This window comes from Adiantum capillus-veneris, chromosome 4 (assembly GCF_014529385.1).
Source record: "Adiantum capillus-veneris isolate H3 chromosome 4, ASM1452938v2, whole genome shotgun sequence".
In the NCBI taxonomy this organism is placed as follows: Eukaryota; Viridiplantae; Streptophyta; class Polypodiopsida; order Polypodiales; family Pteridaceae; genus Adiantum; species Adiantum capillus-veneris.
Window position 1 is genome coordinate 55,997,097 of NC_140934.1, and position 72,089 is coordinate 56,069,185.

The 72,089-nt window shown below is 41.4% G+C and overlaps 2 protein-coding genes and 1 pseudogene across 6 annotated transcripts; 1 reads left to right on the top strand and 2 right to left on the bottom strand.

Annotated features, from left to right (window-relative positions):
• Positions 1-15,416: 15,416 nt before the first annotated feature.
• Positions 15,417-39,129, top strand: LOC147459210 (deSI-like protein At4g17486). Of its 5 annotated transcripts, none has more exons than XR_015187844.1 (5): positions 15,417-15,777; positions 16,403-16,690; positions 37,550-37,636; positions 38,431-38,520; positions 38,693-38,828. XR_015187844.1 is itself a non-coding variant. In XM_086510516.1 (4 exons), exons 1-4 carry the CDS (start codon positions 15,639-15,641, stop codon positions 38,845-38,847), a joined length of 669 nt encoding a protein of 222 aa, XP_086366642.1. In that variant the 5' UTR covers positions 15,420-15,638; the 3' UTR covers positions 38,848-39,129. The 5 variants fall into 5 exon arrangements, 3 of the variants coding, with proteins under 3 accessions (XP_086366642.1, XP_086366644.1, XP_086366643.1); XR_015187845.1 differs by having other exon boundaries at positions 15,420-15,777; positions 37,553-37,636; XM_086510516.1 differs by lacking the exon at positions 38,431-38,520 and having other exon boundaries at positions 15,420-15,777; positions 38,693-39,129.
• A 7,836-nt stretch (positions 39,130-46,965) lies between these two features.
• On the bottom strand, positions 46,966-49,986 carry LOC147459211 (vacuolar protein sorting-associated protein 60.2-like). Its single transcript, XM_086509790.1, has 7 exons — positions 49,797-49,986; positions 49,268-49,419; positions 49,077-49,170; positions 48,828-48,899; positions 48,639-48,750; positions 48,066-48,238; positions 46,966-47,170 (listed from the first exon to the last, which is right to left on the bottom strand). Exons 1-7 carry the CDS (start codon positions 49,869-49,871, stop codon positions 47,114-47,116), a joined length of 735 nt encoding a protein of 244 aa, XP_086365916.1. The 5' UTR covers positions 49,872-49,986; the 3' UTR covers positions 46,966-47,113.
• Positions 49,987-65,440: 15,454 nt separating this feature from the next.
• On the bottom strand, positions 65,441-68,659 carry LOC147459212 (uncharacterized; annotated as a pseudogene).
• Positions 68,660-72,089: the final 3,430 nt, after the last annotated feature.

Genomic DNA, 72,089 nt, shown 5'->3' on the forward strand with positions numbered 1-72,089 from the left:
GAGTAAACATTATTACTCAAGCAACTTGTGAGCTTGTGAGCGTTTTGGACTCAGTGATTGGAAGCCTGCACCCTTTGTAGTCCGCATGGCAGATCAAAGAAGAGTGCAACCAGTGGGGTTATTTCGGGGCATTGTCTTGGATGTGGGGGGCTTATCTTTTGCCATTTCCTTAGTAGTCTTGAATATTGAGGATTATAATCAGGATTATCACATTATATTGGGGAGACCCTGGTTACGACAAGCGAGGGTAAAGCATAATTGGGAAGCAAATATGCTTACAGCAAAAAAGGGTAGAAGGAAAGTGCGGATGATGTTGGGAACGTGCAGACAACCAGTTCAGGCAGCATGGCTGGTGATAGCGAAAACAGTAAATATGGTGGAAGGATTAGAAGAGGATGAAGAGAAGCAATTTCTGAAAGCTAATCCGGATTTGGTTTCTTTATATCTGGCGGATATTTCTCTGATTCCGAAGGGAAACTCGGTGGGGGCTTTAGGAACTCCAACAGAAATAGGGGAGCAACAACAGGCGTTTCCAAGTCCTGAATCATTGGAGGACGTTATTCAGTAAGAACGTGCGTTTGAGGCGCGGATGGAGAAAATTACAAGGGTTAAAGAAGATGAATTGGAGAAGGTCTTTCTTGGGGAGCAAGCGGAGTCGCAGCCCATCTACATTAATAAGCAGCTTGAGGCAAGTTTCAGAGGTGATTTGATTAAGTTGCTGACAGAATTTAAGGATGTTTTCGCATGGGAATATGCTGATATGCAGGGATTGGATCCTAAGTTTTATCAGCATACGATAAATCTGAAACCGGATGGGGTGCCAGTGAAGCAACACTCATATATAATGAATCCGAATGTGGCAAAGCAAGTTAAGATGGAAATTGATCGTCTTTTGGAGGTGGGTTTTATTACCCCTATTGATAATCCGTAATGGATTTCTCCAATTGTGGTCGTACCAAAGAAAAACAAGCAAATCCGAATTTGTGTGGATTACCGGAAATTGAATGCGGCTACTGTTCCAGATCCTTTTCCTCTTCCATTTCTGGATTCCATTTTGGATGATGTAGCAGGACATGAGATGTATACTTTTCTGGATGGGTTTAGTGGATATAACCAAATAAGAATGGCATTGCGGGATCAGCCAAAAACAACTTTTATTACCGCATGGGGTGTGTTTGCCTGCACAGTGATGTGGTTCGGATTGCGGAATGCGCCTTCAACTTTTCAAAGGGATATGTTTCAAATTTTTGGTCCTTATTCGACGGATCTTATGAGAATTTTTTTGGATGATCTCAATGTTTTTGGAGCGCAATTAGAGCACTTGAAGCAATTACGGTTATGCTTTATGAAATGTATAGAGGTAAAATTCAGTTTGAATCCTTTAAAGTGTGCATTTTCTGTTCGCAGTGGCAGGCTATTGGGGCATATAATTTCCGAGGATGGTATTTCCGTGGATCCGGATAAAATAGCCGCAATTATGGAAGCACCTCCACCGGTGAACTAGAAACAGTGTCAGGTTTTCCTGGGTCAGGCCCATTGGCATGGGAGGCATTTGCGGTTTGTCGCGCATTTGGCCATCCCGATTACTCGGGCAACGAATGCTATAGATTTTGAATGGACGTAGGAATGTGATCTGGCTTTTCGGAGATTAAAACTTCAGCTATCCAAAGCTTCGATTATGCTTCCTCCGAATTGGGGTCAGGATTTTCATGTGTTTGTAGATGCTTCGGATCGAGCTATTGGCAGTGTGTTGATGCAAGAACAAAGTCAAGGATGGTTCCGACCTGTCTATTATGCCAGCAGACGATTATCATCCGCAGAAAGGAATTATTCAGTAATCGAAAGGGAATGTTTAGGGATGATTTATTCAGTGAAGAAATTCCGGCACTATTTGTTGGGCCAATGTTTTTTCTTCCATGTGGACCATTCGGCTCTTTTATACCTGGTACGTCAACAGAATTTGACGGGAAGATTGACCAGATGGGTGCTTTTGCTACAGGAATTTGACTTTGAGGTCATACATCGTCCAGGGGCTCAGCATGCGGTGGCTGACTACCTATCCAGGTTAGATTCCGATGAGCCGCCGAGATGGGTGTAGCTGATGAATTTTCGGATGCGTCTCTGTTTCTAATAGGTGTGGTTGTAGAGGATACAGCAATTCCACAACAGGCAAGGGTCATCCCTAGCATCCCATGGACATGTTATGAGGAGATGTTTCATTTTCTTGACAGTGGCGAAATGCCTTCCTTCTTGTCCAACCATCAGAGGAAACGTATGGCTATCAGAAGCACGAATTTTGAGATTATTATGGGGAAGCTCTATTATCGTACGGTGGCGGATGTATTACTCAGATGTGTGCTACCACAGGAACAGGAAGCGGTTTTGGAGGAAGTCCATACCGGTATAGCGGGAGGCCACTTTGCAGCATTAATCACGGCTTGAAAGGTTCTCCAATCCAGATTATGGTGGCCTACATTGTTTCAGGATGTGAGAAATTATGTACAACAGTGTGATGTGTGTCAGCGGATGGGGCAACCTACCAAACGGTCCAGAATGCCTTTTCAGCCGGTTTTGCCCTTGGAGCCTTTTAAACCAGTTGCTGCCCACACGGATAATAAGTATATTTTGACAGCCACAGATTACGCTACCAAATGGGTGGAGGCATGGCCCTTGAGAGATAATACTACAGTTTGTGTGGCTAGGTGCTTATATAAGGATATCTTTTCCAGATATGGCTGCCCTCTTGAGCTGGTTAGTGATCGGGGAAGTCGTTTTTTGAATAAGGTGATGGAGAGAATGCTACGGTTTTATTTTGTATTGCACAGGAAATCTTCTCCATATTATCCTCAAGCGAATGGCCAAGCATAATCAACTAATAAGCAATTGATTTGGATATTAACAAAGTTAGTGAATATGCATAGAACAGATGGCGCCAAAAATCTGCGCGTTTGTTGCACGTGTCAATGCAAGGGACTTGCCGATACACTGTGTGAGAGCCACAAATGGCTCCAAGCACGCAACTAGCCTAAACTAGTAAGCTCAAAGATGACGATGGTGTGTCACTCACCACTCTACGCTTGTTGTTGTGGAGGATTCCTCGCTGCGAAGAAGAAGGAGTCGTCGCTGCGCAGTGCTCAACCGCTTCGCCACCACCGTACCGTTGTCGCAGTGCTCGATCTCTCTCTCTCTCTCACGTATACACACACACACACAAGGAGATGAAGAAGAAGAAGATGGAGATGGAGCAAGAGCACTCTTCAATTGGACAAATGAGAGAATGATTGAATTTTAGGTTTAGTTGACTTTTATATGAGCTCGCCCCATTCACACTTGGGTACCCATGCTTAGCCAACTAATCCCTTGAATGTTCCAGTTAGAGTGGCGCCTCTCATCAGCGATCACTCTTACCCTTTTCCTATTGGACCGACAAGCTCGATACCTGACTCTACCAAATAAATAATACGGCGTCCGTCTTAGGTGATAGGAATGTGCATGAGGGTCAACAATTAAGATTAAAGAAGTGAACATAGTTCAGGATGACAGTGATGCGCAAGACATTAATATGTTGACTGAAAGTAATGATGTCTTTTATGATGCACATGAAACTCTACCTTTGCAGAGTTCTATGTCGGTTGAACTCCTTGTTAGTGGTGAAGTATCCCATACAAGGATTCTTGTTTCGGGTTCGTTGCATGTCACACCTCATAGGCATTGGTTTACTACATACAAGGTTACCATTGGGTCTGTTACACTTGGTGACAGTTACTCTTGTGACATCGTTGGCGTAGGTGATATTGCCATGGTTATGGAAAATGGGGTGAAGTTTATCATCCATAATGTGCGTCATGTTCAAGCCTTGACACGCAATCTGATTTCGGTTGGACGTCTTGATGACTTGGGTTACAAAGTCACTTTTCATCAGCAATCTTGGCGTGTTGCAAAGGGTCATCTTATTATAGCCCATGGTTCTAAAGTTGGTTCACTTTATCCTCTTTATGTATATGATAAAAATAGTGTTCTTTTTGTAATCGAGCTGCCAACCGTTACTTTGTGGCATAGCCGGTTAGTACATATGTCAAAGAAGGGAATGGAGACACTCTCTCGTTTGGGCTACTTACCGTCTTTGTCATTTTCTAATTTTTCCTTTTGTGAGCACTGTCAATATGAAAGCAAACACGGACACATCGTACACATTCTTTTGACAAAGAAAGAGAACCCTTAGAGCTTGTGCACAATGATTTATGTGGGCCTATGCCTTCTAAACCCCATGGTGGTGCGTCCTATTATGTTGTATTCATTGACGATGCAACACGACATATTTGGGTTTACGCCATGAAGTCTAAAGATGAGACCTTTTCTTGCTTCAAGAAGTTCTCATCTAGTGTTGAAACTCAGTCTGAACATAAGTTGAAAGCTTTGCGCTCAGACAATGGTGGAGAATATGTTTCCAAAGAGTTTACAGAATTCTGTTCAAGTAGGGAAATTAAGTGTGAGTTTACAGCTCCGTATACCCCTGCACAAACTAGTGTTGTGGAACGAATGAAAGGACCATCCAAGAGCAGCAATCCAAGAGCAGATTATGTCTATGCTATCACAGGCTAATTACCGCCAGCATTTTGGGCTGAAGCATTAGACATAGCCGTGTACTTGATCAATAGATCACCACATGCTTCATTACAGTTTCGTGTACCTTTGGAGTTATGGTCAGGACATAAATTGTCTTATGGAAAACTCCGCACATTTGACTGTGAAGCTTATGCACATGTACCCAAAGGAGTTGCGTGCTAAGCTAGATCCTAAGTCCAGGAAATGCATCTTCATTGGCTATGGTGTAGATGGTCAATTTGGCTATCGTTTATGGGATCCAAAAAGTTGATCAATGATCCGTAGCAGTGATGTTTTCTTTAATGAGACTAAGATGCATAGACTACCAGTGAAAGAGGTTGAATTCCAAAAAGTGATATTGTTCGATGTATCACCTCTTGTCCAGACAACTCCCTAGTCACTTACTACACAAGCTAGTACGAGTTCTGATCAGCCACAGAGATCTGAAAGAGTCTCACATCCACCAGAACGTTTTGTTCCAGGCATGGATTTTGTTTTGCTGACAGACAATGGTGAGCCTTCTTGTTACAAAGAGGCTATGCTAGCCAATGATAAGGTTCAGTGGGAACATGCTATGAAGAGGGAGTTGTCAAGTATTGCAAAGAATAAAACATGGGAACTTGTTCCATTGCCAAAAGGTACGAAAGCATTGCCTTGTAAATGGGTTTACAAGAAGAAGATTGACAATTACAAAGCTCGTTTAGTGGCCAAAGGTTTCAAGCAAGAATATGGTGTCAATTTCCAGGAAATCTTTTCTCCAGTGGTCAAGATGACCACACTGAGAGTGTTGCTTGCTTTAGTTGCCACTGAAGATATGGAGCTTGATCAAATGGATGTCATTTTAGCTTTCTTACATGGTGATCTCCATGTCTTTACGTGAAAAGACAACCCAATGGACAATTTATTATGCTTATCCTTTATGTAGATGACATGCTTATTGCTGGTCATTCCAAGAAGGACATTGCTAACTTGAAAACCAAGCTGAAAAGTCAATTTGACATGAAATATTTGGGTGAAGCCGATTACATTTGGGTATGCGCATTACTCGTGACCATAAGAAGAGGTTGTTGTACCTTTCTCAAAAAGAGTATGTGCACAAGGTTCTTGATCATTTCAACATGCAGAAGGGGAAGACTTTGAGTACTCCATTGCCTGCATATTTGAAACTTAGCAAGAACGATTGTCCCAAATCTGTTGAGGAAAACACTGTGATGGCTAAGGTTCCTTTTGCTTCAGCTTGTGGTAGACTCATGTATCCCATAATGGCTACAAGACCTGACATTGCACATGCAGTGGGAGTTGTCAATAGATTTATGTCTAATCCTGGTAAAAAGCATTGGGATGCTGTCAAGTCAATTCTTAGATACTTGAGTGTTTCACTGCACATAGACAATTATGCTATGGTCGTGAAGAATCATCCATTCAGGGATTTGTAGACAGTGACTCTGCAAGCTATGTTGACAATCGTAAATCAACAATAGGTTGGATTTACACATTTACTGGTTTTGCTATTTCTTGGAGATCCTTTCTTCAAGATTGTACATCCATTTCTACCACAGAGGCAGAGTATGTTGCATTGAGTGAGGCATGCAAAGAAGCTATTTGGCTTGCTCGCCTAGTGAAAGATCTTGGATTTGAGCAGTGTACACAAGTTCTTCATTGTGGCAGTCAGAGTGCTATTGCCTTGGCTAACAATCAAGTTTTTCGTTCCAGAACAAAACACATTGATGTGCGTTATCACTTCAGTCGTGAATGCCTGGCAAACAAGAGCCTTGATTTACTGAAGATTCCTACGTTAGAGAACACAGCAGATGCACTCACTAAAAGTCTCTCCAGCCATCAGTTTTAGCACTATCGTGAGTTGATGGGCATTGGGTGAAGAGTGGTTCTCTTCCATTCTTATGGTCTCCCACATTGGCCATCAAGTGGGAGAATGTTAGGTTTAATGGTCATGTGGCCGACCGCCCATCACTAACTGCTACTAACCCTAAGTGTACAACTATACACATGTGTGAGCCACTAACACTAAGTACAATGTGTATTGTGCCTTAGTGCATAAGATAAAGAACAAAGAAAGGGGGCACACAGTGTGTGATGGCTCTCCCCCTCCAACATGTGTGTGTGGCAATGGTGGTGTGTGTGTGTGTGTGTGTGTGTGTGTATTCTTCTTCCGCTTTCACTATGCTCCTGGCTCCTCTCATGGCTCTCCCCCTCCAACTTGTGTGTGTGGCTATGGTGGCGTGTGTGTGTGTGTGCGTATTCTTCTTCCGCTTTTGTTGTTTTCCCAACTCCTCTCCTTCAAAAAGTACTTAGCATTTCAGCTTTTGTTGTAAAGAAGGAATATTGAGCAGGTTATTGCCATCTGTATAGAGAGATGTCCATGATCATGAGGGCCTCGCTTGCAACTCCCTCACTATCAATAAGTATGAGTCATCATTCATCCGAGGAGTATTGCGTAACAAATTGATGATTACAACTTGATGATCTCTTTCCTCTTGAGGCATTTCTAAGGGAGATACTATGTTGAAGCATGCTCGATCCTCCTACTCTAGTTTGTCAACCAAGAATAAACTTAGGAAGTTAATTTAATGCATTCAAATGTGTGTGGACATATGCCTACCAAGTTACTAGGTGGTGGTGCATATTTTATCACTTTCATAGATGATGTAACTCAAAAGGATTAGGTATATAAAACATAAGGTGATTCCTTTTGTATCACACAAAGATGGATCTCATTTGTCCATAATTAGCTAGACAAGAAGCTTAAATACTTGAGCATTGATATATCTTCTACAAATCATCCCAATCATCCAATTGAGAATGCTAGGTGGTGGATAAAGAAAGCATATCAAGTTAGTAACAAACCATGCATCCGACATGTATTCCAATAGCTATAATATAGTCTTCTTTATTTTCTTTTGGAAGTTGTTCTCAAACACATTGCAACTAGTGGGTTTTTCTTCAAGCTCATTCACCACTTGTAGGCACTGCCTTCAAGCTATAAACTTGCCTCCATTATTGATACTCGATTGGAGTGAAACCCAATCGATGCAAGCCAAAAATGGATTTCAAAATGTTGTAGGGGTGATAATTCGCAAATTTGCAATCACATTGAAGCTTGAGTCAGCCAAAACTAGCAGTTTTAGTTATGCCATTTGGAGTATGCCATGTAGAGTCAATTTTAAGAGTGCATGCCTGGAAATTTGGAGCCACTTGGCTTACAAGCGCAATTTCTTGGATTCGGAAGAAATCAATTTCTTTCACAAAGAAATTTGTATTGAGAGCCATACGACAAAGAAATCAAAGTTCTATGAATTCTCGTTTGGTGGATAGGGCACTAAAAATGACGAGGTAACGGACTTGAAAGTTTCACTTGTAACCCAAAATTTTAAGGTTCAATTGAATCGCAAAGAGTTTTTTTTTTTTTGGGAGCCATTGGATGTGAACTTGGTACAAAAAATTGAATCTCCAAAGGGGTATGCGAACTGTACCTCAAGGATTGTATGGTAAATCACTTATTTCTAATGCTTCTACTGGTAGCAATTTGTCTGGTAATTCTAGTGATATGGGTAAAAATAAGATGCGTTGCTATTATTGTAAAGCTAATGATCACCTGATCAAGAAGTGTCCTAAGTTGAAGTCCAAAGAGGCTAAGAAGAAAGAGGTTGGTTCCACTGCAAATGTTGGTTTCACTACAAATGCAGCTATTGTTGAGTCTTCTATGAAAAAGGAGATTATGATGCTAATGTTGATGCAAAATGGGCTTTTAGTGCAGAGTGCACTTATGATCCTAATGTCCATGATGCATGTTTGTCTATTGCTGCAAATGCTCAAGTGTGGTACTTTGATAGTGGTGCTACAAAGCACATTACCTCTCATCGTGACTTGTTTATCTCTCTCGAGGGTGTCCCTCATGGAAATTCAATCACTTGTGCCAACAATGCCTCTTATCCGGTCAAAGGGAGTTGGAAAGATTGTGCTTATTGCTGCAAATGGCAGTTCTTTTACACTTGTTGAAGCATTGTATGTACCTGGAATCAAGAAGAATCTTTTGTCTATATCTGCACTTGATAGACTTGGTCTTGTAGTCAAATTTGTGGATGACAGATGCATTGCATCTGGCATTTTATGCCGTGGACTGTATAAGCTCACTTTATATGACAAGTGTGGGTAGAATTTTGCAAATGCAGTTGTGGATTCTAACAACATATGTGGATTCTAAGGCTATTTCACATGCAAAACTTTGGTATGCACGTTTTGGGCATCTGAATTTTACCAGTTTGCTGCGTTTGCAGAAATCTGATATGGTTGCTTCTTTGCCGCCTCTTGAATCACCTATCGAATATGTTTGTGAAGGCTATATTTTGAGTAAGATACAATGTTCTAAGTTTCCAAAGGATGGTTCAGTTATTACGGCAACATGCAGTTTGCCGCTTGTGCATATAGTGATGTTTGTGGGCCCATGCAAACTCCATCCTTGGGCAATTACCTATACTTTGTGAATTTCATTGATGATTACTCCAGGCATGCATGGGTATATCCGCTTAAAGCTACGTCCAAAGTGTCTATGTGCTTCAAACAATTTCTGGCTATGGCTGAAAATGTCTCAAAATGTACTATGGGCACCCTCCATTATGATCGAAGGGGGGAGTATATGTCTCAGGACATTGATGCATGTTTGTCCAGTCATGGGATAAAACATCAATGTACAGTGCCTTATATGCCTCAGCAAAATGGTGTTGCTTAGACTAAAAACATGTCACTTACGGAAATGGCACGATGTATGGTCAAAAGTCAAGCTTTGCCGCATTCTTTTTGGCTTGAGGCCATCATGTGTGCCACTTATGTACTAAACAGGTGTCCTATGAAATCTTTGTAGTTTATTACTCCATATGAAGCATGGCATGATATAAAGCCTTCTATTGAGCACATGCGTGTTTTTGGTTGTTTGGCATATGCTTTGGTGCCACAAACATAGCGCAGAACCCTTGGAAAGCTTCTAAGGTTGCATTGATGGGTTCATAAATTTTGTCTACCGACAATGATCCTCCCGATTTGGCTTGGGTTCTTTGAACTTGGTTGATATTGAATTCTTTCTTTTCTCAAACAACTTCTGGTTTTCTCTTCAATTTCCCTTCTTCTAAGCCTGTAGCACAGTCGTTTCTCTTTTTTGGAGTCTTTAGAAGTCTTCTTACTGCTCTCAGACTCACTAGCACTGTCTCATTTGTTTTTCTTTGCCTATGCCCTTGTCAGAATCATAGGTTAACTATCTGAAGAGATAACTGGCATGATGTGTACTATGTTTATGGCCATTTTCCCTTTATTTGCAAGATTTCTAGAACAATCCTCAAGATAGTGTCCAACTTTTCTACCACACTACATGCTTGCAAAACATCTCAAATGTATAGGTGAAGGGTGAGTTTAGGAAATGAAAATCCCCATGAAAATGGAAATTCAAAAGACTTTTCATGTCCATGTCCATATAAAGAGGTGGTCAAGTGTGCATTCTTACCTTTGTGTTTTTTTATTTTTTAGCCTTCCTTTAGCCTTTTCTCCTCTTTAGAGTTTCCTTGCACTATGTAGGTAGTGAATTCAGTTTTTTTGGAAGCCATTAGGAAATGCATACTAAGAGGCATGCGTACTACCAAAAACATAAATATCAAAATTTTGTCTCAAAAGGATGAAACATCATGAAATATGTCCCATAATAGGAATAAAGGTCAAATCGATTTTCACAAAATTTCTACCAGCACCAAGCTCTACAAGATATCCCCCTTTTCTTTTTTGCAAATGATATATCAAAGATGGTGATGTTGAGGGTCTTGACAAGAATTTGATTGCCTACTACAAGGTTTAGGAGTGTAGAGATGCACATAAAGCTTGAAGAAGGAGAAGCTTGAGAATGAACAAAACTAATAATATGATGTGTCAATATACAAAGATAAGAGAGCCCTAGGGTTATATTGTACCTGTAAGCCAATGGAAAATGAGGGGAAATAATTCCTCGATGATCCTAAGTGTGTTCTTTATAGACACACATAACTATCATAACATGGTGACAATTATAGGCATGGTACATTTGATGCAGTAGAAGATGCATCAAGTTGCATGCTTTAGGAAATGAATTCTTAAAGTAATTACAAGGTTATTGTAAGCACAATCCATCTTTCAGTGGGCTTTGGCGTTCTTCCTACGATGTTGGAGGAGAGTGCTAGTTTGAAGCCACTAATGAGAGTCTCAACAAGAAGAACAACATGGACTAGGTTAGAGCACTGAACAAGTGTCTATGTTGTATAATTGAGTCAGAGAGCTTAGGGTGGACCATTTGTATCCCTTAAACAATACTTCAAAAGGATTGATATACTTGTTCATGGGTGATGGGCTTCCATTAACGACTTTAAGCACCAAATTCTTCTTGAAAGCTACGAGCTCCCAAGATTCATGCATTATTTGAGAGGAAATTTTAGTCGGAAGGTTTTCTTCAACACATCTTAAATTATGTGTTGCAATGCAAAAGTCCCATGTCAATAAATACAAGCTCTTCAAGGTTGGAGGTTTACTCCATTGGATATCCCTCAAGGACTTGAGAAAAAAAATCCATGTTTGGATTGCCTTAGTTTGGGTTGTGGTGGATATGTTGACTAAAATGCAAAGTTTATACCTTTTAAGAAGGATGTGAAACATGGGAGCTAGCCAACTTGTTTGTTAGACATCTCTATAATCTTTATGCTTGCCTATATAACATCAAATAGAGATAAGAAGTCCATTACACATCTTCATGTCAAAAATAAATTGTCAAGACAAGGATCCTAAGGGCAAGTCCAATGAGTAGCTACAAGGTTTAGGGGTTCTTTAAAGTAGGTGGCAGGATGACAATCTATATAAGGAGATGGTTGGGTGGAGATCGGTAGCCTGTTTCGCCGCCCTGTCACTAGCTTGGAGATCTCTCTCTCTCTCTCTCTCTCTCTCTCTCTCAGCTTGCATGCGAGATGGAGGAGATGAACATGGACCTATGGAAAGTATCCCTTGGGAGGGAAGGGGGTTGTGGCCAACTTGCATGAAAGCCGTTACTCATGGCACTGAAAAAAGTCGTTGTGACATGAGCAACATTTTTTGTTTTAGCACGGGCTTCCTAAAACCCACGTAGCGACACACGTGAGCCCTTCTTTCTCTCTCGCAATCTCACGGCCATCATGGCCGAAATTGCTCCTTTTTCCCTTCTTGGAATCTTGGGTGCCTAAAGGGTGCCCTATGGCCACCCTAAGGGGCTGGCTCCATGCAACGACAAGCAAGGTTCAAGAAAACAATGGCACCATGTGATGCAACACTGCACAAAATGCAAAAAATTCTAGGTTGGAGCTCAATTCAAAGATGCACCATGCAAAAGTTCATGCAAAGTCTCTACAAGCCAACATGAAGGAGGATTGGCGAGGGAAACTCAGCAAGTAGTAATCAACCACGAGCCAAAGAAGCCCGTCAAATTTGAGGAATCTCATTCAAAGGCCATGCAAAACTCAAAACTTGTAAATTTGAAGGTGGTAAAAGCATGGTTGGTAGAGCTTGAATCTCTTGAGGAGATTGCTCTTCCAAAAAGTAGTTTGAGTAGCAAGGCTTCAACTATGGTTTTTGCAAGGCAACTACCACTTTCAAAGGAGACGACCTTGGAGCAAATTTTTTTTTTTTTGATGAGTTGGTAAGGGAATTGAAAACGAATACTTGAGATGCATCTCCATGGTCATCCCATTAGTGTAACACAAGGTGTACTCAAGATGGGTTCTTGCGGCCTCAAACTTGTGGAGGATTATTACACAAGAGGGAGAAGAATTATATGCACGTGGATATGCGATATGAAGTTGAAATTGACATGCATCTTCTTTGAGCCTTGAAGCTCTAAGGTATACTTTTGTTTTTTGCAATCAATAAATGGAATGTTTGTAGGTTTTTCATGCAAATTCCTACACGGTGATGGTCGAATTTGCAACGGTTTTAAGAGATCCTACACTGGAGTTTCCCTATTCACCATGTGATCCCTCAAAATTGGATTTTGTTAAGAATCTAAATTTATTTGCTTGTGATGGTTATCGGTCACACAAAACAAGGCGGTATATAAAAGTTGTCGCAAGATAGGTATGCATACATTTTAAAATTTAATTTTTGATTTCTTTCAATTATGTGTCATAAGACCCACCATCAGGGGATTATTTTCCATTCTTAGTAGTCACAAAGAGCACAATACTCAACGATTTATTACAAGATCGATTCTAAATTACATGTGCCACATATGTGCAAAGATGGGATCTTTTTCTAGCCATTTATTTTGCCTTTATGGATGAGTAGTAACTCATTTCTGCTTGAATTGCTTCAAAGACTCAGTTATGGCTGAGTTTGATTACTTTATGTGCAAGCAATAGATGATGTTTTCCTTTAATAGTATGCATCGTTATGAACACCACACAGTTTTAAGCACTAGTTGTGGGATGTCGCTTGCAAATACCATAAACTCTACATGGCATTTCTTTTGCCAAAATTTACAATGCTTTCTATGGTTATGGCCACACTTTCCGGTTTACAATTTTGATGCTTTTCTCTATCATTTCATGCAAGGCATGCCTCTTAGCTTAAAACACTTTCCGATGATTTAGTTACATCTATCCTCTCACGATTTCGTTAAAGAAAATTTTCTCGCTTCCAGAAGTTTTGCACACACAATAGTCACTAACAATTCACTCAGTTGGTTGTGTAGATGTCAATTATGCAAAAATTGTGGACAACCTAAGGTCTACTTCAAGCCATGTCTTTGCAATCCCTCATGATAATTTTTTTTGGAGATCTCGTTTGTAGCAATGCACATGTATGTCTAACATGAAAGCTGAGCTTGTTAGAGGCCAACAAAGAAGCTACCTCCTCGAAGGGAAGATATGGGCATTAGAGTACATGTTTTGGTTTTGTATTGTGATAGTTAGAGGGTGATACAATTGGCATGAATTTAGTGTTTTATGCGAAGACAAAGCCCATTGATGGGGAATATCACTTCATCATGATGTGCTTGAGGGGAAGTGCATTCAACCTATCAAAGTATATACAAATGAAAATCTTGTAGATCTTCTTTCAAAGGATTTATCCCTCGATTAGTTTGCACACAATCGAGTTGCTCAAGGCCATTGGATGAGCTGGCCCTCACAATTTGTTGACAGTCTGTAGCTGCTCCACGCTGAAACACACATTGGTGTTTAAGTGGTAGGTTGTAGATGTAAAAGCCATTTGTCTGTGTTATCCCACTCATATGATGAACCTCACTAACTGCACATTATTCTTTCACATGGTGTTATGTAAGGAGCCTTTGCACCATGAAGGAAGCTCCACAAAGTACCCGTGTATGCTTCTCCTAACTATCTGCTTGTGTGTAAGGAGGCGAATGCTTGTGAGCTTTAGTGGTTGCTCTGCAAAAGGAGAGGGGATTCAAACAAGGAAGCAAAGATATGGCCATTTTTTCTAGGTATGTAGGCCCTTGATGGAATCCTCCTCTCCTAAACTTGATAAAACTATACATGGTACACACATTAGAGTAGGACTAAAACCAAATCAAACGGCTTTACTTTTTTGAGGATTAAGTTTGTCAACTACCCATTGGCCTCTTGTAAGTGCACTAGAGGATATTTTGGAGGCCTTGTCTAACTACCATATGCAACAAAATAGATGCAAAGCACTTCCAAGCTATGGGTGGTCGAATTAGTGGCCACACTCCATTTCACCATTCAAGCTCCAACCACCGATATTAAATAGTAGTATCAAGATTAACGACGAAGCGATGAAAGTGGCCTAGTTAGCGAGTGTCAAGTTAGTTGATGGGCCCTCCAAATTTAAAAAACATAGGGTTCTCAACTTTTGTTGTTGTTGAGAAAAGTGGAATTAGATTTTAAAAAAAGAAATGGAAATACTTTATGCCCCAAAGAGTGGGAAAGGGGTTGTCCCAAGGGGAAAGAAGGTTAAAGGCCTTCTTCCATAAGAAATCTCGTTGAGGAGTACAATTAAGCCAAGGAGGCTAACCATCTCTACCATTCTTAAAGGCTCTGATGGGATCTCTTTCATTTGCGGGATGATCCTTTTCGTAGATCCTTTGACATCATACAAGAAAAAATAAAATGGATCAAGTGATTATTCCTATCACACCAAACATGCCATAAGTATGTACCTACGATTTTAAAAAAATCCCATTTTAGCAGGAATCTGCAACGATCCTCTCGTTAATTAACCGAGAGTATATTTTGCTTGCCCCTTTTTCCACTCCCTATTCTGTCCGACACACTACTGCCTGGTAGCCTAGACTGCGGCATGCATAGCAACGGTGCAGACATAGTTGCCCTGCAGCTGCTTGACGAGAATTGGGGGAGAGGAACAAGCCTTCCCTACAACAACCTACACACAGTTTCCTTGGAGCGCGTGCCTGGGAGAGAGAAGAAGAGGCCTGTCTTGCCAAAATTCAGCAAGCCCCGTCAACAAGAGCCGCTGAGCTGAGATTTTTTTTTTTTTTTTGGTTTTAGAGAGTCGATGCGTAGACAGCGTGAAAGGTCGGTTCAAATGGTTGGCAAGAGAGTCTCGTGGGAAGTGTGGATGTAGTGAGGTCGAATCCCCATATGCTCAACAATAGTTTTCTTCCAAGTCTCGATAGAATGAGAAAGAACTTGGAATCTTCAAAGATTCCAAGTAATATGATTACACACGAACCACATGGGGATGAGATTATAGCTCTCAAGATATTCCACAAGCCTATTGAGTTCGAACTTTATAACCGTGCTTTTAACAAGTTCGTTAGAGAATATACAGGTGGAACATATAAGGAGGTCAAGGGACTCCTGCAACCTTTGGTCTCGCTGTAGACAACTAGCACTTCCATTAACCATAGGACACGGGCAGTCGAAGCTCGAGTACGAGAGTAGCGACACGAGCCGAACCGTTCTGTAGCTGATCGTCCCTGGAGAGAGAGAGATGGCTGCCCTGTGATCTTACTCTCAACTTCTGGCAAGCAAGCAATAATGCAATCAAGCTCAGATTGCGATTCTACGGCCCTCTCTGACAGGGCGACTGCGATCTATCTTAATGTCTATGATGTCTCCCATCTCAATAGCTACCTCTACTGGCTCGGTCTTGGCATATTCCATTCTGGGGTTGAAGGTTTGGCTTCTTTTCCTATGCATGCATTTTCGTTTCCTTGCTTCGGTTTCAGAGTAACTATGCATATGTTACATGGGGAGGCTGTACAAGGTTACAAGCCAATGGCTACTAGAAATTTTGGAGTTTGGATACAGCTTGAGAAGGTGCAAAGGAAAAATGGAAACTTGTGGGCTCTTCAAAGTCCTAACTAAAGTCTAACAGCCCACATGAAAAAGGTGCAGGTCTATTGGACTTTGTTATCATCTGTAATGCAGAATTTACTGCTTCAGTAAACTGTGTAAGTTTAGTAATTGAGTTCTGCCCCACCAAGGAGAATTACGGGCCAATCATGAGGTTTTTGCGACTTGTCGATCTTAGCTGTCATTGAGCCATTATACATGAGCCAAATTTATTTCTAGAAATTTGTTTCTGTGCATTTTTTCTTACCGAAATCTATAGGACTTTTGGACTTGTAGGTTCCAAAGACAGCATGGCCACTTTATTTAAATCAGCATTGAAGCATTAAAAGGAGTAGCTGTACATTATTTTCATATTCCTTGGTTCATCACACCCTACTCATTACTTGAATCCATGCCACCCATGAACTTTGAATTAGATGGTCACACCTGTTGTCTTTGTTTTGCAGTTCACGGTGTTGAGTATGCGTTTGGTGCCCATGACTATCCAACCTCTGGCGTTTTTGAGGTGGAACCTCGGAATTGCCCAGGCTTTGTTTTTCGGAGGACAATCACAATAGGAACCATAGACAAGGGTCCTGCAGAGGTTCGAGAATTCATGGAGCAACTTTCTCTTCAATATGCAGGAGATTCGTATCATCTCATTTTAAAGAATTGCAACCATTTTACCAATGATGTTTGTATGAAGTTGGCAAGAAATTCAGCACCGGGGTGGGTGAACAGATTGGCTTATATAGGTGAGTTTTAAAAACCTTAGTCTTACATGTTTTGCTAAAGTCTCAGATTGGATTTTATTTATGTGGAAATGGCCAAAGTTGATACAAGTGGGATTGACTCGCCCTTCAATTTTACGTCTAGTACTATCTCTCTATCCTTTTCATTCCTTAGAGTTGCTTTTCTCACCCTGTATTCGACCACCACGTTGTTTCTTGTGGAACCAAGGGATTCCTAAAAGGACATCACACCCCTCTAGAGGCATGATATAGAAGTCCTCGTGCCCCAAATACCCCTGACAATGCAACCGAAGTTTGTCAATGACACGTGTAATGGCAACATCCCGTTTGGGTGTTGCTATAACTGCCTCAACTGGTGATCCCATTTCTTATGGCGTAATTCCAAGCAGAGCCGCCAATTCAATTGAAATGAAGTTGGCCTTGGCTCTTCCGTCGAAGAAGATAAGCCTTAAGGGCTTCTTGATCTCGTACTTTGCCCCACGTTCTGCAGAGCTCTGTACTTTCATCCATATGCTTAGGGTCAGTCTCCACAAAGTCTGCTAGTAGTCCAACTTTCCTCTCTTTGCTCGCTCCTCTGCTGCTCTCGAACTCTCAGGCTTGTCCTCTGGCTGGTCTTTGGGTGCCTTGTTAGGACACCTGGCTAAAACATGCTCATGTTCTTCACAACCATAACATTTACCCTCCTTGAAGTACTTGGCCTGTTGCTTTGCCAACTGTCGAGGGCCTAAAGGTCTCTTCTTTTGTTGTTTTCCCTTCCTTTTGTTACTGTTATTCGTATCTTGTTCGGTCCGAGCTGTGACTAATCTATCTGTGGGGTACGTAAAATTGCCCTCATGCATTGCAAACGCTTGCTTTGCATGTCCCATCAATTGTTGCATGGACTCGGATTAGCATACAATAATCTTGTATCTCTTTAGGTAGACCACAACAAAATCGCTCTTGAATGTAATTTTCTTAAAAGAAGAGGCTTGTAAGAAAGTGTCCCAAAATATCTAACAGTATCCAAGGTATCGTCCTTGGTCATCCTCAGATGATTCCAAGCGGTGATCACATCACGTTCGGATTCTTGAGTGAGCCATGAGGAAGTAAACACTCTTTTGAACTGAAGCCACTTTGTTGGCGCCTCCCTCCGTGGAAGCAGGGTAGACCATCAAGTCTGTGCATTCCCCTTGAGGTAGGATGCCTCCCTCTGGACTTTGGAGTGCTTAGAATAGCGTCTTCCGGAGTATAAACTGTCAAATGAAAGTGAGGGCTCTGTGGGTATCTTGAAGCCAGAAAAAGTGTCGAACTTTATTGCTTGCCCGTCCTTAAAATCTTTGGGTTTCTTCTTCCTATCCTCAAGAAAATCATACTGGTTGGCTCGGTAAAATTGCTTCCTCTTTGCAAACATAGGCTCATCAGACTCTGAATTGTCCGAGGAAGAGGAATCCTTATTTGAACCACCAAAGTACTTTCTGGATCTTCTTTGCCTTCTTCTTGCCTCTGCTGTGTCTTTGGATCTTTCTTCTCTTTTGGCTCTTTCTCCCTCATCACTGGACTTGGAGGTCGAAGGATTGTCAGAGCTGTCAGAAGAAGATGAGGACGAACTGGAATCATCCTCAAATCTAACTCGTTTCTTGGCCTTCTTGGAGATTTCCGATTAAGTAGCTTGGATGGTTTGCTCCTCAACTCTGCTTTCCGGGCCACTTCTTGGTCTTCATGAGTCTGCTAACTCGTCGTTCTACTATTCCTTCAAAGTCATCCTCTGAATACACCTTCTGGGCAGGAGACCTACTTCTTTATTGCCGACTTTAGAGGTGATCTAATGACGGAACGCCATCTGGAATGCTTCTTGTCAAGCGGGTACTTAGCCAAAAACTTCGCATATTGTGGATCTTTGGAGTACCGAAGCATCTGCTGGGCACAAGCATTAACTTGTTGTTGCCGCTGTATCTCTATTCTTTCGTACTCAGTAGGAGGAGATAGCCTGTACTGCTCTGAATCTTCAGAAGATGGACGATGTCCATTGGAATTTTCATTGTTCTCGCTCGAGCCGGGTTGGCCGGGGCCCGGGTGTCATAGTTCTCTCTTGGCAAGATTCGTCGACCGAATCTATGAGTGCTGTGAGTAAAGGGATTGGATCCTTCGTAGAAGAAGCATCGATTGAACTTTGATACCACTGCAACAGACTTGGTCACTCCTAGTCGAGAATCTACCACAACACACGCAAGAAAACTGAAAAATAGAACAAAACTGAGAGAGAGACTGGCATGGTGAAGTTTTGCGACCAGAGAGATTGGCCCCAAAGAGTGGCGCCCCCTTCGGTATTTCTTTATTATTAATGCTTTGTTGGAATTAGGGTTGCAGGGAAATGCACACAGCTTGGAGAAGACGAAGGAAGCTCAAGGCACACAATAGAGAGTGTGTTACTTAGTGTGATTGATAGCCCTAGAGTGATGGGCGTATATACAATGCATGGGGGAAAAAACCTCGTAAAGAGGGAAAAAATGCCCCGGCGGTCCTAGTGTGTTCACACACATCACTACTACATGTATATGGTAACAAATCCCCCTTGGGAGTGATGCAGTGAACGAGGGCTGGCACGAAGAGTAAAGGGAAGTGCCATACCCTGAGGACAAGATCAGTCCACAAAGGGGAGCAAGCCCAAAGCTTTGCGGAAAGCTTCGAACTTCTCACGAGACAATGCCTTTGTGAAAAGATTTGCAAGGTTGTCCTGTGTTGGCACATAAGCCAAGCTGATATCTCCCGCTAAGAGCCTCTCCCTGACATAGTGGTAATGCACCTCAATGTGCTTTGTGCGAGCATGAAAAATTGGGTTCCTCGCAACTCCCAATGAGCTCTGGCTGTCAGTGTAGATGATGTTGGCAATGTCTTGTCCAACACCCAAATCAACCATAAGGCGTCTCAGCCATACACACTCAACCGTAGTTGCTGTGAAGACTGCCCTGTACTCAGCCTCACAACTGGAAGTGGCCACAATAGGGTGCTTTTTGCTCAACCATGAAATACATGAACTGCCAAGCATGAAACAAAAACCACTTGTGGACACTTGCATGTCATAACAACCAGCCCAATGTGAGTCCGAAAAAGCATGTAAATTTGGTGGCAATGATTCCCCTTGGGATAAAACAAGCCAAGATGCAAACTGCCACTCAAGTAGCGAAAAATCCTCTTGCCTGCCTGCAAGCCAATGCTTAGACCTTGGGATATGCATAAATCTGCTGACTTGTGAGACTGCAAACTGAATATCCGGCCTCGTGTTGCATACATAAATGAGGCAGCCAACAACAGTTTGGTAAAGAGTGACATTAGCAGGATCACCAACATCATGTAGACTCAACTTCAAACCTGTTTCCATGGGAGTGGCAATAGGTTTGCAATCCTCAAGTCCAAACTTACATAGCAATGTCTCTATGTAACTTTTCTGACACAAGGCAATACCACCATCACTTAGCTTAAACTGTGTGCCCAAGTCCTGATGCAACAGCCCCAAATCTTTCGTCAAAGTAGTGATCAACAAATCATCTACGTAAAGAACAACAATGAGAAGTATTGTCATAAATTGGTGACGTGGTTGTCCAGTACACACACACAGAGGCTCTACTGCTGAAAACAGTCTAGTACACACACCCCTGCGGAAGTGATGACGTGGCTGCACCGTACGGACAGGCCCGCAATTTGTGGCACAGATCACAAAGATCCGTACAATGATGTGGCAGCTTTTGTGTAGCTATTGCGTGGCAGATTTTGGGCTGCTTTTCTGGCTACGCACTTTCAAGAGAGAGTGTGAGAGAGCTTTTGCTTTATTTTGCGAGAGAGAGAGAGAGAGAGAGAGAGAGAGAGAGAGAGAGAGAGAGAGAGCTTGTGAGAGACAGAAAAGCTTTTGCTTTATTTTCGCAAGGCTTTTGATTTTCAGCTTTTGGGGCTCTGCTTTTAGCATCCCTTGTAAATCTATATAATGGTGGTTTGGGCTCTCACTTCTCAGAGCATCTGGACGCAGAGTCTGAGAGTGAGTCCTGACTACTTGCTTGTACTTTGAGTTGCAGATTAATATAAAAAGAAATACCGAAAGGGGCGCCAGTCTTTGGGGCCAATATCTCTAGGCACCGAGCTCCGCCGAGCCAGTGTCGAATCAGTTGTGAACTGTGAATAGTGCCAGTCTTTGGGGCCAATATCTCTAGGCACGGAGCTCCGCCGAGCCAGTGTCGAATCAGTTGTGAACTGTGAATAGTTTGAAGTGAATTCTTGTGGTGTTGCGGTAGATTCTTGACTTGGAGTGTCCAAGTCTGTTATAGTGGTATCAGAGCACGGCTGATTTCTCTTCTACGGGAAATCCGATCCTTCTTACGCGGCACTTATGGCTTTAGACAAAGATCAGTCGACTTCCTCTGCATCCGGAGATGCGGGAAGAGATCACAACGAAGATTCACGCGAAGAGTATGGCCCGCCTCGGCCTACTCAGGCGGAGCTCGAAGAGATGGAGCGTTGACGATTGATCGGCGATGCAACAAAGATGATGCTAAATTTTGCGAAGGACCCGAAATTTGCAAAATTTATGAGCCAAACCTCCTTCGACGAGGTGCATTCACAGTGGTGGCAGACCACGGAACCACCCCTCAAACAGGCACTGAAGTAACCTCCTACTCCAAGGATGTACACAGAGCAAGGATTAGAAGAGGTGGTTGATGCACGAATTGCTCAGCTTTTTGACGCCCAGAACAAAGTAGAAAAGCACGACAGAAAGCAAAAGAAAGGAACTGACTTCTCGGGTTATTTGGGTCGTCAGTCTACATTTGCATCAGCAAGAAAGCAGAAGAAGCGTGTTCGATTTGAAGAAGTACCCAGTTCTTCTTCTTCTTCTTCTTCTGACAGTTCTTCTAGCTCTTTTGACTCGAGCGAAGAAGATAGAAAAGGCAAAAAGAGAAGCAAAAGACAAAGCTTTGGAAAGGGTAAGAAAAAGGCAAAGAAGTCCAAATCTCGCCCAGTTTTTGAGAGTTCTACTGAGGACTCATCTTCGGATAGTTCGGACTCCGATGACCGCAGATTTTATGTAAGGAAGAAGAATTTTTACAAAGCCAATCAGTATGACTTTCTGGAAGATAAAAGCAAGAAAGTCCGAGAGTTCAAAGGTGGACAATCAATTAAATTTGACACGTTTTCTGGTTTTCGAGATGCTTCGAAGGCTTTGGCCTTCATACAATAGTTTGACATAGCTTTCTTTGGAGGGCGTTACTCAGAGCACTCCAAGATTCGGAGGGCTACTTCCTACTTCAGGGGAAATGCTCAAACTGTGCCAGTTAAATGGCTGAAATTTAAAAGGCTTTTTATTTCTTCCTGGTTGACTCGGGAGTACAAACGCGACATTCGAACTGCTTGGAACCATCTTCGGATGACCAAGAGAGATTTATTGGACGCATATTGCGAGACTCTGGAGCTCTTTTCTACCAGCCTCTTCATTTAAGAAGATCTCGTTCAACGACTTGTCCGCTAGATATGTGTGTGTGTGTGTTTGTGTGTGTGTCCCTCCCCCATCCCAGAGGTTGTTATGCAGAAAACGACACTGATAGAAATTCTGCACAAAATGACGAAATAGCCTGTGCAGTACTGCCTGTCGTGGAAACGGAGGCCGAAATGAGCCCAAATCAAAAATCTGAGTAGACTGCGCTCTACGAGCTTGCCCGAAATTTTTGTCAACATGCGAACGCTTGCCAAAGCTCACTAAAATCGGAGAAAGTGAGCAGGCGTGTGCTGGAGCTGTTGGCGACTAAGCCCGGCAGGACGCAACCTGCCCTGATACCAATTGTTGGAGTTAGGGTTGCAGGGAAACGCACACTGTCACAAACGGGAGCGCATAACAATATAAAATATACTCGGATAAATAGAATTTGTCACTTAATACTGAAGCCAAAGGATATAGAGAGAAATAAATAGAGAGAGATAGAGAGAGTGAGAAGATCGACACAGTACTGGGGACCAGAAGATGGGCTGGTCCCCCCCCGTAATAGTATCTTTATTACTGAGGAGAAGTCTATACAAGCACTTGAACCGAACGTATTACCACGCTCGTTCTAGAATAAGACTTGATGGTTCCTGGAAGCCTTGGCTTCTTATTCCTAGGGCAAAACCCTATTCCAAGGAACTTCCGTTCCTTATTCCAAATCCTTGAGAACCAAGGTTCTCGCCTCTGGATCTCACCTTCCAGACTCAGGGCATGACATCCTTGTAACTCTCTTTTCCAACTCTGTTTCCAGAGTCCTCTTCCCGCAGAACAACTCTGCTTTCCCGGACGCGAAGTCCTTACTTGGGAATCTCAACTCCCGGATCACAACTTGAGAGACTACCTCTCTCCAACCCGTGGATCTACTTCCCAAACTTGGGTACAAAACCCTTGGGCTGATCTGGCTCTAGCTCCTCAGAGCGCTTTTCTCCTGCAGAGGCTCATGCCTTCCTCTGCTCCTACTCCCTCACAAAGAGGAAGTACACCTGCAATCAAATACTCAGAGATCATAACATGAAAATCGTACCTTCAAAGTCTCGACGCTCGAAACGCAACTCGGTTCTCAAAAAGCAATTCCTCAGAAGAGATCTCTACATAGAAAATCCTCTCTTCCAATCCTACACACCAAAGAGATGTGTTCTCGGGTTCCTTCTCGTAAATCAGCCCCGTCTACGACGTTTATGGGCTGAAAACAGAGAAAAACAGCAGCTTGTTGCGATGGAAACACGCTCCGTAGGCACTTCTTCGCGAGGGACTCGCGCACTGGGTCTTGGCGACATCTGGTACACTTGGGATAGTCATGGGCATCACCGGCAAACGTCTTCTTTGTGGGTGAACTTTGCAGTAGCATCTCCTTCTTGCAAAAACTGATCCTCCCCTCTTAGTGAGGGCATGTGATGCTTTTATAGCTCCTGGCCACGGGCATGAATAGCTGCTCGCGTAGAGATCGCGGCCTTTTTTTTTTTTGTTTTTTTGCTATTCTGCCAAAAAAAGAGAGAGAAAATGCTGGTTAATCTGTTGCCTTATTTATCAGAAGGATGCCCACTTATTAAGTGGGCGGCCGGGGTATTTTAAAAATAGTCTGAACCTGCCCAAAAACTCAATAAACCTTATAAGTTAAAAACAATGCTTTCACAGCACTTCCTAGACGTCCTTGAATGCAATCACATGCACAATTGCAATGCAGACATAGACTTCCTCGTGGGAAAGCATCTGCTTTCTCGAAAAGCAATCCCGCTTTCTCAAAAAGCATTTGTTTTTCCTCAAAGTTTCCTCTAAACCCATCTTCATTCAAGTGCTTGCTTTTTCCTTGTGCACAATTCTAACACAGTTCGGAATTTCCTCCCGACTATGGATATTCCCTTTCCGATGCACTCATCACCCACCTTGTGACGCATCAGGAATACCCATCACCTAGTCCTTTCCTACCGAACTTACGGTACAATCTCCTTCACGATGCTCTATGTCACCCATCCTATGACGCATCAGAGATGTCCGTTCCCGGATGGTCGGATACTTCTTTCCGATGCTCCCTGTCACCCATCCGATGTGACGCATCAGAAGTACCCGTTCCTGGTGGTGGCCTTACAGATATTCCCGTTCTTAGTGCTCCCGTCATTACTTTGAATGACGCACTAGGAATACTCTGTACTCGGATGTCTCCAGTGAGAGAAGGCCTCTCACTTAAAATTCCAATAATTCATTTAGAATTATTTTTCCTTGGTGTTCCAAGCGAGAAAACCCTCACTTATAAATCCAATAATTCATTTAGAATTATTTTTATGTCAGATAAAGCCAATTTAGCAACACACACAGCTTGGAGAAGACGAAGGAAGCTCAAGGCACACAATAGAGAGTGTGTTACTTAGTGTATAATGGAAAGATTGATAGCCCTAGAGTGATGGGCGTATATTTAATGCACGGGGGAAAAAACCTCCTAAAGAGGGAAAAAATACCCCGGCGGTCCTATTGTGTTCACACACATTACTACCACTCACTACCACATGTATATGGTAACATGCTTCACAAAGTACAATATCCGAAGGTCCTCGTCTCAGGAGTGCTCTTAAGTTAATCTGCTTGAGACTGAGGCCCTAACACTTTATTTATAGGCCCTGGGCCTTCTAAAAGCAGTGTACATGAAAAGCTTCAACCCTCAAAGCATCTGGTCCAAATTCCTAGCACTAAAAGCTGTCAAGGCAAATCGCGAAATTCCGTATGAGTGCCACGGCAACAGCCAACGCGATTTGCGGAAAGTTCTTGCAGCGTGCCACATCAGCATGTCCACGCAAGTTGGGAGTCCTTGCTTTATTTTAATGTTCTTGTGTCCCTTGGGCCCCATCGGACAAGGCCCTTTAGGTTGCAGCAACTTATGAGATTGGATGTCCTTTCATTTTGGCCTCTCGGGTTGGTTCTGCAAGTTGTCAGAACTTCCTGTACATCTTTCAGCGGGGCTCTGACTGTTAGTTTGGGATCTCAAGTCGACTGCCCAATGTGTGTCACAAACTGTTGACGTGTCAAAGCCCTGAAGAATAAAGCCAACTTGTAAATCCTGGCCGAGGGGCCTAAACCCTAAGAAGAACAAGTAATAGAAGAAGAAGTCCTATCATCTTATGGGGACCCCGTCCGATGGGCCCTCAGTGACATAAAGGAAGTAAAATAAAGCAGTACCCACAAAAAAAAAAAGACGTGGCAGTTGTACGGAATTCCGCATAATGCGTTGGCAGCTTTTTGGCATTGCGTTTGGACCAGAAGCTTTTGAGTTTTGAAGGCTTTTCATTGTAACTGCTTTTCAGGGCAAGGGTCTTTAAATATGAGGTTAGGGCTCATTCTCTGGCATGCTTCTTGGAGAAGGTGCAGAGTCTGGAGTTCTGGCTTGCATTGAGTTGATGCAATACAAAAAAATACCGAAAGGGGCGCCAAGGTTTGGGGCCAATACTCTCTGGGGTGGAATTCCGCCGCTCCGTGTCACGTGTGGTCTCTCTCTCTCAGGTTAGTTATTATTTGAAGTGCTTAAAGTTGTGAGTCTATTCTTTTCTATTGGCACGTGATGCCCGTCTTGTGACAGTGGTATCAGAGCATCAGGCGTGTGCTTTTCTGAAAGCACACCGGTCCTACAAAAGAGCAAACAGAGCAATTGGAATTTTTACTTGAAGTATCTTCGGGTCCCGACCCCGGACTTATTAGCCACTCCCACCCTTACTTCATCGCGCATTGGGCGCCCTCCCGTCTTCATCGCTCTGTCTTACAGGGCATAAGCCATAAAGAACCCAAGACATAGAATTCATGGATTCAACAGAATGTTTGCAGTTTCTGCTCAATGAGCTTCACGACATTCTTTTGCGGCATCCTCAGCAGAATCTTTCGATGCTGCAAAGTTTTCAACAATTTTTTGAACTACATGTTACCCCCTCTGATGCCCCAGGTGGTACCTCCTCCTCCGGCATCAGAAAGTACCAGAGCTTCCAATCGGCAACCTTCTCAGCCGTCTGTTCCGATCAGGGGAGTCTTCAGGAATATGGTGCAGCCATCTGACCCTGATCCAGTGCAACCGCCTTTGCCACCGCCATTGCCCCCACCTCCACCACCGCCGCCAAGAGGCTACAATGTTTGGAGCCCATATGGATACCCTTATTATCCATACTCGGGATATGTGCCAAACCAGCCCAAGATTTCAAAGATGGCGGCACTATAGTCAAATTTTTCACTTTTTCCGGGCTGAAAGATCGCAAGAAAACATTGCAGTTCCTACAACAATTCGACAATATCTATGCTTTGGGGAACTATACAGAAGAATCCAAGATTTCTCGAGCAGCGGGATTTCTTAAAGATAATGCTATCCAATGGTGGAGTTCAATCGCGACACAACTGCATGCTCCAAGGACTTGATAAGCTTTCAAGATAGTTTTTGCACGTAGTTACATGACTTCGATCTTTGAAGTCTGGATTTTGGCAGAGTGGGGCAACTTGAAAATGCTTGCCACCGAAACCATGGACGACTATAACCAAAGGTTTCTCGACGTGTACCTTCCGGTGTCCTTCTTTAAGTTCATTTCCTTGGAGGACCAGTGCGAGCCTACACCATTGGACTACCATCACCATTGCACGAATATTGTCTCTCCAAGCAAGTCTCTACCATGCAAGAGCTTATGGACCATGCCGCGGTCGGCTACAAGCTCATGAAAGGAACGTTGGAGTTTACCAAAGAAGAACCTCCGGTCACTAACCAGAACTCCCGGCAACAACGAACAAATTCTCGAGAATCCCATGAAAACCAAAATATAAAGAAATACTGAAAGGGGCGCCAAGGTTTGGGGCCAATACTCTCTGTGGTGGAATTCTGCCACTTCGTGTCGCGTGTGGTCTCTCTCTTTCAATTCAGTTGTTATTTGAAGTGCTTAAAATTGTTCAGTCTGTTCTTTTCTATTGGCACGTGGTGCCCGTCTTGTGACAATGTGACCCCATTATTTAGTTTGGCTTTTAGGTTTCTATTTTGCTTTTTTGTCAAAGTCTGGGTAGGTCAATTTACTATGGTTGCTATTTAAGCAATCCTTAGCCCCCATTGTATACAAATCAGTTATTCATTGCCAAGGTTGGTTGGTTGAGGAGACTCTCTCTCTCTCTCTCTCTCTCTCTCTCTCTCTCTCTCTCTCTCTCTCTCTTTCTCCCCTTGGTCTCTACGCTTCCGCATCGACTTTGACATGGTATCAAAGCCTTGGTGGAGCAAGGCGACACCTTGAAGAGAAGGCGTGGAGAACCTCCCTTTTGTGAGCGGCGTCGATCCCACTCTATTCCTTGGCAGCATCTCAAGAGGCTGGCGTAGGTCCCCCAGCCGGTGCTCTGCTCTCCCTTCATTGCCCTACTGTGGGCGCTAAGCTCTTGTGAAAGATTGCATTTTGAAAGGCGTTCTAATATACTAGCGTTTTTTAGTCCTTTGGAGTCGGCAGCAGAGGTGTCGTTATCGGTGCAGCGTTTTCAAAACGCTTGGCGTAGCAAAGGAGAGCTCACACATTGAAGCAAATGAACATGTTTTGAGAGGCGCCAGCTTAAGGGTGACTCTACCTGTAGGGGATTTGTTGCACCTAATAAGGGCGTTTTGAAACGTTGCCTAGAGAAGGCGGTGGGAGTCAACATTGGCAGTTTTTGCAATAGCCTCGCAATTGTGCATTTTGAATGCTGCTTGCTTAGGGCACCATTTTGATGGGCATCTTGAGATATTGTCCCAACAGTCACAAGCTTCAACATGAGCGTTTTGATATGCAACTTTGGTATTGGACCTCGACCAATTTTGTATGCAAATCATGTACCAAGTTTTGATGGCCGTTCTCGAGAAGCCTCAGCGAAGATGAACCATGACCAAAACCAACAAATGGTTATGGATAGCAGATCAACCATCTAGTTAGTGGCCTATGCTCAACCATAGTTCTCAAGGAAACCTGCAAATTGTTTGGCTTGAGATTGCGAAGCCAAAAGCAAATGTACGAGTTCTCTAGAGGACAACGCAAGGCAAGCTTGACAAGGACGGAAATATCGGTGCTCGGTTAGCTGCCTCGGTACCCACAGGTCCGACAACCATTGTTATAAATGTGACTTGACTCTTTGTTTGCCTCTGGAGTTTGAAGCCAAAGACAAAAGCAGGAACTCACAAAGAAACAAAGGCAAAGGCAAAGGCAAGCTGAACAGAGATAACGATAATAAAGATTTGACAGAGGAGATCAGCGTGGCATACGTGGTGGAGACCACAGCTTGTGAGTGGCAGAGAGGGGCAAACAATGCTCCATATAATTAATTTGGACCAATGTGTTGGAGTTCATGTTATTGGTGTTTGAACCCGTGGATCCGAGTTCAAGGCACATGCATCTGTCAGGGAACCAATCAAACGTATCTAAAACACTATGGATGAGTGCACCAATCCATTGTTGTTGGTCGGATTATGGACAGGATGTGTTTCAAAGTTCATTATCTGGAAAGTATTTTGGACGTGATGTGTTTACAGTTCATGAATCCCCCCCCCCCCTCTCTCTCTCTCTCTCTCTCTCTACTGTGGGCGTCCCCTTCGGTGCCCTATTTCTGCTAGGAAGATCCTCTCTATTCCTTAGTGTGACGCCCCAGGATCTGGGCGCGTCGGGGAGGGGACGTTTTGTCTTCAAGGGCCCGGCTCGGACGGGACCGGCTCGGGTCGGGGTGTTTCTTCAAGGGGTCCTGGCGCGGACGGCACCGGCTCAGGAGGGCCCGGCTCTGGCTGCCAAAGGCTATAAAAGCACCCTCACTCTCACTCTCGGGCATCAAGAGAGCCAACACCAGAGTTCAGTTCAGCCAAGACAAGGATGCCATAGGAGTAAGAAAAACAAGGCGCCTGTGTTACACCCATGTTGCTGCAGATTTCAGTCACCAAGATGATACCATTGGTGACTCCTATGGCTGCCCTATGTGCATCAGACGTTGCCAGGGCCAAGTAGGCGAGTTCCATCGCAAAGAAGTGCGTTTAGAGATTGTTTCCATTGTGACAAGTTGCTGTTTTTCTCTTGTTTCAGCCTACGAATGTCGTAGACGGTGTAACAGACTTGCACACTCCAAGTCAAGAATCAATCACAATAGCACCAAATAACCACTTCAAAACAATTCACAGATCACAATAGATTTGCATTGGCCCGGCGGAGTTCCGTGCCTAGACATATTGGCCCCAAAGACTGGCGTCCCTTTCGGTATTTCTTTATGTATTAATCAATGATCAAAGTACAAGAGAGCGGTTAGGGTTTCACTCTTAGACTCTGCGTCTAGATGCTCCAAGAAGTGAGCCCTAATCCGTGAATATAAAGATTACAAGGGATGCCCAAAAGCAGAGCCCCAAAAGCTTGAAAGCAAAAGCAGATTCTCTCTCTCTCTCTCTCTCTCTCTCTCTCTCACAATGAGGGCAGAAAAAGCAATTATGCCTTTCTCTCTCTCTATCTTCCAAAGCGTAGCCAAAAGCTGAGATTTGCGTCGCTAAAATTTATTTATTTATTTTTTCCCACCTCCGCGATTTCTGGAAATTAGGGTTTCTGGCAGAAATTAGGGTTTGCAGGAATTTTAGGGTTTTTGGCAGAAATTAGGGTTTCTGCTGTCGGTAGCCACGTACTAGGGACACACATCTAGCACATGTACCAAATCGAGTCACATCACAGGACATCACATGACATTCAACATTCATTCGGATCTTAGACCATGATTTATCGGCAATGTAGCTAGCAATCACATCTAGGTCCAATCGGGACCTCATCGATGTCCGATTGACTAACTCCTATTGCAATCATGTCTATTCGAGATCAATCAGACCAAAAATGCTGCAGTCATTTCGTCTATCAGTTCCTGCACTCAAAAGAAGTCAAGAACAAATCAGTATCATTATCAGGAATTCCATTTCATAAAGTCATCCAGCAGAATAGTGCTAGCTCTCAGTATCCCTGAAGCTCAAAGAGACATCAGTAACTTTAGTATCGAAATCAAGGCATCTGTTGACAAAGGAGCGGAGTGACTCCCCTCTTGTGCATCCCACTGCACCAGATCTCCGGCCAAGCTGAATTCTGGGTTCCATTTGGAGTAGAAAAGCATCGAGGTAAAGTTTCACAATTCGAGGAGTATCTGCTAGATCCTCGTCCTCCATCCACTTCGCATCAAATGCAGGATAGTTTTTGAACTTAACCAAGAACTGCCTTCGGACTTTACCTTTCTTCGTATCCCTATGTGCCAAAATCTGGTCAGGAACAAGGGTCTCCTCGTTTTCTTCCACTTAGGGTTGCTCATGAGGCTCCCCATCATCAGGCACATCACCCTTAAAAGGTTTCAAGAGACTTACATGGAATGCATCGTGAATCCTCTAAGTATCTGGCAGTTTCAATCAAAAGGAGACATCATTTATTTTTTCAATGATCTGGAAAGGTCCGTAGTATCGCATACTAAGCTTTGGAAAAAGCCTCTCCTTTCCCTAGGCGTGCCTTCTCAAAACGTAAGAGCACCCAATCATCCTCCTTCAATTTTAAGTCGCGACGATGGCGATCCGTTGCCTTTTTTTGTCGTTCTTGAGACTCTTGCAAAGTCTCGCGAACCTTGGCAAAAGCCGTATCCAAATCTTGCGAATATTCATCCGCTTCAAATATCTAATCTTTCGTGCTCCGGAAGGATGGAACCTTCGCAGCACTTTCCACAATCTCAAATGGCGTCTTTCCCGTCGAAGAGTGTATCGTGCTATTGTAGGCAAATCCCACCAAAGGTAAGTTCTTTTCCCATTGAGTCTTCTGATCCGAGATACAAGACTTCAATAAATCTAAAACCACTGAATTTGCAACAAAAGAAGCTAACAGAAGGCTTGGGCTCAGAGAGTTCTACGACCAAGAGCCATGTGGAGTAGATTATCAAAAAGCTTATGAGATCCTATCCACCATCAAGGAAGATGGAACAGCCCACGATGACGAGAACTGCGACCGTGTGCTAATGTTCTCCCAAATTGCCTTCCAAAACAAACTCATAAATCTGGGGTCTCTGTCGGAGACAATCGTCTCAGACGTGCCATGTAATCGAAAATCATCGTGATCATTCTGTGTTCTCGGGAGATCAAAAATGAAATCCATTGCAATACTTTCCCAGGGGTGGGTGGGTATGGGTAAAGGCTGTAACAATCCCTGTGCCTTATGCCTGTCAAACTTGACCTTCTGGCATACTGCGCACAAACTCTTCCACATCCTTTTCAAGTCTCGGCCAAAAGAAGTATCTCTCTCCCCCTTTCATGGTGGTAGCAATGCCGCGGTGACTCGTAAAAGGTGGACAGTGGCATTTAGTCATAACCTTTTCCCTCAACGGCTGTGTAACGCACAACATGGTTTTTCTCATCAAGTAGCCTTCCCGAAGGGAGTATCCTGCTACTGTCTCCCCATCCCGTATCCGTGTGTAAATATCTACAAAATCTGTATCTGTGGCATACTGATCGACCATATCCTCGAAGCTCCTATGATGTATCGCGGAAATAGCTAGAACCAATGGCTTCCGAGACAAAGCATCTGCGACCACATTCTTCTGTCCCTGCACATGGACAATCTGGAAGTGAAACTGTGACAAGATGTTCGCCCACCGCATGTGCTTTTCCGAAAGGTGCTTCTATGACAAGAAGTAGCGCAAACTCTGATGGTCTGTAAAGACAGTAAAATCCGCTCCGAGTCTATAGAATTCTGTGTTTTTTTTTGTGTGAGAGAGAAGAGCAACTATTTGTAATTGAGTTTTCTTCACATGAAGAGCAATAGTGCAAGGTTTCAGGAAAGAAGACAAAGCAACATGCATATTTGCCACATCACACCCATTAGTGGGCCTTCTTGCACCTTTGAGCGCTTATCAATAGTGCCAAGATCCACCCAACATCACCGCCACTAAGTACCTTTCCATTTACCTGCCCACAACTACTCTCGGCTAACCTTTACCACTACCTTGATCGTCAATAATTGCATGCTACTAGCCCCAACTACTTACGCCATTTGGAGCATCACCACCAGCTCACCATTGGAGCTGAAAAATCACTTATTGCAGGCCCACGTAGTCATGAACTTGCGTTCTACTCGCAGTGCCTCATCTTCTCCACCCGTTGTCGCGCAAATTGCTTCAGAGAAACTCTATATCTCACCATCAAATTGCTTTGTAGCACTTATAGCCCTTGCTTGTGTGCGTCCATCAGCTCGTCCCATAGCATCTTGTAAACAACTCCATTGCTTCAGCCGTACTCGGGTGTGATCTCATCACAAGCTCCTCAAAGCACCTGTAGTCGTAGACAACTACCACTTTTTGCCAGTAGTAGCAATGTAGAGTGTGAAGAGTTGCTGCATTTGTGCTAGACATCAGATTTGCACCACCACAATTGCACCGAGTGCGTCATTGCAATGCCAATTGTCATCAATAGCAGCACCAAAGGCTACCTTACAAGTGTTGCACCTTGTCTTGTTGATTGTTGTGTGGTGGGCATTGTCAGCTTTGAAAGTAATAAGGTTTCTAACCCTTTGAAACCTTCCAAGAGGTCTTTCACAATTGATTGGAGAGTGTCTCCTATTTGGCCACATATGCATGTAATTGTATGCACACATTTTTATCGTTTCTCTCGCTCGGTTTTAAACACACCCATCAAAATATTTGTAAGATTCGTAAGCATGTACATTCTCTTTCACGTGTGCACAAACACGACACAAAGTGTATGTGTGCTTCCACCCAATCAATTATGAAGCTTGTAACCCTGACAAAATGAATCGACAAACAACAAGAAGAAACCCACGAAGATGAAGAAGAACCAATGATGGTGAAGCATCATGACGACTCAATGAGCTGCATTACATCAAATCCATGTGAATGAATGAACATTATGATGGTTGTATCTCTTTAGGACTACCTTGTGAACCTAGCACATGAGATTAAAAAGTTAAAAACACCATTTGAACCATGGTGATGAATCTATGTAGAACCACCATGATGAATAAGTGTTTTCCATGCCTAGATGTATCAGTAGTATCGTGGAAGTACACTACCTATGATAACCAAGAACCATGAGTCATGAGCATTATCTCAATCACTTTAAAAATCTCCTCAAGTCTGGCTTAAGGGGGCGTTTGTTGAAATTAAGCCCAATTTGTTGTTTGTGTGGGAAACGCCTTTAACAATCTATGAAGGATGAGATGATAAGATGGTCCAATAAGAGAAGAGTGCAACCTCTCTAGCCAATGGAGCTAAATACCTATTTAAGAGGCCTATGTGAATGAGGATTATGCACGTTGAGTCATTTTCATTGTGTCTACACAAAACGTAACTTGCCTTAAGCTTACAACTCTAATTCTCATCACATTAACCCTAATGGGAGTTTGAGGCTACATCCTCCATAGTAAGCTCACTCATGGTGCAATGGAGAACATGATCCTCCCAAGAAGAGAGAGAGAGAGAGAGAGATGTAGTGAGCACATGAGTAGTGATCCTCGCATTTGATGGCAATAAGGTTTTTATTTGAACAAAGATGTTGAGAATGGTTGAAAGACCACAAAAAGGAGCTACAATTATTAACCTCTTCATGCTATGACTTATGGTAGCATATTCGAAGCTTAGAATACTTTTTGAAGGCACTCACAATGCATTATGGACAAAGTGGTGTACATATTTGGGGGCTAGAATTCCTCCATCCATGTCAAACAAGGATAGGTTTCTTGCAAGTTTTGGGAGTATTCTGTGCAGTAAGGTGAAGCTTAAGCAACCAAAGACTTTTGAAGAAATAGCTAAAAATTGCAAAGAGTAAAGAATGGAAAGTAGAGCTCCTTAGTCAACTTGGAATCAATCTCAAATTAATGTTGAGCAACCAAAGACTTTTTAAGTTTTGAGAGTAGTCTATGCTTAAGGTGAAGCTTAAGCAACCAAGGACTTTTGAAGTAGTTAAAATCGCAAAGAGTTAAGAATGGAAATTAGAGCGCCTTAGTCAACTTGGAATCAATCTCAAATTAATTTTGAGCCAAAGGTTGAAGTGAAAGTTGTAAAGCAACCAAGGGTCCTCGTCAAAGAGCCACATTATAATTGACAAGCTTCTCATTATGTGCGTGCTTTGTTTAAGGAGATGCAAGAGGTTGTGTGTCTTATGAAGAATCTTATTGTACATATGATGAGAGGTGGAAGAGGTTAAATGTAAGGATATGGTTGTGGATTTTAAAGTAATGAGGGATTTACAGGTGGTAGAGGAAGAGGCATGTCAGAAAGAGGGGATATGTTCCAATATTACAATTGTGGTGAATGTGGAAATGAAAGCTCTCAATGTGACAAGCCAAAGAGAGTTGGTGGTGATATGTTTCCTCTTCCATCACAAGTTCCTTCTTGAACTCAAGACTATGGTATTGAGATAAAGGAGAAGCAGGACCAAGTGGCCTGATAGCTGAAGAGAAGGGCAAGGCAAAGGTGGTAAGCACAATCAATTTGAAGAAACACAAAGATGATTCAAGATTTATGGTAATGCATGTAGGTAAGAGGTCTACAAAAGATCATGAAATGAGTGACACAAGTCCTAGCCATAAAAGACGAAAACCACCCCCCCCAAAAAAAAAAAAAGCTGCGATCTCTACGCAGGCAGCCAGTGCTCTGCTATCTTTGGCGTGGCTAGGGAGCCATAAAAGCATCACACGCCCTCTCCGAGAGGGAAGACCTGTTTTCGCGAGGAGATGCTGCTGGCGATTTCAGCCGCAAAGAAGACATTGCCGGTGATGCCTATGGCTGCCCCAAATGTCGTCAAACCCAGTGCGAAGAAGTGCGTACGGAGCATGTTTCCATCGCGACAAGCTGCTGTTTTTCTTTGTTTTCAGCCCATAAATGTCGTAGACGGGGCTGATTTACGAGAAGGAACCCGAGAACACACCTCTTTTGTGTGTAGGATTGGAAGAGAGGATTTTCTGTGTAGAGATCTCTTCCGGGGAATTGGTTTTCGAGAACGGAGTTGCGTTTCGAGCATCGAGACTTTGAAGGTAACAATTTTCATGATATGATCTCTAAGTATTTGTTTGCAGGTGTACTTCCTCTTAGTGAGGGAGTAGGAGCAAAGGAAGGCATGAGCCTCTGTAGGAGTCTGAGGAACTAGAGCCAGATCAGCCCAAGGGTTTCGTACCCGAGTTTGGGACGTAGATCCTCGGATCTGAGAGTGGTAGACTCTCAAGTTAGGGATCTGGAAGTTGAGATTCCCAAGGAAGGACTTTGCGTCCGAGAATGCAGAGTTGTTATGCGGGAAGAGGATTCTGGAAACAGAGTCGGGAAAGAGTTGCAGGGATGCCATGCCCTGAGTCTGGAACCAGAGGCGAGAACCTTGGTTCTCGAGGATTTGGAATAAGGAATAGAAGTTCGTTTTGCCCTAGGAATAGGAAGTTGAGGCTTCCGAGAACCATCAAGTCTTATTCTAGAACGAACGTAGTAATGTGTTCGGTTCAAGTTCTTGTATAGACTTTTCCTCAGTAATAAAGATACTATTACGGGGGGCACCAGCCCATCTTGTGGTCCCCAGTACTGTGTCGATCTTCTCACTCTCTATCTGTTTCTCTGGCTTCAGTATTAAGTGATAAATTCTATTTATATGAGTATATTCTATATTGCTATGCGCTCCCGTTTGTGATAGAGGGAATGTCACAAGTTGGTGACTGTGCCCAACTTAAGAAATGGCCAAGAGGACAAGGGAACTGAACCCAGAAAGGGTGGCCAAGGGGCCTAAAAGAAAAGGGGGGTTAAGAGTTTTAATAAACCTAACCCTACCAACTTATGGAGCACCGGCTTACGGGCCTAAAACTTTAAATATCAAAAGCTTGATCTCTAACGCTGATTTCTGTAAATCGCGCTGGCATTGTTGACATGGCAGGCTGTACGGATTTCCGCTTTTCACGCTGGCAGATTTTGGCTGCTTCTGCATAGGCTTTTGAGGGCAGATGCTTTTTTGTGTTTGTGCTTTTAGGACTGATGCTTTTGGGTTTTACTTTTGGGCATCCTTTGTTTGTTTATAAGTGCCCTAGGGCCACTGCTCGGAGAACATGACGTAGAGTCTCGGAGAGAGTTGGACCTTAGGGGAGTTGTACCTTTGCGAAGCAATAATAAAGAAATACCAAAAGGGGCGGTAGCCTTAGGGGCTAGTGCATCTTGGCTCGGAACCAAGGTGGCCCGTACGTTGGATCCGTACAGTACGGATCCGTACCGTACGGATTCAATATGCATAGGGTTTTATTATTATTATTATTATAATAAATAAATTTTATAAATAAATTTTCTCGGGTGGTGGTGGTTTCTCCCTCCTCTTAAGTTCCATTGCTATTATTGACATGTGGTATTGACAATTGTGTCCCAAGTTCGTATCATGGACCATGGTAGGTCACTTGATTGATGTTTAATGCCATATAGACATATAGAGTGATATATTTGTAGGCTTCTCTCATGAAATTCCTATTTTCTTCCTAATTTTTAAGGGATTTTTTGGTGCGTATTTTTACGTACCTTAAACCTCAATCCATACAGGACTGCGTACCTTACGTACCGTATACGTACAAAATTTTACGTTTGGTTCCACCTTGCTCGGAACTATACCGTGCCCTCTCTCTCTCTCTCTCTCTCTCTCTCTAGAAATTGAATTTGGCAGATTTAGGGGAATCCCACCTGAGAGCAGAATTTGCAAGTTATGCGGAATGGAGCCGGAGACAGAATTACACTACATATGCCATTGCACCGTATACTATGAGATACGTGGGCGTTTCCATTGCCTATTTAAAGAAGGCTTTGGACCTCTAGATAGAGTCATGCAATACCAAGATCAAAGGTGCTTAGGCCTGTACCTACTGGAACTACATCGGCACAGGGATAATCTAATGAGAAGAGAAAGAGCACTACAGCCTCAGAGGCAGATCACAGATTTCTTCGGATCGAGAGAAGCAGGAATGGAAGGAGAAGCAAGAGGCCAGCAGCAAGCACAAAGGAGTACCCACATTCATACCAAAGGCACCCTCATTGATAGGGCGATTGAGCTTAGGAAATCGAGACGGCCACGACCGAGATGCAGAAGCTCACTTCATCGGAGGAGATTACAACGAAGGATTAGAAGTATTCTAGCCAGACACCAAGAATGCTCCTAAGAAATTTATCAAATATTTTGTATTTAGTTTTTCGCATTTATTTTCACACTTTGATTATGGTTGACATAGCTTGTTCTTTGTTCAGTAAATTGTATGAGTTTTTAACTCCGAGCTTGCATATGTATTTTCTGTTTGATGTGAAGGTAGAGCAAAATATTTTTCTTGTTTTTTGCTCTTATATTTATTTCTCAAAGCTCAGTCCTTCTGACATGGGGAGACAATTTCTTGTAGCAGGGGCCTTTTGCAGCTGTCTGCTGCCAGAAAGTTTGCAGATTACTTCAGTGAGGCAAAGTGCAGAGTATCACATTTATGATGATAGTAAGTCAAAACACCTCAAATTCTCTAAATGTGAAGTAAATGCTGTTGGAATCTAGATCCCTACTTAGCTTTTGAAGCCCTAATCGACCAGTCAGACTCACAGATTTGTGTCTTTATCGGTATTTCCTGATAGAGAAAGATAACCTTGTGGCACCTCTCTTTTAGGATTTTTCAAGACCTTAAGAGGAGATTTTCAATTAGGAGGTTTCTTTCTCTTCGTGTTTCTCGCTGTAGGAAGGCTTTCTGAGGGATAATGACAGAGCAAACGTTTTCATTTTTCTTTGAGCTGTAAGGTGCAGGCAGGCATCAGATTTTTAGAAGAATTCAGACTAATTTGTTTCCAAAAGTACTAGCAATATCAAATTGAGGTCTATTTAGGGTAAGCATCACTCCTAACCACGTGATAGACAGCTTTTCTGCTTCTGTAAACTGAATTTGGAACTGAGTTCTAATTAGGGGAGACCAATTATACTGCTTTTCAGGTTTTTCCGTAAGTTGAACCCAGAATTGAGGTCTATGTAGGTGACACCAACTGAGCCCAGGAAGTGTTGCATTGACATTCATATCTAATCAAAGGCTTAGGGTGTTAGGGGGCAGGGGCACAGCAATGAGACTAAATTGAAAGATAATCTATGATTAGCAGTGCAGATTTTTTTGGGGGAAAATCACCATTATGCGCCTGAAATTTGTGGAAATTCTCAAATACCCCTTGAATTGAAATAATTATCAAATACGCTCGTATCAATTTTGGATGGATTCCAATTTTTCACATAGTTTATTTATTTTGACATCAGAGATAATGAACCATTGCCACCGAGGTTACAAATAGAGGCATTTTTATCTATAAATAATGAACGATTTCATCTGGAAGTCCACAATACCATGTAAAATTCTAGTTCTCTTATCTGTTGCGTGGGCAAATTATGAGGTGTATTTTGGGAATTCAAGGGATTTTTTGGGAATTTTCATGAATTTCAAGGGTGTTTTGGTAGTTTCCCTCTTTTTTTTGGTGGTTGTGTGCCAGTTTTGTGTGCTTACATCATATGTGCAATGCAGATGGTGATGATGATTTGCCAGGAGTGCAGCAAGTAGATTACTATGATCAAGGGCAACGACTGCTTACAGCACCCAATGGTGACATGCAGTCGCATATGCAAGAGCATTATCTTGATGTAAATTCCAAGCACTCAACGGATGTAACTCAGAGCTAGAGTGTTGACTCACCTAGGAAGAAATGTCAGTGCAAGGAGCACCATTTATTGTATTGTTTGCTTGCACATGCTGAGTGCATTTAACGTCAGGCTAGCGGAGTAGTCACATTCATTTTGTGCATTTAAGTTTGTATCGGAGCCCTTGTAATTAGATTCTTTGCGGGAGTGCGATCATTGGATTCAAAGGGCCAGAAATGTAATTTTGTGGCATAAGCAGAGGTCCTTGTGTAACATTTGCAGCTTGCTAATAAAACCAGTGCCGTTTGTGGGCGAATTAATACATTGGCTTTCTAAAGAGTTTGAATGATGGTGATAATGTGGAACTTTGGACAGAGATTTTATGCAAAATAATGCATATCTCAATGAGGGGTTTTAAGAGGTCTGGAACGTGTGGAGTGGAACATTAGAGATGATGTTGGACTTACTGACAATCTCTTGGAAGCGGTGGAAAATTTTGCCTCGAGTCAGTCAATCTAGGTTATGACCGAGTAAATATATGACTAAATATTCATATTTATAAGTGGAGCTATATATAATTTATGTATTTATCCATATTTATATATAATTCTTAAAAAAATTCCTATTTATTTACAAATGGTGCCAATTCTTAGAGCAAGTACTTATATATACACACATTCATCTATCTAGACACACGTAGATACACAGGCATACATCTTTATGCTTGTTGAAGATACACAAGGTGACTACAAACCATATCTATTTCTTACAATGCAGAGCTAGAGGGGACGGAGTACACATAAGAGAGCATGTTTTGGACAGGTATCAAGTAGATGGGGTGAACTTCCATATTCTAGAGAGTAAGACATTGGGTTATTACCCATGCTTTTGAGAAAAGTCAATACTCTTAACAAGCTTCTCTCATTATTTATATAAAGATCTGTTTCCCTCGCCTATGCGTTTTACCACTACTTTTTGGTTCCTACCAAACTCATCAGATCAACCCACATAGTAGGCAACCATTTCTGCAATTCTTGATCATTTTTAATCTTGTGAAAAATAAACCGGCCTTCTTAGACCCCATCCCTTTAATGTCTAGAACATAAACTTTTCTTTGTTGGCTGGCTTGTATTTTATTGGAGAAAGTCTTTAGCCTATTATAATTAACTTCTCATAGCTTGTTTATCAATCCTCCAAGTGGATCTTACTTAAGTTACAACACTATCTTTTCAAATTGTTCAGAGTTTATAGTAGTGATTTTGCTGGCAGCTGTTTGTGGACATTAAGTGCCAGAGCTAAGTTCATTTTTCTTCAGCTATTGTACAAGCTTAGCACATATAACCTTGTACGTTTGTGTAGAAATGTATTGGCATTCTCCAAACATATTTTTGATACATGTATGCTCTTGCTTCTAGCCTTTTGTGAGGGTTGTGCAATGAGGCTTTTTAAATGCAAGTATGGAAACCTTAGCTACCCACATGAGGTAGATTAGGCAATTGGAGATACCTTACACAACCTTGCTGTGGGATATACCTAAGTGCTCTTCCAAGTATGAAATTTGCCCATCATCCATGATGGCTTATAAAGTTAGCACAACTTGAGTCTAGCTCTCAACCTAGACTCATTTTATGGCCGTGAACTTTCAGATTCATGTTATGATTCTACAAAGATATTGCCAAAAATAGGTTGAATTTTGCATAGACTACTTCATAGCATTTATGGCTTGCCATTAGAGAACATACAACATAGAAAAGTTGAACGACAAGAACAAGTCTTCTTGAAGAAGAAGTATTGGGTTGTTCTAGTGCAAGGGATGCAAATTAAGCTTCTAAGATTGTAGGGAGTAAAGTCAAATGATGTGTCTCAAGCTTATTGGGCTATATGAGCTATAGTAGATCTTTATGCGTACAGTTTGTGCACTCTTTAGTCAATTACATGCATAGAAGATACCAATCGATCATCCTTTGGAACATACTTTTTTGCTCACTAATTTGCCCAAAATCTAGGACACTTTCAACAATCAACGACATTCGCTAATGGAGTAAAATTGCAAAGGTTTGGTAGCGATGGATCTTAGGCCAATGGTCATGTAGTTACAAGGAGATCCTATGCAAGGGGGATGTCTTTTGAGAGAGGTAAATCAATAATTCAATCTTTGAAGGATTTCTAATGCTTTTGATGTAGAAAGAATGGCCATTTAAAGAAAGACATTTAAAGAGAAGAGCTCAATTAGTTGAAAGAGAAGTCTATTGGCACTAACATAAAGGAAGTCAACATTGCAAGTATTCCATATGGAGATGGAGATGGTGATGTTCTCTTGAACTCTAAAGTGAGGATGCATTCTTGGTTTCCACCACACTAAGTATGCCTCTCAAAATTGGATTATAGATTTTGGTGCATCTTTTCATGTGACTCCACGTGTAGTGTGCTTTGCAATGTATAATGTCACCTAAAAAGGTATATTCTATTTGGGTAATGATTGTGCTTGTGGCATGGTTGGATTTGTTGACATGAAATTTAATTCTCCAATGGCTCATCATTGAGACATGTTCTCAAGCTTTTAAAGGATTTTCTCAGGACTATATAGCTTGATGATTTTGGTTACCATGTTAAAGGAACTCTTGTTGTACCTTGTGGGCCCTTTGCATGCTACATGTTCCTAGTGTTAAAACGCAAAAATTGACCATCCAAAGTGTGGCATCATCTCCCAAGCCATATCAATCAAAAGGGAATGACAACATTGTCTTCTTTTGGTTGTTTTCTTCATTTCAAATTTCTAATGTGAACATTGTCTTTATGGTAAACAAACACAAATGCCACATACAAGTATATGTGAGAAGAGGATTGAATGTTGTTTGTGGACCTATGTTGCCTTGCTTAACAACTTCTATTAACTCCCTTATTGCATGTCGTATTGGGAAAACCATCGGTGAGCTCAATACTAGCTTTCCTCACATTGATTGTTAGTTGGTCTTGCATAGCAAGTAGAAGCTTGCAAGCTTGGCCATGTTAGGGAGGTCTAATCAACAGAGCAAGCACAACTAACATCATTCATTTCCACATAGAAACTTTGTTCACAATTGCAGAGACATTTACATATATCTCAACTATCTGTTGGCTCTTGTTATGTTCTTGTATGCCCAGTCGTAGCATGTAGCTATTTGGTACAAGTAGTAAAGCACTTGATGGATGTGTGGAAAAAGACATCTATAAGGTAGACCTACCATAATGAACTCTTATCGTCCATTTGTGATCTTGGCATCACGTTACCTATTACACAATGTCATACACTTGTAGCTACAATTCCTTAACATCCTTGTAATCCAATAACTTTGTACAACCCCTTGTTATGGTGTTTAACCATGATGAGTGTCATTGAAGGCCTTCCCCTGAGTCCGCATTTGACATCTACCTCTACAAGTGCATTGTGAGAGCTCCTTACATCAGTATTGGATCAATATTTCTACATGAGTCTATCATATTTTGTAATAGGTAACGTGTAATCTCTGTACAACAAATGTTATTCTATTGCAAGGATGTTAAGGCATTCTTTGTACAACAAATGGTGGGATTATCACTAATTAGTAATTTTACACTCACATTTACATTAGAAGAACGTGAGAGCGAAGGACATGTTGTGTGTGTGTGTGTGTGTGAGAGAGAGAGAGAGAGAGAGGGAGAGAAGGGGGGGGGGACTAGCTATCTCCCATTTGTGAAGCTGAAAGCAGATTCAATGAAATGCATTCAATGCTATCACCACATCAAAGACTTAAAAGTCTAGAGCGATTATCAAGGAAAGCTCTCACGAGGCCACAATACTAAGTGGCATTAGGTATTTAATGAACTCCAAGCCATGGGATCGACGACGGACAGAGATACGCACGGATCTTGAGGGACGTGGATGGTCCACAAAAATCAGGCGCGTTCAATTTCTCATCTCTCGGCTTGGGATCAAACCGGAGACCTCCCCGCTGCCAGGCTGATGACCTAACCAAACGCCCACTGGGGGGGGGGGGGGGGGGGGGGGGGGGGGGACCTTGACCCACATGCTACATGCATGAATGTGTGACTAGCTATCTCCCATTTGTGAATTTGAAAGCAAATTCAATGAAATACATTCAATGCCATCACCACATCAAAGACTTAAAAGTCTAAAGCGATTATCAACAAAAGGTCTCACAAGGCCACAATACGAAGTGGCACAAGTTATTTAATTGACTCCAAGCCATGGGATCGACAGCGAACAGAGATTCGCACAGATCTTGAGGGACGTGGATGGTCCACAAAAATCAGGCTTGTTCACTTTCTCATCTCTTGGTTGGGGATCGAACCAAAGACCTCCTTGTTGGCAGGCTGATTAGCTAACCAACGCGCATGTGGATTTGGTTGTCAAGCCCACCACTTCGCACTCTCAAAAAGTGAACAAGCGCATGCAAAAGTAAACTCAATCATAAAAAGTAAACTTGGCCGTCATCCAATGGGCGCTCGTTGCCATAAAATTTGTGTTGGTGTTGCGCTTCGCCAATTCCATGGCTTGGGCTTCATTCAAGACTCCGTGGTCTTTTTAGTGTTGAGGCTCACAAGGTGATAGAAAATTTAGTGAAATACAATCAATGCCATCACCACATGAAAGAGTTAAAAGCCTAGAGAGATTATCAAGAAAGGTCTCACAATAGTGAGTATATGTGAATTGATCTAGAACAAGTAAAAGGGTCACGGTCGCTTTCTAAAACAATAAGAAAGTATTTAGTTGATTTCACCTGGAGATTTAGTATTTGGGAAAGAAATGGCTCATCATAGCCTTGAGCCAATTGGAATTTGAGACCACCCAGCCGATTGCAAACAATGGTAAAGGGAAGAAAAAACGGTGAAATATGTGAGAAAATAGTTCAACAATCATGTAAATTTAAAATTGTTGCTAGTATTTCCAGTCTGCTTCTTTATGAGGAGGAATCTCTACCAACGGCCGCTTAATAAAAGGGACTTTCTCAAATATTGACTAGAATTGTAGAATGCAAGAAAAGTCAAGCCATGTGAGGCTGTGAAATGAAATGTGAAATGAAAAGAACTCATCAAATATATATATGTATGTGTGTGTGTGTGTTTGTGTGTCTACAAAATTTACTAGAATTATACAAGGTGGATTTTCACTTTAACATTCTAAAACAATAGAATGCAAGAAAAGTCATGTAACATCTGAAATGAAAGGTGAAATAAAAAGATCCATTTACTATTTTATAACTAAAATAACACTTAAGGTAAGTCTCAAATCATTGAAACCATTCAAAGAATGCCTAAACCCACTGAAACCATTGAAAGAATGCCTAAACCCACTCCCCTCTAAGAAGTGTTCAAAAGGAATTAATTTCACAAACATACAAAATTCCCTTTAGTGTAGACTCAAAGAGGAATTTTTTCACATAATTTGCATTTTTCACAGTTTAACTCTATTTTCTTGCATTTTCCAAGCGGATCTTCTTCTTCACCTCCTTCCTTCAAACTGTTTTGATTTTTTGTTTGGCTTAAGGCTAAGCTGAGACACACTTTTCCCACACAGTGCCTCTAGGGCTTCTTTTAGAAAGCCAAAAAGATCATACAAATGTTTATATGCCTTTTTCATGTGCTATATCCCCAAAGTCTTTTTGGTAGGCGAAGACTCATTTTAAAAAGTCAAAAGAGTCAATCAAAGCTCTGAAATCAAGGGACCCATAAATAGAGAATTTCATACGCAATATGCAAAAGGTAGTTCCATAAGTGTCAAAAAAATTAAACTTTTACGTTGAGTGCATGCTTAATCATTACTCTCAAAGTGAAACTTGCACAAATTGATAGTACAACTATAAATATTTATCTTGCGTAAATTTATCAAAGGTAGTTACTATTTCAAAGCTTGTGCCACAATTTTTACTGTTTTAGCCTCTTAAGTGCCATATAAAAGGGTGGAGCAAAGGATGCCATAGGTGCAAAGCTTGTCGATGGTGGATGTATCCTATGTGGTTGAAAAAGAACGTTATATAAAGATTATATCTTCCTTTTATATTGGTACCAGTTTCTTCCCTTCATTTAACAACTTTTTGGTTTAAAATGTAGTCTCTTGGTTGTAAACTATCCTTTCATCCAAGGACCTTTAGAATTTTCTTTTTGATTATTACTTTTAATATACAAATATGAACATTCACTTTTGTAACTTATTCAAAGATGTAACATCATTAGGGATAAGATTTAGACTTGAACCGGAGAATGCAAAAAGAAATACTTGATGAAAGAATGTTGAAATAAGAAAAATGCCATTAATTAATTAGTGCTATCTTCATGAAACATTAGTGTTGTTAATTTAGATTTTCACACAAAACTCCTAAGGCCCATCATTCCTAAAAAATGTACAATTATATGATCAATGTCATTAGATCATACTTTGAAGAAGTCTCCGTGTCAATATTAACTCTAAAATTTCAACATGTCAAAATAATCACACTTCAAGTTGAGCCAAAGTAACTTCTTCGTGATAACCATATAAACAAACTAGATCTATAAGTCACCTTTGGCGATATATCTATTATCTCTTTATCATAGACCTCTACAACCTTTCGAATTACTCCTTGCAAATGAGAAACTTTATAACTTCAACAAACACAACCCTCATCTAACTTGCTTTTGGATTGCACTCCCTAATAAGCCACCATGATTCTTCACCTTGTTCACAATTGCAAGATACATTGTTTAAGGTTACTATAATTAACATATTCAAAGTACTCGGATATTTATTGAGAGGGTTTTTTCATTGCACAAAGCATGTAATTAACAAAAATTCATACTAGTCTGCCAATGATAAATTACCAATGGTGATGCTATTAGATCATTAATCAATGCATACAATTAACAAGGAGACTACAAATAAAAGAAACTTTACAACCTTCCAAATTGACACACCAGTAATGATGGTCATGCTTGACAAACCATCATGGAAAAATTACATTGTCTAAGGGTACTATAATTCACATACTCAAAGAACTCGGATATTTATTGCGAGGGTTTTTTCATTGCACAAAGCATTTACTTAACAAAAAGTAATACTAGTACGCCAATGGTAAATTACCAATGGTGATGCTATTAGATCATTAACAAGGAGACTATAAATAAAAGACACTTTACAACCTTCCAAATTGACGCACCATATTGATGGTCATGCTTGACAAACCATCATGGAAAAATTACATTGTTTAAAGGTACTAGAATTTACATATTCAAAGTACTCGAATATTTATTGAGAGGGTTTTTTCATTGCACAAAGCATTTAATTAACAAAAATTAATGCTTGTATGCCAATGATATATTAGCAATGGTGATGCTTTGAGATCATTAATCAATGCATGCAATTAACAAGGAGACTACAAATAAAAGACACTTTACAACCTTCCAAATTGACACACCAACATTGATGGTCATGCTTGACAAACCATCATGGAAAAGTTTGTGTGCCAAGAGCAAGTTACTATGCACTTTACATAATGTGTTAAGCTTCAAACTTCACATTTTTCATGTCAAGCCACATGTTGAACAAATTACCATCAAATTGAATGCAAATATGTTCTTTGATGGACGTAAAAAAAGCTACAAAGAAAACTTCACATATCCTCTCATTCTTAGAAAGAGTGGGCAAGCTCATATGCACAAGGTAAACAATGATGCACCATTCTAGCAAAATATGGTCTTACAACCTAAAGGAGACAAAAAAGCAAAATTTGAGTCCCTTCATTTGAAGGGCCACATTGACATTTAGTTTTGAAATGCCTATCTATGTGAGGCTTCACCTTGTTTATAAGGCAGTAGGCGTTTTTGTAGGTAATCCTTTACTCAAGGCCTTTTGGAACATCTCCAAGTATGGGCAACCAACAATCTGCACATTGATACCTGGCAAATACAACTAGCCTCTTGACGTACATTACATATCTCGAATACTTTTAATGATTTCTTTTATTTTTTCCTTGCCAGTTCAAGGAATTCTTATCAGATTGCAAGAAATCAAGAACAAGGCATCATCTCATTGTTGAAATATTTGCACCCTTTCTATCAATAATCATTAAGCAATTATACCCTTATCTTGTCAGGTAAATCTTAAAGAAAACCAGAGAGAGAGAGAGAGAGAGAGAGAGAGAGAGAGAAGCTTTAAGGCCCTCATCAGATTCGCCCATTTTGAGTAGGTTTTGCAATATGCATAATGTATGCTCAAAATCTTTATACTCATATCCATATATATACAAACTCAAAACCCGAAAACAGCCATTGACTTGAGCTCCAACAAAGCAATTTATGTCCGTATCGATGATCTTGGTAAGGCTGGGAGTCCAGGTTCATGTGAATCTATCTGCACAATCAGGACACCATGATCATAATAATGCACAAACAACCATCATCATAGGGTTCTTCAACCTGTTACTGCACTCCTTAACAGAAAGACACATCAAATGTCAAAAACCTGAACTCAAAGTCATACAACCTCGTTGCACCTTATGTACATTAATTATGTGTACATTATGCTCATTGAACCTCCAGTCCAATCTCACAAGCAGGCTGTTCATCCTTAGCTAGAATATGTTCTAACAACATCTACATAGGCAAAAGTGCAAGACTCTCGCTCTATAGTCATGGTAAGATTTAAGAACTGATTAATGAGCCAACAATACAAAGGAGGGAGCAATTACATTGATAAACATATATCTGACAATAGCTATCCTTACCTATGCTTGCATTCGAGTGTACAAGAAACGTTACTTGTGTTTTGTCGTTTCGAGGCGTTTCATATCATTTCTTTTTTGAAATGCCAACACAAAACACAATATAGAACACGTGTTTCTAGAGATTATATGAAACGTGATGTGTAAGAATCTAGTAGGTGGGTACATCCTATCCACATGGTCACACAAATGGGTAAATGGCTAATTTTGAATACTGAAAATTAGACCTTTCTTTTTCTACTCCCTTGTTTTGAGTCGTTTGGAGTGTTTGTGTTGCATTTTGTTTTGAGGGGACCAAACACATTTTCCAGTGACGCTAATGCATTGAAAGTATCAGGCATGCGCATGGCAATGACTACAATCACATTAAGCAAATTATACATACAGACTTAGCTGATGTAGTCCTGCTATATATACTTGTGAGTGCAGTTCGTGGATTATAAAGTTCATTATGTGTAGCTGAAGCAGCATGAGTGACACTCCTACCATCACTAATACAGTGCAACATGAGTTGAACTTAAGAACCTGTGAAATATGCTGTGGCATGCCCGTAGCCATGCTTGTCTGTTGTCTTGGTGCGGAAGGAAGGCTCAGTTCTTGCTCCCCTTCTGTAGTTTTCGCCTGAGTCACTGGTTGAGGGATTGCATCTGTGGCTGTGCGTTTCTGAGCTTTGACATCGGATTCAAGTTCGTCCAGCTCTGTAAAAATAGTGTATTGTAACAATGAGCAATTTGGAAAGTAATAAAACCTTGAAAGGTAGAACTCTTGGTACCAAGTTCCTCTTTACCCCATTGCATTCCTCGTCTCAAAAGTTCAATCCACCAAGAGAGACAGTAAGGAAAGATAAAAGCTCTACCTTTTGGTCAAGATGAAGCACAGAGCAATTATACAAGTCAGGAACTGGTTAAAGCATACATGTTTCTGTGCAATAAAACTGGACTTGAGGACAGCCTAGAGACAAGTGTCTACAACAAAACAATCCACTGAGGAAAGACCAAAGGCGATAACACGCTTGATCCTACGCCCAAGAAATCTGCCTTACAAAATGGACAGAAATGGGTTCCAAACATTCATCCCAGCACATAGTCAGCTGATTACCTCCCATAAGATCGTCTTCATCCAAGTGATCAGGGGCACTGTTGCCTTGTATGAGGGAGTCTTGTATCTCATTGCTCTCCTCCACTATACTTGTGATCACATCTTGTAGTTTCTGCAGGTCAATCGAGTCCCTTAATCAGTTGTCAACAACACCAGAGAAACCAACATAATGAGGTTAAAGGGTCTCACATCGACGTCGTCAATTTTCAGTATCTTCAATGTTCCTTCCAAGTCCTTGCTTCCTGCTTTCATTGCTGCCATCTGCAAAACCCGAGTCATCATAAGCATGTTAATGCAGAAAACATACCAGCAATTTATTGAGACCATAGATTATACAAGTGGAAATCATCCTTGAAGACTTGAATCATAGCAAAGGTATCTATACAAGCAAGCTAGCTACAATAGATCAATAAAGAAAGGAGGGGAATCTGGTCTCACCGTCTCTCTGGCATCTTTTATGCCTTCCGTTGCAAATGATACACGCTCTAGCTTGAAGCTCTGATTGTATAGCATGTCCCTTTGAGCCTCATACCTAGTGGTTAAGGGACAAACCTGGGATCAGCTCAGAGAAAAAAAATAGAACCTTCCAATTGCTATAGCTTTAGCCAATATTTGAATGTCATACATACATTTTCTTCTGCCTCAGAATCCTTAAAGCACGAGCTTTCAGGACATTCTGCGCAGTCCCTGGCTTGGTATTCTTGATCTGCTCTTTGAATAGAAGAAGCTCTGCATCCAGCTTCTTGATCTTCTCATCAGCAATGTCCCCTCTCATGTTTATCTGCAGAAGCTCGCAGAGAAAGTGGGGGGAGAAAGTACTTATCAGAGAAGCCAATAAATCCTAATATCAAGAATGGAGGTGTATCAGATACACAAAAAGAACAGAGGTTTGTCTCTGTCAAGAAGGATGTCATTGAGATTGCAAACATTCAACGAAAGTGCATAAACATGTTATGAGTGAGTGTGGACGTTCGTCTGTGTGTGTGTGTGTGTGCGTGCGCGCGCTGCGCGCGCACGCACCTTCCCTTGTGCACACGGACAAGCGACAGACATCTCTGAATGGGAGAGAGATCACACTTCAGCAGAAGAGGATCAGCTCGAGTCAAAAGATGCCGGTCTCTCTGGCACGAGAAAACGAGATAAGCACAAGGCGAGCACCTTTTCAGTGGCCTCTTCAATTGTGACGGGAGGTGGCTTCTCCTTCTTCTTCCTGGATCCAAACAGTTTCTTCATGCTGCTGCAGGCCGCGGCTATGGAGGATGGAAGTTCGCAGAAGATGGACTGAAAAGAGAGGGAAGAGAAAGGTGCCCTCTTTCCCAACAGCACAATTTTTTCAAATTCCAACACGTTCCCCAAATTCACGTCACCAAGGATAATAAAAATTGAGGTAGTAATAGGTCTCCCCCATCTCAGAAAAAGGAAAAACTTTTTTATTGGCCTCCCAAAGGGCAAAGGCTATAGAGATCACTTCTCTTTTTGCTAACTAAAATATGAATAAAATTGAGTTGTATTTTTAAGTATTTTTTGATAGACTTAAATTGTTGATTGGTTGAAATAAGATAGTGAGTACTCATTGAAATGAAGAGTGTGTAAATCTAATAATAGACATGTTTTGAGTTTTGAAAAATGAAATGAACGCTCTTATATCAAAGAAAAGATTTTGTGTTGCTCAATGCCTTAGAAAACATGAAACTTGACAGTCTTATATGTTAAATGATAAAGCTTAAAGGCTCCACAGATCCAAAGAGTCATTTTTTTATTTTGAAATTTGAAAAGTTCTTTTACCCATCTTTTCATTTTGAGAATTTCATTCACGGTTGAAACTTGAAGTAATAACTAAAGTTATCATTTTTGTTGGTTAAAACTTTATAGAAGGAATTTATCATTTAGAGCTTTAATCTATAAAGATTTTTTTTTTTGAGATTTTAAAGCTAATCCAATGAGGAACTAATTTTTTTTTATTAGAAGGTAAAAATTTGAATTAAAGAAAGTGAAAATGTTACATGGATTCACAGGTAGAGGGAGGGTCACCCCGAGACGTTAGAGTTTTAGGACTTACTAACTTAGAACTTTAAAGCTTTTAAAGTGGGATTTACAATTTAGGGATCTACAGTTTTAATTTGTAAAAGGCGCTCTAGAGCTTAAAAATGTAAAATTTTTAAAGTGGGATGTAGAGCATAGGGATCTAAAGCTTAGGGTGTAGAGCTTAAGGGTGCTTTTTTAATTCAATTCACTATGCTTATGTTTTTTTTTAAAGCTTAGAGATGTAGAGATTTTAAAGTGGGATCCATCTTAGATCAAGGCCTCAAATTGACGCTTTTTTTTTTTTTAAGGATTAGGTAATAACTAAAGTTGTCATTTTTGTTGGTTAAAACTTTATGGAAGGAATTTATCCTTTAGAGCTTTAATCTTTAAAGATTTTTTTTTTTGAGATTTTAAAGCTAATCCAATGAAGAACTAGAGTTTTTTTTATTAGAAGGTAAAAATTTGAATTAAAGAAAGTGAAAATGTTACATGGATCCACCGGTAGGGGGAGAGTCGCCCCAAGACGTTAGAGTTTTAGAGCTTACTAACTTAGAACTTTAAAGCTTTTAAAGTGGGATTTACAACTTAGGGATCTACAGTTTTAATTTGTAAAAGACGTTCTAGAGCTTAAAAATGTAGAATTTTTAAAGTGGGGTGTAGAGCATAGGGATCTAAAGCTTAGGGTGTAGAGCTTAAGGGTGCTTTTTTAAGTCAATTCACTATGCTTATGTTTTTTTTTAAAGCTTAGAGTCGTAGAGATTTTAAAGTGGGATCTAGCCTTAGATCAAGGCCTAAAATTCACGCTTTTTTTTGTCAAGGGCTATTTTGTCTATCAAAACATGTGCTTTAAAAAAAACTCATGTCATTTGACATGCTAGAATCTCAAAATTGCCTATCATTTTTTGTGTTTATATCTTTAAGTTAACGATATATATGGAAAATTATATAAATTGATTGCATTACACAAAGCATACGAAAGGGTACTTCAAAAATTGTATCTCAAGAAGAAAATTTTATTAGGCCTGGCATGATTCCATACATTATGTTTGTGTTTATCCTATCAAAATACCACTTTGATACTCTGCAATCCTTCATCGCGGTCAACATTTATGGTGTAATCTGTAAATCACTTTCTCTATGGATCAATATGATTACCATCCTAGTAGTTTTTTGTTTCACTTTTATGTTCTTTATTAGTTTCCTTAATTTGGAAGGCCTTGTGATTTTATCACTTGTTACTTTAAGATGAAACCTTGAAAGGTTGAATGGGAAAAAAATAGAAAGGCCTTATAGAAAATAAGAATCCTTTCAAAACATTACAAATGCATAAGTGAAGGTAACAACCGGGTCGCACTAGCGAATAGTGGGAGGAGTGGAGGGAGAGCACTCTCTATATTGAGGAAAAGCGAGAGACAAGCAGGGAAAAGCGAAGGCGAACGTTACTTCTACTAGCGCTGGGAGAAATGAGGGTATTAAGCTATATTTCAGGAAGCAATCTCCTCTTCTTGTTTGTAGGTTAGTTTCAACCAATCTGAAGCTGACTGATCATCGCCATCCACCCCTGAAAATTCTTTGCTCCGTATAAGTAGCAACAGTGCGACTAGGGCCACTTCCCTCCCCCCACTGCCCCCGTTGGTGCTAGGGCGACTCAGCTCTAAGTATAGGAAACAAAAAGGCCCATGAAATGAAAAGTAGTGATTGGAATGAAAAGTCAACAGACTTTTCATGTCCATATAAAAGAAGTGGTCGAGTGCATTTCTTCTCCTTTATCTTTCTTCTGCAATGGGAGGATGTCAAGCATGTTGCCCAGGCATGGACTGCCAAGTGGGATTCGAGTGGCGACGATCTCCAATGCCTTCAGTGAAGACCGAGGAAAGCGGTGTACAGCTCAAGGCTCCAAGCAGTGCATCAACATCGTCAATGTCTTCAGTATCATCGATTTGGGACTCCATAGCCGGCAAGGAGGAAAGTATTGTATGATCAATATCCTCCCTCCACACGATGTTTAAGTCCATGGGGGCAGATTGGGATGCCATAGTGAGAAGACACAATGACAAGCCCTGCACACACATGAAAAAATCCATGTAGAAGGAGAAGAACCTAAGCTGGACTAGTTAGTAGCTGTTGGGTTGAAAAACAAGACCAAGTTCCAACCGTCAATCGAAATAATTTCAAGAAATAAGTTCCAAGGGACATGATCGTAGTGTAGCCTTCTTAGTGCAAACGATTGCCAGCCTAAAATTCTCTATGGAAGCACAAGAAGATTTTGAATTTTTCTCATGTAGGAAAACGAAGTCTTTTCCAGTGTTTTTCATACAATGAATAACATCATGAGCTTTTGCTCGAGAGGCACGGCATACCTAGCTAGGTATACCGTGCCTCCCTCACAAAAGCTCACGATGTTGAGGTAAGTCACGATGTGAGAATTATTGTGAGAATTTGTCCAAAACTTCTTGTGAAGATATGCCGAGCGAACAAAGATTTATTGAGAATTCCAACCCTATAGTGAGCCAAGAAGGTAATTCAACATCACTTCCCTACGTGCAGTGATTCACGCAATGAAATCAGCAGCATACAGTCTGAGAAGACAACAGAGGGACGGCACACTGCAAGCTTGAAACCCATACCTCAACTCGAGAGAGACGCGGCCAGCTGCTCGTCATCGACCATAGAGGAGGCAAGCGAGGATTTATGAGGAAAATGTACCTTCTGCAATTGGTGTATGGGCGGGTTCAGACTTCACCCTAGCAATGCTAAAGAAAAACCTAGGTTTAGTCTAACCCCACCTACAAATTTTGAAATTTACCTCTAATTTTTTTAGTCGATGGGGTACCCAATCATTTTAAAGATTTTATTAACAAGAATCATCAAAGATCCCCTCTGGCAAACATGACTGAAAAGAGAGGGGGTGCCACAGGGCAAGCTCGCAGACAAATGATGTTGTGCAAGAAAAGAAGTGGAAAGAGGAGGGGGGGGGGGGGGGGGGGGGGGGCGGGGGGGCAACGACGAAGTAGGGACGAAGCAAGAGAGGAGGTGGGGACGATGTAGGTCTCCCCAATTTCGAAAAAAGAAAAAATCCTTCTATTAGTTTAGGTCGATTGAGGTTTCGTCTAGAGAATTTGGAAGGTTAAAAGATTTTATTGTGTTAAAAGGGAATACTGTTGCTCTCTCTCCTACCCATTCCTTTGCGATTGCGTCGACGAATACTGCAAGGGCTTCTCGCATTTCTCTCTCTCTCTCTCTCTCTCTCTCTCTCTCTCACACACACACACACACACCCAGTGCCCGTATTGGGGCTGTGGTTCAGGGCCTCTTCGCGAATACAGGAGGGGGCAGCAAGTCGGATACACACAGGGAGCTCCCATGGGGCTTTGGCAGATTGGTTACTGTTCGTCGCGAGCGGACCAACAGGGGGCCGCGTGCTGTCATTGTTGCGCAGGTCGCGAGTCTTCCCTCAACGAAGGCCTCGTGCTATTGACACTATCGATAGATGCAGATAACGGGAGCAAACCAGCAAGGGACTGAGCCTCTGAATTTCTGGCATAACTGTTTTGAGTGCTCGCAGGGGAGTGTGGTTGTGAATATACCCGCAACGGGTTGTGGTTGTTTGTTTCTCCATCTGGACTTAGGCGAGCTAGAGCGTCGAGTTGTTTGAGGTATTTGCTGATCTCTCGAGTGGGTCTCGAGCCACGTTTTGTACGCCAGTTGAAGGGTGAGCCACCGTGCTCCGAACGCCTATCATTTGTATTGTAAATCCGTGTTGACTCATCGAGTTGAGGAGAGTCTATCCCTCACTCGCTACCTGGCTATTGTTTTGGATTTAGTGGTGTTGCAAAGCCTTCACTTAGCGCTTCTTGGACACACCAAGTGTCCTTCTAGTTTTCTTTGTGTGTTGGCCCCGCACGCGCAACCCCCAGTAATGGCGAAGACCATGGTGGTTCCTGAAAGTTGAAATACGTAGCCACGTGTGCATTTCTTTCAATTAAGTGTCCCAAGATTCCGTTTTCTCAAATCATGGCTACATACTACATACTATATATGTGAGGGTGATTATTATAATATGTACCTTATCATATATCATTTGACTTGAAATCAGACTAGATGAAACAAGTGAAAGAATCACGGTGGCTTTCTAAAATAATTAGAACGTGATAAAATCATTAAGTTGAGTTTAAGTAGAATCAGTGTTCAAGAAAGGGTTGCCTCAACTTAGCCTTGTGCTGGTTAAAAATGGAGACTGCATGGTTGCAAACCATGGTAAAGGGAAGAAAAATTGGTGAAATATGTGAGAAAATCCTGCAAAAATCTTGCAAATTTTAAATTTATGCTAGTATTTCTGGTTTGCTTCTTTATGGGAAGGAAACTTAGTCGATGGTCGCTTAATAAAAGAGACTTTCTTGAATATTGACTAGAATTAAGTTATAAAATGTAAGAAAAGTCAAGCCATGTGAAGCTGGAAAATGAAATGTGAAATTAAAAAAACTCATGAATATATATGTGTGTGTGTGTGTGTGTGTATCCATAGAATTTACTAGAATTATGCAAATGAAGTTTCACTTTAACATTCTAAAACAGTAGAATGCAAAAAAAGTCAAGACATGTCACGATATGAAATGAAGTGAAATAAACATTTAAAGTAAGTCTCTATCGTGCACTGAAAACCATGAAAATCTCCCTAACCCAACACAACACTAAGGTTTCTCTTAGCAAGCAAAAATAAACTAAACTGAAATATAAGACTTCAAAGTATAGACTTCAAAGTATAGACCCGGAATGAGAGAACTGAGAATGTATCTTTATATTCAAAATAAGGTGCACATTATAACATGATCTTTTTGAATGTAGCATGTCTTTCGATTCCAGTGTTTGGGAAAAATCATATTTCCAAACATACAAAATTCCTTTCGTTGAGCTTGCCAAGAGGAAACTTTAGAAAACGGCATGATATTAAGCTAAGACACATTTTCTTTGAACATTGCTTTGGAATCAATTTTAAAGACTTATAGCCTAAGGATTAAAATTTTTATTTTGATAAATTTATGTATAAGAAATTTATTTATTTATTTTTAAAATAAGGATGGAAAATTTTAAGAAGATAGCTCGTGAAGCAAAAGAGAATAGTCCAATCCAAAAGAAATGGAGAGGGAGACCGAAATTAATAGAAGAAGAAAAATTAAGTAAAGAGGCAAAAAAAGCAACTAAATTGTTTGAGTTGAGTTGTACCATATCAATTGGAGGTAGTGACGTAGATATAGGATTGTTGTTGAAGCTAAAAGAATTTTCGAAGAAAGAAACTCTAATTGGAATGTGCTCTTTGGAGAGAGGTGGAACTGTCTTCCACTTACATTTTCAGATGGTAATACACATTGTAGCTACATCAATAATTGCAGTAAATCGTAAAATAAAAAAATACTTGGGATGGGAAGTTGGAAGTCCAATTGGTTCCAATGTATTATGTAGAGCATTGCAACATAAGAATATGCATACATTTCCGGGTATGATTGGCTATTGTATGAATATGCAACATAAGAATATGCATACATTTCAGGGTATGATTGGCTATTGTATGAATTGCAGTAAATCGTAAAATAAAAAAATACTTGGGATGGGAAGTTGGAAGTCCAATTGGTTCCAATGTATTATGTAGAGCATTGCAACATAAGAATATGGATACATTTCAGGGTATGATTGGCTATTGTATGAAGGATATTGACAAGCTTCATTTTCAAAGCATCTTTCACAATATGAATGCGGAGGATATTAATAAAGGAGTGGAACTTACGTACAATATGGTGCTGATAAGTTAGGAAATAGGGTTTGCCTAACTCATGCAAATAAATTTGACCGAGCCTTAATGTATTGGAAATTCAATTTGCAACATCCAATCGGCAATGATTTCTTGGCCACTATTTATAAAATGATAAAGAGTGATAAGTATTATATCATCATCGTGGATAACACCGTTTCAAGGACGAGGGATGCCAGCAAATAAAATCAGGCATTATGGAGATTCATGATTTTTCCTATGGATGCCACCTTCAAAGATATCATGAATATTTTTGTCATGGATAAACAATTTATAAATGTTGAACTTCGCAATGATTGGTTTAGAAGGAGATGGCAAGTATCCGAAGTAAAAAAGTGAGTTAACTTATTTTATTATGTATATATTTTAAGTCTTATAGTTTTTTTTTTCATGTAGTGAACTTGTTGTAGAGGAAATCCATACACCGAGCAAAAAAAACCGAGCACGTAATTTTTCCAAGCAAAAGTAAAGAGAATTGTAACAGAAATTTCTTTTTCAATTAAGCCCTACCATAATCTCAAGTGCAGACAGTCCAACAAAATGGACAATCTGTAGAGAATGATTTACTCCATGGCATGAAGATCATTCCTGCTACAATATAAATTCATATTTGATTAAGTAACTTAAGCTATCAAAACTCTAAGCACCCCTCCTGCAATGGCGATTGCAAAAGGAACAAGAAAACCATGTTTTATCTTAGGTCCAAGTCTCATATATGATCAAGACATTTAGTGAAATTTAAAGTGTAATTTTTTTGTCACATGGTCATGCTACTTGTTGAAGTTCAAAACCCATTGGCTGCACGATCTTCCCTTCCCTTAAAAATGGACCAATGTTCGAGAAAAATATGACTTAGCTTAGCCTTGAGCCAGTTGAAAAACCAAATCAGTCGGTTGAAGAGAGGGACAGAAGGAGAAAATCATGTTTTAAATTTTAGGAAAATAGAGTTAAATTGCAAAAAATGCCGGCTATATTGTGAAATTTCCTCTTTGAAATTATCCTAAGGGGAATTATGTATGTTTGTGAAATTGATTTTTCCCGATCACTGAAAAGGACCTTTACTTTTGCTTTTGCATTCTCATTTTTTTAGTCTTTCTAACAATCAATTAATACTCACAAAATGCATGGTATTTGCAAGATTTCTAAGACTACGTGGATGGTCTCCTAAATATTGCTAATATCGAAGTGAAAAAATGGGACCACTAGATTGCAAAATTTAATAAATACCACTAATGCCACTAGATTTTGTGGGACTCGGCTCTTAAACGTGCAAGGTAATAAAATAAATTAAATGCGCTTTAAACTCTCTCTCTCTCTCTCTCTCTCTCTCTCTCTCTATATATATATATATATATATATATATATATATATATATATATATATATATATATATATAGACTTGTATATGACAGAGCCTACTGTTACTGGTGAAGCGCGATTGAGGGCTTTGGAAGCAGAAATCAAGGACTCATTCTTGAGCAAGCAAGCATCAGTCACATAGTTGGAGTCTCCGCTGATTAAGAGGGAATGCCTTTTCACATTGGAGCAGGCGGGCGTAGTGGAACTGAAGGAGATGCAACCTAGCCTGCAATCAGGAAGGACACTGCTAGAGTTATAGCGAACAAGGAACCCTTGGAAACGTTTAGGAAAAGTGTCTCAGCTTACATTCGTGTTGCTTTGAAATTCAAAAATGTCGCGTGAGAGCATGAGTGAAAGGAAAAATCCCGCCTAAAATTTTGACAAAAACAATGTAAAAATATGCAAAATTAGCTCGAATTTTCAAATTTTCCTTATACAAAACCCATGAGGAGGAATTGTGTAAGGTTTGAAAATTGACCCTTGAAGATCCTTGCAGGGAAAGTGTCAAATCATCTGTAGAGAACAATCCGTCCACAGCTCGAGCCTCAGAATCCATGGGCACAAAATAAAAAAGGATCTAGCCTTCTCTGCCCAGCAGTGGCCATTGCCCTCTCCCTCTCTCTCAGTCTCTCTCTTTAATATCTATATCTGGGCCGCAAGCTGCAGCAACTCCAAAGGACGAATTTTATGGGAGCCGAAGCAGCTGCTAAAGGAAAATAAGTGGCGCTAGTATCTGGAGAGATCAAGGTGCGTGCTCTGCCATGAGGAATTTTTTCCAACACGGACATGGCAGTCCATACCGCCAAAGACGGGAGCTGCGAAAATTAACACCGCTAATTATTCTCCCGGATTAAAATGTACACACAAATAGTCGCATTGATAATGTGCTCGACCATCCACCAAGAGCCATGCATAGGCGTCCCATGATCATCACAATATAGGGTGGACTAGAACAGCATCAGTACTATGACAAGATCTTCCACCAACAGCCAAGAGCTTTGGCAACAAGCTCATAGCTGGGAATGCCAGCTTGACTGCTATGGGCGCTGATCAAGCGGAGGGCTCGCAGGATCACTTTCATGTTTTAAGACAGCGCCTAGGCAAAGCCGGCCAGGCCGCTCAGCTTATCGCCAGCCTTGATTTTGGAAAGCTTTGGAAGCCGAAGTGCGGTGAGCTTGCCCCTATAACGACGGGACGTGCCCCTAACTAGTATCGCGTCGGTGCGGGAGGGTAAAGGGCAGAAACTGGATCACTTCAATGTTTTGAGACAGCTCTTGGGGAGAGCCGAGGCAGAGCTTACCTTCGTGAGGGCAGTGCTGATTTTGGGAAGCTTTGGAAGCCGATTTCCCTTACAAGAAGGGGACGTGCCCCTAACTAGTACCACGTTGGCGCGGGAGGGTAAAGGGAAAAAACTGCATCACTTGAATGTTTTGAGACAGCGCCTAGGCAGAGCCGGGGCAGAGCTTACCTTCGTGATGGCAGTGTTGATTTTGAGAAGCTTTGGAAGCCGATGTGTAATGTGATTTCCCTTGTAATGTCGGGATGTGCCCCTAACTAGTACCGCGTCGGCGTGGGAGGGTAAAGGACAGAAACCTGGTCTCTTAGGTTTATCAAAATTAATAAAGTGTAATAAAAAAATCAATGAAAGCATTGAGAGGAGTAGCCTTCACGCCACTCTTGGTTCTGTATTAGTAAACATACAATAATCCCTTTCCTTAGAGGTTTTGGCATTATTTTAAAAACCACTTTTTTTTGCTAGTTACATAGGGTACTGTATGTCCTTTTCTCCATGCTCTCAACGGGTATTCTCAAACTCCCAAGAGGACGTTTTTCCCACACATTGGGACCAACATTAAAATTTAGAATAGAAGTGTATAGTTTAACGAAAGTGTCTTCAAGAAGTCATCAAACAAAATTAGCATTGCCTTTGGAGTAGAGAAGCAAACTACGCATCAAGTGGGACTTCATCAATTAAACAAACAAAATTAGCAGTGCCTTTGGAGCAGAGAAACAAACTAGGCATCAAGTGGGACTTCATCAATTAAACAAATAAAATTATCAATGCCTTTTAAAGCAGAGAAGCAAACTAGGCATCAAGAGGGACTTAGCCCTACTCATTACCGCATCAGTGCAGGAGAGATAAGGATGAAAAACATGCAATTTGTTGAGCTTACAAAGTGAACTTAGCATCACATGGGACATTGCTTCAAACAGCATCGCGTCAGCGTGGGAGAGTTAAGTGCTTGTTAAGTGTAGAAAACTAGTTATCTACGAAATTGTAAAGCAAACAAAAGACTCACATAATTGTTTTGAGACATGGCTCTAATCCATACAGTGTTAGCATAGGATAGGTAAGTTCAATGTCCCGTTCTGTTAACGACTTCTTGAACTGCTCTACCTTTACTTTGCGTGTGGCCTTGTTTACATTTCAAGTGTCTTAAAGTTTTGTGAGTAAGTATCCGTTTTCAAGATGGGGCATTGCCAAAAATGTTTCCGTGCCGGTGCGGTATGGTTAAGAGGGATGTTTTGGTGCAAAGATGTAATGTACATTGTAGGCTTTAGAGTCTTTCTCAATGGCCATCCTCAGCCATTGTCAAAATGTGCCACTCCTCGTAATTATGTGGACATGAAAATGAGAGAATAATTTCTTAAGTGTGAGGCATAGGAAAGGTCACTAGGCAGACATGTGAAAATAAAGAGTTCGTGTCTTAACCTAAGATATATAAATCATGTTATGCCTATGCATAAATTGATTATATCACCATCATAGGTCTATACCTCCCATCATCATATTGTTATACATTTTTTAAATATACCACCATCAAGTCCTATTCTTCCTATCATCATCCTACTGCAAGGCCTTGCGGGGCACTACCCTAAAGTGTTCTACATCGACACGGGACAATTTAGGGCAATGTCCAAGTGGGTGGCATGATTGAGCCCCAATCTTGGTATGATTGGACCTAAAGGAGATATTGGCATTGCCATATTTAAAGTTGAATAAAATTTAGTGTTCTTGCTTCTCTCTCTCTCTCTCTCTCTCTCTCTCTCTCTCTCTCTCTCTCTCTCTCTCTCTCTCTCTCTCTCTCTCTCTCTCTCTCTCTCTCTCTCTCTCCCCCCACGTAAAAGACCTGCTTTCATTCACTGATGAGCGATATTAGAATTATTTTATTGTTAAGAAATGATGTTAGTTACTGTTCTTCAAGAAAACATCAAAAAGAAAACTTGGATATGGAAACAAATAATTCTCTCTCTCTCTCTCTCTCTCTCTCTCTCTCTCTCTCTCTCTCTCTCGTTTGCTTCGATATTGCTCGGTTTTCGTGTTCGCTCGAAAAAGTTTGCTCGTTGCTAGGTAAGACTCCTTGTTGCAGAGACAAAGAGAAAGCAAGATGCAACAATTGTTATTGATGCTGTTTTGAAAGAATTTGAAAAAGATAACACCAACCAAAAGAAAATTTGAACCACCGTAACATTAAGTGATGAAAGCATTCATGATAATGGTATCATGATATTTGACAACGATAACGATGAAACAACACAAAAATGGAAAGTCAAAAGAACTTTGTATCTCAAGTATCATTGGTACCATTGGACGATACAACCATACAGAAGCTTCGTGAATGTATAGTGGAGATTTGGAAACAGCTTTGTGGATCAGATGTTGAAGATTCAACATCTTTTTTGAGAGACTTTATCACTAAATCGTTTGAATCATTAAAGTCCTCAGTTAATAATTTTCAAATAGATATATCGGATGTTCAAAGTTCTGGATTAGAAGAACAAGTAAACCAACTATCCAAGGAAGGTTCATTAAGTCAAACCTCCCATCGTCTTAGGTTCAAAACTTCAGCGCCTCCATTTTGTTGGAATTAGGGTTGCAGAGAAACGCACACAGCTTGGAGAAGACGAAGGAAGCTCAAGGCACACAATAGAGAGTGTGTTACTTAGTGTGCAATGGAAAGATAGATAGCCCTAGAGTGATGGGCGTATATACAATGCACGGGGAAAAACCTCCTAAAGAGGGAAAAAATGCCCCGGCAGTCCTAGTGTGTTCACACACATCACTACCACATGTATATGGTAACAAATCCCCCCTGGAGTGATGCGGTGAACGAGAGTTGGCACATGAGTAAAGGGAAGTGCCATGCCCTGAGGACATGATCAGTCCACAAAGGGGAGTAAGCCCAAAACTTTGCGAAAAGCTTCAAGCTTCTCATGAGACAACGCCTTTGTGAAAAGATCTGCAAGGTTGTCCTGTGTTGGCACATAAGCCAAGCTGATCTCTCCTGCTGAGAGCCTCTCCTTGACATAATGGTAATGCACCTCAATGTGCTTTGTGCGAGCATGAAAAACTGGGTTCCTCGCAATTGCCAATGCGCTCTGACTGTCAGTGTAGATAGTGTTGGCAGTATCCTGTCCAACACCCAAATCAGCCATAAGGCGTCTGAGCCATACACACTCAACCGTAGATGTGAAGACTGCCCTGTACTCAGCCTCACAACTCGAAGTGGCCACAGTAGGTTGCTTCTTGCTCAACCATGATATACATGAACTGCCAAGCATGAAACAAAAACCACTTGTGGACACTCGCGTGTCAAAACAACCAGCCCAATTTGAGTCCGAAAAAGCATGTAAGTCTGGCGGCAATGATCTCACCTTGGGATAAAACAAGCCAAGATGTAAAGTGCCACTAAGGTAGCGAAAAATCCTCTTGACAGCCTGCCAATGCTTAGACCCTAGGCTATGCATAAATCTGTTGACCTGTGAGACTGCAAACTGAATATATGGCCTCGTGTTGCATACATAAATGAGGTAGCCAGCAACAATTTGGTAAAGAGTGACGTCAGCAGGATCGCCAGCATCATGTAGACTCAACTTCAAACCTGTTTCCATGGGAGTGGCAATAGGTTTCGAATCCTCAAGTCCAAACTTACATAGCAATGTCTCTATGTAACTTTTCTGACACAAGGCAATACCACCATCACACTGCTTAAACTGTATACCCAAATAATGATGCAACAGCCCCAAATCTTTTCATCTTGAAAGTAGCATTCAAATCAGCCTTAAATTCAGCAATATGTCTCTCATTTGGTCCAGTGATCAGCAAATCATCAATATAAAGAACCACGATGAGAAATACATCATCCTCATGCTTTACATACAATGTGCTTTTTGTTGGACTGTTACGAGAGCCTCGTTTAACCAAATGAGTGTCAGCTTTCTCATACCAAGCACGAGGAGATTGCTTCAACCCATACAAAGCCTTCTTACATCTGCACACTTTGTCCTCTTGTCCTTTTATGACAAAACCGCGAGGCTGCGTTACATAAACTTCCTCAAATACGTCACCATTTAAGAAAGCAGTAACAATGTCTGATTGATGTACATCTGTGCGCATATGTCGCACGTGTCAATGCAAGGAACTTGCCGATACACTATGTGCGAGCCACAAATGGCTCCAAGCACACAACAAGCCTAAACTAGTAAGCTCAAAGAAGGCGATGGTGTGTCACTCACCACTCTACGCTTGCTTCGTGGAGGATTCCTCGCCGCGAAGAAGAAGGAGCCGCCGCTTCGCCACGCTCAACCGCTTCGCCGCCACCGTGCCGTCGTCGCAATGCTCGATTGCACACACACTCTCTCTCTCTCTCACGCATACACATGCACACAAGGAGATGAAGAAGAAGATGGAGCAAGAGCACTCTTCTATTGCACAAATGAGAGAATGAGTGAATTTTAGGTTTAGTTGACTTTTATATGAGCTCGCCCCATTCACACTTGGGCGCCCATTCTTAGCCAACTAATCCCTTGAATGTTCCAGTTAGAGTGCGCCTCTCATCGGTGATCACTCTTACCCTTTTCCTATTGGACCGACAAGCCCGGTACCTGACTCTACCAAATAAATAATACAATGTCCGCCGTAGGTTACAACGTCCGTCGTAGATGATAGGGTGTCCGTGAGCCGTGAGGGTTAACATGCCCCCCTTCCTGATGTAGATTCCGTCCTCGAAAGCTATTGAGTTGAAGCTCGTTTGTCGAGGTGGAAGAGCATTTGAGATGAATGTCCTTAGCTTTCTTCATTCACTGCAAAATCAAACAACATTGGCACAGTAATTGCATTCTCATAAGCGATTAAAAAGCATATACAGTTTTAGGCAGGCAATGTGATTGGTAACAAAATTTTAAACCATTTGTCAGCAATAAACATTAAATTGCAATATAATCAAATGCATAAACAGATGTGAAGGTAAAAAATTAAACAAGTCTGGGGTCGCTACTTTAACGGTCAAAAGGCACTAGAGATCGACTATTAATACCATGGGTAAGCTTCTTAATTTTCTCTGGTCAATTAAGTTGTTTAATCGCGAGAGCCAAGTATTTCATGTTCGAGGGCTGACTAGAGGCTATACCTAGAAGACCTTGTAGTTAAGCTACGATAAAAGGAATTTCTCATGAAATCATCGCCTGATTGATTACCTTTTCTTTGACCCCCCAAAGTCTTTTCACAATGATTCAATTTTGATGTGTGTGCTTATTTTGTATGCCTTGGGTTTTTTGCTTTTCAAGGAAAAGCACCCACATTGGGAACCTCTAGGGCTCTATGACCATAGGCGATACATGTGAGTGAAGTACCCAATCAAGCTGAGATTTCTCTTCCAGTTTAAGATTTTACATTGTGGCACTTTGATTTTTTGTTTGTTCATTTTCAGCATTTTAATTTTGTAACTTTGGGGGGTCATATAACACTGATACACCTCCCCAGGCTCATCACACTAGTAAACTCCCTTTATAATACTTAAGCTAAAGGTCAATAGGGTCAAGCCCACTAGAAAGCCCTAGTACATTTCACACAATGCTGCCTAAATCGGATTAAGAACCTAAGTAACCATTGATTATTAGGAAGGCATTCCCCATGGTAGTAAGAGAAGATCTCTAACACTTAGCTTGGTCAAACTAGCTTAGTCAGACTGCTTGATTTTTAAACCTATTTTGACAAAAAATTACATTGAATTTAATGTTTGGTACTAAACAAAGGCACTAATTATTATGCTACCAATCACAATCAAAGCAGACAAACATAGATGCAAAAAAGATAAGGGGCAATGCTAATGGACAAGAAACACCTGTTTGTGTTGATGGTTGCGCTTGATTTGAAGAGTGAGTCGAGATAAAGATTCCATGAAGGTCCAAATCCTAATCATAGCAACACGTTCCTGTACACACGAGGAAACACAAAGAATACCTCTAGGAGGCACATCAGTGGGAAGAAAGAACTTTGCTAATCACTCAACTCTAAAATAGAAACACTCGTATTGTACTAATCCTACCTACCCTCCATCACTCAAGTGATGAGGATGAAAGGTGTTTTATGACATAGGTTTTTGTTTCAGTGTACCGGATGTGAATATGTAGGTGTGAGTCAATGTTTTGACTTTTATTCTGCATACTCGTTTGCTAATTGCTCTTGCTCTTTATTTTTTTGTTTTTTGTGAGTATAAGGCTTTATATGTACATTCCCTAAGATTGGTGATTGAGAGGTCAGGGAGGAAGGTTGAGAGGGAAGCAAGTGAATGATAACTGTCAGCAAACACTCCCCCCTTCCTTGGGTCAATCATACCGTTTGAAATGAGCTTGTCACCCTTTGAAACCAATTGTTTCAGTTGGTAATATGTGGAGATTTTTGCCAGTAGTTTTCTCTTACCTTAGGTGCCTCATCGAGTTGCAAGGGTGGTAAGGTACTCTCCCATGATCGAACTTGAAGTGGTTTATTAGGTGATTCTTGAATAGTGGGAGGTGTGGATTTCTTTGTAGCTTCATGGGGGTCCACTATTGTAGGTGGAGGCTGTGGAGAAGCTTTTACCTCTATGGATACATTACATGAGGTGCTAGAAGCTTCATGGGACTCCCCCCTTCCTGAGCTAGGTGGAACAAATCGTTCTTTATTTGGTACCCAAACTAGCTCTGGAGCGGGTGTGTAGCATTCTGTAATTTTTTTCTTTTCGTGATTGTCAATTTGTTTTGGAGCTACAGGATTGGGCTTACATGGTTCAGGTGACAGGTAAGAATACAATCTACGTTTTGGCACCCAAATTTGATCATTTCCTTGATAGTAGCCTTGGGCTTCCAATAGTTTTTTAGGAATCCAACGCCACGTTTCCTTACATTTTTTGGAGCGAGTGGGACGTTTCTTACAAGGCTTATGTTTTTTAGCACTAGCTATGGTCGCTAAAGAAGCTTTAGGGACCCACTTGTATGTTTGCTTTGTTATATTAGGCTGAGTCTTGTCAGAAACTATATGTATTGCTTCTAGCATATTTAAGGGTATGAGCAGTGGCATTTCATCCCCCTCAGGTGTTACCTAGGTCGTCCCCTTGTTTCCCCAAGTGTTTATGGTTGCTACTAAGTGGACCCAATCCACATTGTCCGACTCAATCATCCCAGGTAGTACATCCATATAAGGAGAATCTTCCCCAACATCAGTGTCCGCTTTACACGTGTAACAATACTGCAATGGGGCTGAGTGAACTGTGGTGTCAGATCTATGATCAATTATAAACCTATTTCCTAGAGGATGTGCTCGACCCGTCACAAGATCCACTTGAATGACAGAATCTTGGAACTGCAAGTAGACATGGTTTTTAGACTAGTCATGCACCATTTTTGCTTCCCTCATGAAAGGACGTCCTAAGATCATCTCTGATGCCATAGTGTGTTTGGAAAAATCCATAACAATAAAGGTAATCCTTATTTTATGTCCAAAGACCTTGATCTTGAGATCTTCTAGCATCCCAATAGGTTTAACAATAGACCCATTGGCAATCTTCACTACTATGGTTGTGGTCGCAAGGTGAGGTCTTCCCATAGTTTCCCATCAATTTTTAGTCACAATGCTAACCCCAGCGCCACCATCAAGGATTCCCTTCACAGTTAATCCCTTAGTAGTGATTGGTATAGTCGCAGTAGATTCATCACCCTCAAAGTATTGCCCCAACTTGTTAACAGGTATTTCTATAACAAGGTTCTCATCTAGGTTGGGTTGTGGATCTAAGTGTTCCTCCTCTATTGGCATCTCCCCAGCTCCATCCATCTGTGCAAATTGTGGTAGCCCAAACTTCAGTTCTCCATTGAGGAAGGCTCGAAGAGCTAAGACTAGCTCGGGGTCTTTATATAGTTTGGACATGATGGTGGTTCTAACTTCTGAAGACATGAAATCCATCAATTTGGCAAGCACCTTTTGGACTTCAGTCCCTTGACGTGGGGAAGATGGGATCTCCATTTCTTCGATAGGATCAGGTAGTCCCTTTGTAAACATTCTTTTCATCAAGAAGTGAGTACGCCCACTTTCCCATGACTTTAAGTCACTTTCTTCTTGGATGACACTAGGTATGTCCAAGGGTCTATGGACTTGGTGAGGTTGTTGTTGCGTAGGGAACACGTTGTCTATAATCTGGATCTTCCTAGGTGCTGGTTCTAGATCCGTTTGGGTATCTTCTACCAAACTCCTTAATTGCTTGACTCGCTCAATCTCCTCTATAGGGTTTGGGTAAGTTCCTATCTTCTTTTTGGATCCTGGCCATTGTGGCTCATGAAGATCTTCCTTGTTGGTTTCTATGTTAGTGGTCATTTTGGTCTCCATGCTTTCACCTGAATCAGAATCTTCTTCAGCGTCATTCATATATACGGGGTCGTCACCAGTCCCTATGTTGGTCTTTGAACTGGGGTCTGACTTCGCTGTTTTTTGCGATCTCTTCCTTCGTGTTTTCTTCTTTTTCTGAGATTGGACAATTGATGCCGTGTCTCTTTCCTCAAGAATATAATTTTGTTTTTGGAGCATCGATCGTGTGAGTACGTTTATTGGTACCACGGGTGTACTTGGTGATGGCTCCTCAGTAACTTCAATCAAGTTTGATGGCGTGATCTTCGGTGCATTTGGATTATTTGAACATTGGGCAATCAAATGATCTATGCCACATCGATTACACATGAGTATCGGCATTGTAGACGTGCTCGCTTGATTGGCTTGCATTAGTGTGGCGTTCTTTTGTAGCCTAATAGGACACTCGACTACACGATGTGGACCTCCACACTCATAGCATTGAAGAGGTGGTCTCTTGGCAGTGTAATTGATATTTTGGCCTCTTGCCACAAGAGCAGCTACTTGATATACAGGTTTGACTTGTCCCCAATAGTCCTCCATGTAGTATTGTGGAATTTCTTCAAGCACATCCATCCCATAGGCGATATTAGGATCTATATCTTCCTCACAGCCTTCCAAACAAGAAATAGATGACTCACAATCCACTTGATTCACAGAAGTGATTCTCGGATGTGGTGGTTGCGGTCCTAGCACTGGAGGTGGTAAGGGTGTTGTTTGAACAACATTTTGGGTCGTAGGTACCATGTGTTGTGCTGTTTGTTCAAGAGGTGGGGCCGGCATCAATGCAGGCACTCGAGGTGTGTCTGTCCATGCTAAGGTTGGTCTATTGGCCATCGCGCGCTTAAATACTATGCAATCCTTAGCTTGATGACCATACCTCCCACAGGCATTGCAGTTCCCATTGAATTTTACTCTAAAAGTAGGGCATTCACTGGTACTATGCGGTCCATAGCATTCTGAGCACCATTGCTGCTCCCTTCTTGGATACATATGATTGTTTTGCGGAGCACGATTGTCTCTAAGACTCTCTTGAATAGCCTTGGTGAGATCTGCTAAAGTCATCTTAGATATCTTTGGCTCCTTAGCAATAGGCTTTAGGGTCATTGGTTGATGCCCCGATGCTTGTGAGCTAATAGATTTAGACTTAACAGACACTCTTTCTCCTTGAATCATTAAATTATCCTCCAATTAGATCGCATTGGTGGTGACTGCTTCCCAAGTGGTGATACCTCTAATGACTAAGCCATTGTAGATATCCTCATGTCGTAATCCCCTAATGAATCTATCAAGCAATTGGTTATTGTTGAAGCGCTCATTTGGATTACAACGAGAATTCAAATGCTTCAAGCGACTTATAAAGTCTCTCATGGACTCTCCTTCCTCTCGTTGGGCTTTCTGGAGCTGAGAGGCTACACCCCAAAGCACTCCCTCTCGTAAGTATTCTTTTAAGAACAGTCTCCTAAGAGTAGGGTAAATTGTTTTTTCTTCCACCCTTAGGGTTCTGTACCAATCCGCAGCCTTTCCACTTAAGGTTAGGCTTAAAGAATTTCTCTTATGTAGGTCATTGTATTCTCCTAGAGAATCACATATTTGTTCAAACACTTCGATATGCTTTCTCACATCCCCATCTCCACTAAATTTTTGTGTGAGCTTGGCTATTTGTACTGCCTTACTTCTAGGCTCTCTATCAGGCGTGTTACACATATTCTCAGCAATAGATCGACCAATAGCTTGAGCAAATGTTGCCAAGTCACCTAAGTGAGCAGGCACTGTGGGTGGAGGTGCTCCAGAGACTACATGTGGAGTAGGTATTGGCATTGGGCTTGGCGCATAGGAAGCCCTTGGGTTCCACGTTGGGTACGATGTTGTGCCATGTAGTGGTCCAAAGTTCATATGTGTGTCCCTAGGCATAGCAGACGTCGGATGTGACATGCTAATGCTAGCCAGTATAGTCCCATGGAAATAAGAACTTGTGTATTGTGGTTGTGGAGCATAAGTAGTTGAAACAATGGGAGGGGTAGGGACTACATGAGTGTGATGACCCATAGGTGCATACGATTGGTACACACTTGTAGGTACTGTTGCATGCATTGAGCTACCATGTAGCGGTGCTTTACTAACAAATGAGGTCCATGGCGTGTTTCTTGGCATGCCCATCATTGGGGTAGGCATGGTAGTCGTGGTGTCATCAAGGGGAAGATGAGCTAGACTTGGAAAGGTGAAGCTATCACTTGTGGGCTCAGATTGCAGTGAGACCCATGGCGAAACAACATATGGAGGATCCATCGGACTTACCGAGGGAGTCTCCATTTGCGATAAGGTTGGTTGTTTAGCCTTCCCTGTATCCAAGAATCTCATGAGACCCGTTGAAGACATGTTGATCCCCTTGTTCTGCCTTTCTAACTCGATAACCCTATGGATAACCTCACAAACTCTTTGTTGTTGATCCTCCACACTAGTAGCACCCGTTGTGGATTGTATGACATCTAACCAACCCACGTGATATGTGTGACCTGTGTATAGGTCGGTTAGAGTTTTCGTTTGTAGTTCGTAGTCCCAGTTCTCATTTAAGAATGCTCCATCTAGGATTGAGGTGCTAGGGGTGTCCTTTGAGCTAGATGCAATGTTGCTTTCTAGGGGTTGGCCCTTAGCGGTTGCTAAATCAGGAGCACTTGATTGCTCTCTTTAGCAAGGATATTGACATAGGAGCTTTCGCTTTTAACTCTCTTCGTTGCTCCGCCTTGCGTAAGCTCTCGACTTCCTTTTCCCTCGCTGCAAGGATATATCGCTCAACCTCTTGCACTTCGGCAAGGCTTCTACCATCGGGTAAAATGATCTCGGAGGGAAATAACTCTGAAGAGTCAGGAGGTGCAGTGGATGAAGTATTCACGTGAACATTCTCTAACGGTATAGGGTCTACGTTTGTCACGAATGGAGAATTTACTTCCCCACCCTCCTCATTTACATCATTAGCTCCATGTTCGGAGCGAGTGGCTCTACTAAAGGTTTCCTTCAGGCGGCTAAGCACGCTCGGCCCGGACCGCGGGCCCATGGCATGCATGTCTTGGCTCGAGCTATCAGGATTAGGCATTGGGAAACCTTTCATGACGTCGTAGTGAGAGGAAGAGTCACTAGCCGCTATGTTCGGGTCTTAGTTTGTACTACCTTGGGTCCTCGCCGAGGATCCAGAACCTAAAGTAGGTGGATATTGAGAACTCGCGTAAGTCAAAATTCTCTCTAGTTGCTCCGTCTCTAGTACACGACTAGAGCGCAGATGCATGTGCCTTTGGCACCCTACAAACGTCGGCGAATAACCTCGAAGGTTAACCGCTTACCTTTTTTAAGCGTCCGTTTTCACTCGTGTTTTTTACGTTTTTAATGTTTTTTTATTATTAAAGTGTATGATAGCTCGAAACGAGTGTATCACTTAAAGGGTCGCTGTGTGCTTTACAACACAATTTTTGGGCATTTGAAGTTCCATTGGTCCTCAAAAAATCGATTTTTAGCTACGTGTGAAGCTAAAATTCGTTTTTTTAAAAGGCGACTGAGGCCTAGGCCTGAGCGTGAGCTTGGTGTTGGGTCTGTGCTTGGATCTGGGAGATATTCCCGATCCCGGTCCTACCTTTAAATTTTTTTAAATTTTTTTTTTAAAAAAAAAAGATAAGGTCGCCGCGGCCTGCGCGAGAGCACACACACACACTCTATCTACCTACTTCTAACTAATACACCTACTCTTACACACTAACACACTCTATTAACTCTCATAGATCTACTTCCTACTTATTGTACACAAAAAACTAACTACCTTAATACACAGAGAATAAACACAGTACCTTTGAAATCTCCATTAACAAAGAAAACTAACAACTTTAATACACAAAGAATAAACACAGAGAAGCTCAAGGCACACAATAGAGAGTGTGTTACTTAGTGTGGAATGGAAAGAGAGATAGCCCTAGAGTGATGGGCGTATATACAATGCACGAGGGAAAAAACCTCCTAAAGAGGAAAAAAATGCCCCGGCGGTCCTAGTGTGTTCACACACATCACTACCACATGTATATGGTAACACATTTTAGATGAAGTTCTCCTTAGGAGGAAAGTACTGGTCTCGAGGAAATCTGTTGAAGAAATTGAATATAATAAAGATGAGCCAAATAGGAGTAACCTCGAGAAAAAGAAAAAACCTTTTTATCACTTTAGGATGAAACCTTGAAAGGTTGAATGGGAAAGAAATCGAAAGGCCTTATAAATAAATAAGAATCATTGCATAAGTGAAGGTAAGTATAGGAAACAAAAAGCCCCATGAAATGAAAAGTAGTAGAAAATGAAAAGCCCATTGAAATGGAAAGTCAAAAGATTTTTCATGTCCATATAAAAGAAGTGGTCGAGTGCATTCCTTCTCCTTTATCTTTCTTTTAGCATTTTATTCTCTTTATTACACCAATATTACACTAAATCTAGGGTTTTTGGAATCTTTGAGTTTTTTACCTTTTAATTTTTTTGAAGACATTAAGAATACCTCTTAATTTAAGAGTATTAAGTTTTTAGCATTAAGTAGTATCTTACGCTGGTTCACCAATCATGAGTTTTCAGGTGTGAA

Coding starts and splice junctions, on each gene's coding strand:
- LOC147459210 (XM_086510516.1), top strand. CDS start 15,639: ATGCAATCAAGCTCAGATTGCGATTCTACGGCCCTCTCTGACAGGGCG. Junction 15,778..16,402: donor ATTCCATTCTGGGGTTGAAG/GTTTGGCTTCTT, acceptor TTTGTTTTGCAG/TTCACGGTGTTGAGTATGCG. Junction 37,637..38,692: donor GTATCACATTTATGATGATA/GTAAGTCAAAAC, acceptor TGTGCAATGCAG/ATGGTGATGATGATTTGCCA.
- LOC147459211 (XM_086509790.1), bottom strand. CDS start 49,871: ATGAAGAAACTGTTTGGATCCAGGAAGAAGAAGGAGAAGCCACCTCCC. Junction 49,171..49,267: donor ATTCTGAGGCAGAAGAAAAT/GTATGTATGACA, acceptor CTTAACCACTAG/GTATGAGGCTCAAAGGGACA. Junction 48,239..48,638: donor TGAAGACGATCTTATGGGAG/GTAATCAGCTGA, acceptor CTATTTTTACAG/AGCTGGACGAACTTGAATCC.